The 72,089-nt window shown below is 42.9% G+C and overlaps 4 non-coding genes across 4 annotated transcripts; all 4 read right to left on the bottom strand.

The window, feature by feature from the left end:
* Positions 1-3,278: 3,278 nt before the first annotated feature.
* trnaw-cca (transfer RNA tryptophan (anticodon CCA)) lies at positions 3,279-3,350 on the bottom strand. Its single transcript has one exon. It is a non-coding gene; the product is annotated as a tRNA-Trp (tRNA).
* Positions 3,351-50,190: 46,840 nt separating this feature from the next.
* trnat-agu (transfer RNA threonine (anticodon AGU)) lies at positions 50,191-50,264 on the bottom strand. Its single transcript has one exon. It is a non-coding gene; the product is annotated as a tRNA-Thr (tRNA).
* A 1,529-nt stretch (positions 50,265-51,793) lies between these two features.
* Positions 51,794-51,865, bottom strand: trnaw-cca (transfer RNA tryptophan (anticodon CCA)). Its single transcript has one exon. It is a non-coding gene; the product is annotated as a tRNA-Trp (tRNA).
* A 2,154-nt stretch (positions 51,866-54,019) lies between these two features.
* Positions 54,020-54,102, bottom strand: trnal-uaa (transfer RNA leucine (anticodon UAA)). Its single transcript has one exon. It is a non-coding gene; the product is annotated as a tRNA-Leu (tRNA).
* Between the last annotated feature and the right edge of the window lie 17,987 nt (positions 54,103-72,089).

The raw sequence follows: 72,089 nt of genomic DNA, 5'->3' as shown, positions 1-72,089 counted from the left end.
CAAAGGCAAAACGAGAAGTCTCAAAATCTTGCATTTTGCAAGAAATGTTATTATAGCAGTTTACAATGGGACATTTAGAACATGGCATATGAGAATATATGGTTAACGGAGGATGAGCAAAGGGTGATGACACTTTCTGCTTATTGCTATGACCCTCCCTCCTGATTATAAAATTGTCTCACAATTCTGCCACTGAGGTGTGAGACACAATGTAACAGACTCTCAAAATCCTGAACTTCAGGAAATGTTGCTGTACCATTTTTAAAATATGACCCTCTGAATATGGCATGAGAGAATTCATAGGGAAAAGCTAATTGCTCTTTCTGTTGTATTGCGATGGCCCCTGTTTAGAAAAAAACATCTCAGAATTCTGACACAAAGGTGTGAGACACAATGTAACAAATTATGAAAATCATGAAGTATAAGAAAATTTACTGTACCATTTTTTAATATGACCCTCTGAACATGGCATGTGAGGATTTATAGTCAACAAAATAGCACCCCTTCTGCTGAATTACTTATTCCCTCCTTCCTCGTTACCAGAACATCTTAGTATTCCGACACTAAGGTAAGAGAGACAAAATCACTCATCACGAACATTTGTAATTACAAAACTTCACTGTTGCATTTCTGTGTTGTGACATTCTGAACATGGCATGTTAAAGTATATAGAAAACCTAGATCAGAACAGGTTAAATGTAATTCATAGTGATTTATATTTTTTTAATTCTTTCTAAATGAAAACAATTATGTTTTTCAGTGATAATGACACTTCGGTATTACATAAAATATGCTTCAATGCCAAAATAAATAATAATGGAAAAAATACCCACAGTGGACATTCATAGTTGCGATTATAGGAATGTTATATATCAGGTGAGTAGCTGTGTCAGCATGCGTAGGCTGCAAAGGAAAAATTAAAGGATTATTCCATGCTGAAAAGAGAAGAAAGGAAACATAACATGTTGGCCCTAGAGCCTTCTTCAGGTGTGAGCAAGACAGAGCAGTAAGAAAAGATAATTTTCTTTTTATCTTTGCTTACTGCAGTTTATCTTTGATGACAACATCAAAGATGTTAGGAAGTTTTACGGCTAACAGCTCCACATCAACTTCCTTTTATAACTAACCTCATCAGATCCCTCAACTCCCAACTCTTCCAATTTCTCACTTCAGAGAAGGATAAAAAACTCAATCATCCTCTACAGAGAAAAACCATCAACACCCCTACCACCTCCACCAATCCTAACCTCGTTTTTACTATACCCTCTGACCTTTCCCTTTCACCCCTTTGCATCCTCAGCTAACATATTTTAAAATTACAATAGACTGTATAGTATTTATGTTTAAAATTAAGGTAAATATGTCAAAATATCAAAATCCAACTGCACAGTGCTATTGTAACAATGCTTGTCAAGTTCTCAAACAAACCTGCATTGTATTTTTAAAATATTTCAGCAGAGGATTCAACTGGAGTATAAATGAAGATTCGACGATAATTTTTTTTGAGTGAATATGGTTTTCTGGGGAGTTACAATGTTGGACATTATTGGACATTTCCCGGTGACACTGACACGTGTTAAACACTCGCATTTCCTGCAAATATTAAAATGGTTATGGTCTCGCTAAGAAATCCAACCGACTGAAGACAGCGTTTACATTGCAAAGGAAACCTTTCGGTTAACAGCCGAACGCGCTAACCGATTGCGCCACAGAGACTGACTGGTAGGTTCATTTCTCGAATCACAAGTTTTCGGTTAAAAAAAAAAAAATCTCTTCCCGTTTATTTTGCCAGACGGTAATATTTCTTCTGCACTGATAACCAAGAATTGAATTTCATTTTTCGCAAGCTGTGTGAATTTAATCAAAAACAAGTTTTCCAGAAAGGAAATGAACACATGCATTTAACGAAATCAAGCCCTTTGTGATTGCCCGAAATGATACGTTCTGTACTACAAGATAGGAAGAAAGACACGGCTGGGATTTGAATCCCTGTTCTTTTGTTTAATAGAGAAGCCCTTTAACCAACTAGGCTACGGTGACAGGACGACCAGCCCCTTTTACAGCCGCTCGGACACACCGCTCTGAGACATTTGCGTTCAGTAAGCGCTGAACCTGCGCTCAGAGCAAATTGCCTCTTTTACATAGCAGCCCCGACACTGAGAAACGAAGAGAACTGGCTTTTATCTGGCATTTTCATGTCCAATGCGTTTGACATCTCCCAAGGGCGACGGAGTTCTTTTGCGACACTATTTCTTCTTCTTTTTTATTTCTGTAGCTTTGATAAAAAAACGAGAAATCGTGCAAGGGAAAAATGTCTTTTTTTTTCATAGAGAAAACGTGCACCAGGAAATGTTGTGTTGAGAAGAAATGATTTAACATGATACGTGACCTAATTTATCGGAGCAATTGCTCAACCAGCAAGGTCTGGAGAGGTTGGAGAGTCTGGTGGATGTGATAATTATACGGTGTTGTGAAAGAAAACAGTCTTTCTTTGAATTCTCAGTCAATCGGAATTTCAGTGCGAAACATAAACCCCTTGTCTGATTTAAAGAGATTATATTTTAAAACTCATAAAAAATCAGAAAACACGTTTCTCACTTTGAAATTTTAGACGGAGCGGTGCATTACTAGTAGCGGCGCTGAGCACGCTATGGGGAAATTCAGGGTATGTGAAATGCCAGCGGTTTAATAAACAACGCGTCTGATTTCGGATCATAAGATTGTAGGTTCGACTTCTACCTGGCTCGTGTAAATGTTATTCAAGCTCCTCAGTAATAGATGTATATTATGTAATGAACCGCACCTGAAAGCAAACGTTGGGTCTGTTTCCTTTGTTTTCCAGCATGAAATAGCAAATCGTTACAAAAAGCACCTGCTAATGTCCAATAGCGGGTTTTTTTTTCAAATGACATTTTCAGGCTTCAGACACTTTTTAATAAAACAAAAGTGTCCGGAAACTCATTAACTTTCAGGTTTGCTTGAACCTGTATTAAAAAAAGTTATCTGAAACTTCCGGGATTCCATTATCTGATGTAGCTGTCTCTAAAGTTGGACGTGATGTTAAGCAGATGTGAACTGTGCTTTTTCTCTTAAAAAAAAACAAGTTCTTTTTTTCCTCTTCACTCCAATGCTGGAGACTGTAAGCCTCTGTGAGCTCCACACTGCGTGTCCTGTACTGCTCTATTTTGTTTAGATTATCTATGTGGTGTACAGATAGAACTCAACTGCATGGTGTGAATTCCGTGTTCAGGACCAGCAGAACCTGAAAAAGTAACAGCTAATCTCGACGTGATTTGAACACGCAGCCTTCTGATCTGGAGTCAGACGCGCTACCGTTGCGCCATGAAATCACGGCTGTCCGTGCTTTTGAATTCCCCAAAGGAGACAAATTAGCTTCACAAAAAAAAAAATCTCCTGTGAAGAGCGCAGCTCTTCCGGAGAGAGTCTCTTCTTCCCAGACCACATTTTATTCTTCTTGCGCAGCTCTTGTGCAGGTGTTGTTCTCAATTACAGATCCAGAAACACTGATTGTTTTTTCTATTTTTTTAGATTAAGTACCCCATGGTGCAACGGTAGCACGTCTGACTCTAAATCCCCAAGTTCATTTTCAAAGTATATCGGAGTCAACTGATACTGATCAGGTTCTGCTGCTACTGAACCCGCAGTCTTCACCTTAAAGTTCAATTCCCCAAGCCTTTTGACCTTATATGTCCATCCCTTCTCGTCAAAACTCGTATTTTAACAGGGTACCCTTCAGAAATCGCAGCATAGAATGAAAAAACTCCAGTAGATCTCGGCCGCTGTTGGTGATTTTCCTTTTAAAATAAATGAATCTCTGGAAATTTTACGGAGTGTATCACTTTCACTGAGACCGAGAATTGTTAAACTGTACATGCGTCTTTGTGGCTCAGTTGTTAACCAAAAGGGTGGTGGTTTGAGCCCTTCCAGGGACGCTATGAGCCTTATAATGTACACACCCTCCTCACTTCATTTCTCCACGGCCGGTCTTGTACCGCTAACAAATACAGAGGCCGTAGGAGGCAGTAAGCTCGCATATATAGCTCACTGTGTATATAATGAAGAAGCAGAGGTTAGTTTCTCATCTGTGCGTTACAGAGCCTTACGCAACTCAAACAGCTAGGGTTTGATCCCTGCACGGGCTATTAGTTGAAAGGCCATTGTAAATGACGTATAAGAGATTTATACTTTATTGATCCCGTGAGGAAAATTAATAAAGCTTATCCAGCTGGCTTTTATGTTTCACACTAAATTGCGATCTTGAAACCAAAATGAAATTGACATTTGTACTGTATGTTTTTTTTAATTACAAAGCAAACAGAGTATTCCCTTAATTCAAAGATCAGATATTGGCCAAAACAAGACAATCAGACGTGGGCTGACTTTGGAACAGGAGCCTCTGCTTCGTCGTTTATTGAGCTTTTGATCAATGTCTGAGTGAATAAGATTCGCTATTTTAACTCTTTGATTAAAGTACACAAAAAGCACCGTCCTTCGAGCCAGAATCGAACCAGTGACCTAAGGATTCCCTACTGACTCCACTACAGGCCTCCACTCTACCAACTGAGTTATCGAAGGCATGTCACACAATGCTCCCTGGCACATACTGCCCAGTGTAGTGAAATGTTCCGGGTGATTTAAATCCCAGTTCGACATCAAGTTTCCAACTCGTTTCCTTAGTCTTCTTTACCTTGAATTTAAGCCACGAACCAGGATTCTACTGTATAAACTTCCGGGGATATTACAAAATGTTTGATTGGGCATCAATCATTCCAGGCGGAAATGTACTCCTTTTTGTTTCTCGAGGGATCATATTAAACATGTCATTAGTATCGAGAGTAGGATCACCATGAAACTCAAAACAAACTGTTTCATTCTGTCTTATTTAGAAAGTAGCGTTTGTGCTACATTAATTATATTTTCGTGGAAATATAGAAGTTGTAAATGTTAAAATTTATATTTGAATCGAAATGTGGTTTTGAGTTAAATATAAGCGTGATCATGTAATTAGTTTGTTTGGCATTACTATATATATTGCCATGTTACTAGAATTTGTAACTGAAGATTACTAGTTGTGTTTTTATGATGAGTAGCCATTTGTTGATTACAATATTGTATATAATGTATAATTTGAACTACATATTTTTCAGGTGTGAATAATTGTATATTTTAAGAATCAATTTCTAAAACAAATCATTGGCTTTATTTACTAGTTTCTACACCTATAAAATATTTATTTGATGTATAATAGACCTTTAACTATATATGTATATTAGTCCTCTAAATTTATCCGTATAATAGAACTCCAACCATTTATGTATAATAAACATATAATCATAGATGTCTAATTGACATATAACGATATATGTATATTAGAATTTCATTCTAGACCAGTTAGGGAGCACATTTATACGTCTAAAGTATGCGTTTAATAGTCGTATATTCTACATCTTTTGTCCACTGGGATGTGCCGATTTTAATTTAACAAAGCTAGATACACATTTTCTAATGCAGCCTTCATTACAAGACAGTTTGTTTTTCGAAAGCGTGTTATGTAAAAAGAGAAAAACGAAAATATATAGATGACAATCTTTCAAAGCTGAAGATTTTACTTTTGAAAAATTGACATTTTATGTATGCAGATGCATTCGCTGGTTTTAGAACTTTGCTGTGCTTTCTGAATCATTTTCAGCGTTATAAAGTGGGTGTAGAGGGAGCGATCTCTTTGTAGAGCAGTTGACAGGCTGGAGATGTTCAGACTACTCTCGTTATTTCTCAAATGCTTACATCATTTTTGCTGGGACGCAACTGTGTACATGGGCTTGGTTTTCGTTTCACTGATTCTCATTGAAGATTTGGGAATTAACGACGAAAGATTCAGTTTGGCAGAAGTTTTGGTTCACAACGATCTTGAAGACACGCCCATGTAAGGCAGCGTGTGATGATTTGTACTATAAAAGACCAAATGCTCAAAGTGACGTCTGCGTTTACCGTTTAGACTTTTCCATCTTGGGCACACTTTTAGAAAGCAAAGATAGAGTAGTTGTGTTGAATCACACTAAGACATCTGTTAGCAGAGTGGTGCAGCAGAACTGTGCTGGGCCCATAACCCAAAGATCGACTGATTGAAACCATCCTTTGCTATGTACATTTTATGCACGATTGATAAGCACACCATCAGTTTAATGAAGTACATTAAAACTGATTTTTCTCTCGTGTGTGTGCAAGCTTCACACTTACAGTACTCTTTAATCTTTACCAATAGCAGATGCCCAAATGTATCTTTGGTTGTTCTGAGATCCTTGATAGTTTCCTCAAATCCTTCAAATGAACATCCATAGCAATTATGTTTAAGTTTATTACAATTAAGGTACATATACAAAATATCAACGCACATTTGTATAATGCTCATTTAATAATGATTGTCAAGGATTGTCAAGTTCTCCAACAAATCTGTGTTCTAATTTTAAAATATTTTTGCTAAGGATACAACGGGTGTATAAATGAATTCTCCTGACAGCCAGTTGAAGATAAAATTCCACACGTGAAAATGGTTTACTTGGACATTGACAGGTACTTAATTGTTTACTTGTAGTTCCACACGAGTAAAATACATATTTCCTGCAAATTTCAAGAGGGCTTGCGAAGAAATCCAATCAAGTTTTAGCAGAGATTATGGTTACAGCGGAACAGTCTGAAGCTCGTCCCTTAGTGGGTTTGAACCACCAGCCCTTCATTTAATAGCTACACTGAGACACACTCCTGTTGCTTTTTGCCATTAACACATTTATAGTTAAAGAATTATAAAATACTGACATTTTCCTGCCAGCCAGCAGTATTTCTTCTGCACTAACCATGAAAAACCAATAACTTTATTTCATCTTTCGCAGTCTGTAATCCACAGAAAAGGAAGTGAATACTTGTATTAAGCTAAATCAAGCTGACGGAGATGCACTGCCGTTGTGTTTCTCCACTTTTCGTTAAAAGGAGAAAAATCACTGACATTTATTTGCGGTATTTCTTCTGTCCTGATTAGCAAGACTTATATTTTATCTTTCAGAAGTTGTATGAATTTCTTGAAGTTCAGAAACAACTTGTTCCACAAAGGAAATGAACACTTGGTTCAAAGTAAATCAAGACGTATGTATCTCTCGCCGCGTGTGCTCTTATTTGTCCATCTCTCTACTTTTCTCTCACTCTGACAGTCTGTGCAGAGTTTCTGAAGGGGATGTAACACCACTTGGCAAAGAGAAAAATTATCAGAGGCAGAATAAAAAAATCATTATTCTCTTCTCAGTCAGATTCACAGCTCAGAGACAATCGGACAGAAGCTCAATACTTCTTTTTATCCGTCAATCCAGAACCAGAGGACATTCAGACAATCAGTGCTGTTACATGAATAATATCAGACAGAACAGCCTGGACTCAGGTCACATCTCCCCATTTTCTCCTTCCTCACAGACACTTGTTTTAATGTTTAAATGTTTTATAACACACGTGAGTGTGGAATTATCTTTTTATGTTATAAACACAAGTAGTGACACTCTGGTCAGTACACTGTATATTGATTATTAGTAGCCGATGGGCCGATGGCCTTGTCTACAGTAGTGACCAGTTGACCAGTCTGTAGCTCTCAGCAGTGGGACTCAGATCACACAGAAGAAGACCTGTCTGTGTGTGATTCCACACCAGCCCAGGGAATCACCAGCTCTCATATGTCTCTTACAGGTGTCTCACAGTCTTATAAATTTACAATTAGATGAATTATTGTAACAGTTATACAGTTAATTTAAATAATCAGACTACCTATGGAACTGAGAGCAGGCTGGAAATAAAACCAGGATACACATTTTAACCTCCAGGATCAGGTTCCTGATCCTCCTGGCTTCTATACTCTGATGATTCGTTTAAAACATTTAAAAGCACTTATTACAGGGACTTGTGCTTGTTCTCTACTGCTCCACACGGGTACGCCTTGTAACACATTAATCTGCGAAGTAAACTATTTTTTTCCCTGTTTTATGAATTTCATTCCTTGGTTTGTTGCTCTCCTTTTACAACTGTTATGATTCGCTTCTTTTCACAGCCCTGTCTGTTCTTTTTTGGGGGGGATGTTATATCTGCAAGAAAAGCCCCCCAGGCTCCGGACAGGAGTCTCCTCCAGCGGAGACGCGCTCTGCTCTGTTAGTAAGAGCGCTGTGATGTCACAGACACCAGCCTGAGCGCCTGGATCAGAGAGCGAGGGCATGCATGGAGTTATTGATCACGTATCTATCGAAAACCAATTAATTCAATTGAAAAACCGTAGAATAAATTATTAACTTCACCGATTGGTGAGTACTAATTCTTTTTCTGTTTTTGATCCTGTTTTAAATATCTAGAAAACAGTCAATAAGGACTGTATCGATCAATTATCGTAGTGCGTTTAGTGTAAAAAATGTTCAAACCGAAATTAAACAATGATTATTCTTATTATTTAGGTAACTGTATACTAGAGCTAAAAATACATATTCCAAGTTGATAAATGTATGTAAGTAACAGTTTACATGTATTTTTTCCCGTGTTTATAAATCATAAGTATGGTAACCACGGGGACAGGCGCCATGTCACTGTGTGCGTCTAGGTGTATCGCGTTCGTCACAAAGAGCGATGTGACGTCATGGGTAGCAACAAATACTAATACTAGTGTATTCATATGAATATTAATGAGAGTACAACTGATTGTTTTAATGCTAGTGTTCATGTGAGTATTAATGATGATAGCGCTACTGATAGTTTTAGTTTTAATGTTCATATTCATGTTAAAATTAATTATAATTATAGTGTTACTGTTAGAGAATTAACAGTAATAGTAGTAGTTTTAATACTACTGTTATTCTAGCATTACTGTTATTCTCTTTGGGGAATTAAAAGCACTTGTCGCAAGTGACCTCGAGGCACAACAGTAGTGCGTAGTAGTAGCTGACTCCAGATCAGAAGGTTGCGTGTTCAAATCACGTCGAGGTCAGCTGATGTGTTTGCAAGTGCTGCTGGTGCTGAACCCGGAATTTACACCATGTAGTCGGGTTTTAGCTGTACACCACCTAGGTAATCCGAACGAAATAACAGAAAAGTACAGAACACCCAGTCAGGGGCTTATGCAGCATTTCATCTTGAACACGACAAGAGAAAAGGCACACTGCACATCCGCGAAACATCACGTCCGACTTTAGAGACAGTGACATCAGAGAATGGAAGTTTCAAACCGCTTTTCTGTTACAGGTTCAAGCAAACCTGAAAGTTAGGGAGTGTTTGGTCACTTTTGTATGAAAAAGTGTCTGAAGCCTGTAATTATAATTTGCCCTTCTTTTAATTGTGGTTGAAATCCACTCCCATGTACCAAGACCTTACAGTATATTCATGTTTACTTAAATGACTAACTATTGGACTATTGGACATTAGTTGGTGTTTTTTTTTGTAACGATTTGCTATTTCATGCAGGAAAGAAAGGAACCCAGACCCAACGTTTGCTTTCAGGTGGGGTTCATTTACATAACAGACATCTATTTCTGAGGAGCCTGATTTGAATCACACAACCCCGGTAGAAGTCGAATCGACAATCTTATAAACCGAAATCAGACGCGTTACCCATTAAACCACTAGTCCGTCAAGTAAATTAATTGCACCATGGTGAGTTCAGTGTCGCTACTAGTAATACCCCACCCCCATCTTAAATTTCTAAGTGAGAAACGTGTTTTCTACATTTTTTTTTGTTTTAAAAAATCATCACTTTTAAGCAGACAAAGCCTTTATTTGTCGCTTTGAATTTCTAATTGATTTAGAATTCCAAGACAAAAGCGTTTCGTTCCACAGCGGCGTGAAATGATCACGTCTTTCACTCTACTTCTCTCTAGTAGTAAAGCAGATCTTGCTTGGTGAGCATTTGCTCCGGTAAATTAGGTCACGTTTCATGTTAACTCACTTCTTCTAAACACAACATTTCCTGCATGTTTTCTCCATGAAAAAAGACATTTTCCCTTACATGATTTCTCGTTTTGTTTCATCAAAGTGTACAGAAAGAAGAAAGAAAGGAAAAGTATCGTTAATGAACTCTGTCCCCCTTGGGAGATGTCAAGAGCATTGGACATGAAAAGTGCCCAATAAAAGCCATTTCTCTTCATTTCTCCTACGGTCAGGGCTCCTGTTCCGTGTAAAGGAGGCAGCTTGCTCAGCCGGCAGACTCAGGGCTTCGTGAACGCAGATGGCTCAGAGCGGTATGTCCAAGCAGCTATAAAAGAGGAGAATTCTGACGGCACCGTAGCTGAGTCGGTTTAAGTTCCTGTCTCGTTAACTGGAGATCCTGGCTCCACATCCCAGCTGTGCCTTTCTTCCTGTCTTTTTGTGCAGAAACGTACATCTTGGACAACCGCATAGGGCTTGATTTAGTTTAAAGCATGAATGCAGTTCCTTTCTGCAACAACTTGTTTTTCAAGAAAATCATACAGCTTGTGAAAAATGAAATGTAATTCTTGGCTATCAGAGCAGTAGGAATATTGCCGACTGGCAAGAAAATGCAAGCAATGTTTATTTTTTGACCAGAAAGGTGCGAATGGAAAAAAGCCTCTCTCATCAGTCTCTGTGGCGCAATCGGCGAGCGCGTTCTGCTGTTAATTGAAAGGTTGGTGGTTCAAACCCACCCAGGGACAATCTTCTTATTGACCCCGGTAGAAGTCGAATCGACAATCTTATAAACCGAAATCAGACGTGTTATCTATTAAACCACTAGCCCGTCACGTAAATTAATTGCACCATGGTGAGTTCAGTGCCGCTACTAGTAATACCCCACCCCCATCTTAAATTTCTAAGTGAGAAACGTGTTTTCTACATTTTTATCAGTTTTTAAAAATCATCACTTTTAAGCAGACAAAGCCTTTATTTGTCGCTCTGAATTTCTAATTGATTTAGAATTCCAAGAAAAAAGCGCTTTGTTCCACAGCGGAGTGAAATATTTATGTCTTTCACTCTACTTCTCTCTAGTAGTAAAGCAGATCTTGCTAGGTGAGCATTTGCTCTGGTAAATAAGGTCAATTTTCATGTTAACTCACTTCTTCTAAACACAACATTTCCTGGTGCATGTTTTCTCCATGAAAAAAAGACATTTTCCCTTACATGATTTCTCGTTTTGTTTCATCAAAGAGTACAGAAAGAAGAAAGAAAGGAAAAGTGTCGTAAATGAACTCTGTCGTCCTTGGGAGATGTGAAGAGCATTGGACATGAAAAGTGCCCAATAAAAGCCATTTCTCTTCGTTTCTCTTACAGTCAGGGCTCCTGTTCCGTGTAAAGGAGGCAGCTTTGCTCAGCCAGCAGACTCAGGGCTTACTGAACGCAGGTGTCTCAGAGCGGTGTGTCCAAGTGGCAGTAAAAGAGGACAATTCTCCTGGCGTTGTGGCTTAGATGGTTAAAGCGTCTCTTTAGTTAACAGGAGATCCTGGGTGTCACGGACGTCCAAAGGGACAAACCGTGGGGAGCAGGAGAGCGGAAAAAGACCCATATGTGTAGCGGCGAGACGGGAAAAAGGCCCGGGCTCATAGTGCAAAGAGTTCAGGAATGCCGTATAGAAACCTATGCCCTCAGGGAGCGGACGTGGGGCGCCCTGGTGCTAGGCGGGTCTCAGGACATCCGAACGTCAATGCTGAGCCAGGACAGAGTGCAAGACCCGGAAATATATAGCCCAAGGGAAAGAGAGGGACAGGAAGGACAGCAGACCGGAAACTAGGGACAGGACAGAGAAGGAGCGCCCCCTGGCTGCAGAGGACGTGACAGTACCCCCCCCTTCATGGGCGGCTCCCGACGCCCATACAAATAAATAAGCTGCACAGCACTGGGGGGAGGAAAAACCTCATTTAACTGAAAGGAAACCTCCGGGAATCCACGGCTGAGAGCTACCCCTTCCTCCGGGGTATAAACCTTTATTGGGTGGAGGAAGGGGGGGTAGAGAAGAGCTCCGGAGACTAAAAACAAAAAAGTACACAAGCACAAACACAACAGACAAAAACCTGGGAAAGACCAGGGAGACGAACCACAAAAAAAAATAGGAACCAAAAACAGGTAGGAACCAAGGTTCCGAGACACAGAGAGCAGGGGGGACCAAAAAGGAGGGGAAACCAGGAAGAAAAAAATCAAAACAAAAGGCAAAAAACAAGAAAAAAAAACACAAAAACCCCGGGGAAAAATACCGCAGACTGGGCAAATGGCACGTTCACATTCTAACGCTGATATCGGAGTGGACAACCTGAGGAAAGCCAGACCGAAGTCCGCTCACAGACACAGATGCCCGGAGTGATATCCAGCAAAAGAATGGAGGAACGGCAAATGGGCACGTTCACATACTAACGCTGATATCGGAGTGGACAACCTGAGGAAAGCCAGACCGAAGCCCGCTCACAGACACAGATGCCCGGAGTGATATCCAGCGAAAGACATGGAGGAACGGCAGAAAGCTTACCATTCTATCACTGGTATCGGAGAGAGCCAGACCAGGAAGAGCCAGGCACGAGAACCCGCTCCAGACACAGAAGCTCGGAGTGATATCCAGTAATAAGAATAGGCAAGCCAGCTCAACATTCAATCACTGATATCGGAGTGATCTACCCGAGGAAAGCCAGGTACAGGACCCGCTCACAGGCACGGAAGATCGGAGTTATATCCAGTGATTAGAATAGAGGAACTGAAAAAAAAAAACAGCACAGAGAACAAGAAAAAAGAAACTGCGGCAAGACAAAAAAAAAAAACGCCGCTCGCGGGGTCAGTAGGTGGCTCAGCATTCTGTCACGGACGTCCAAAGGGACAAACCGTGGGGAGCAGGAGAGCGGAAAAAGACCCATATGTGTAGCGGCGAGACGGGAAAAAGGCCCGGGCTCATAGTGCAAAGAGTTCAGGAATGCCGTATAGAAACCTATGCCCTCAGGGAGCGGACATGGGGCGCCCTGGTGCTAGGCGGGTCTCAGGACATCCGAACGTCAATGCTGAGCCAGGACAGAGTGCAAGACCCGGAAATATATAGCCCAAGGGAAAGAGAGGGACAGGAAGGACAGCAGACCGGAAACTAGGGACAGGACAGAGAAGGAGCGCCCCCTGGCTGCAGAGGACGTGACACTGGGTTTAAATCCCAGCGGTGCCTTTCTTCCTGTCTCCTTGCATCGTTTATTGTTATAGACAACATGCTTCTGCATTAAGTTTAATGGAGGTGTTTATTTAGTTTTTGGCACAACTTGTTTTTCAAGAAATCCACACATTGCGAAAGATAAAATGCTCATCTTTGTTATCAGTGCAAAAGAATTACTGCCAGCTGGCAAGAAAATGACAACGATTTTTTTTTACTTTAGCCAAAAATCTGTGAATGTAGAAAAATACGACATGTGTCAGTTTCTATGGCACACTCAATCAGGGTGTGCTTCAGTTAAATACAATGTTCGTAGATCAAATGCACCCAGAGACACACTTCGAATTAATCCGATCTAAACATTACCTTCTCTAAATGTGATTGAGTTTCTTTGCACGTCCTTAGCCATCTTGATGTTTGCAGAGATTTTCAACTTTTGACACGAGTCAAACTACAAGTAAATAGTTGAGTACCTAAGTCAATATCACCGGGAATGTGAATATAAATGTAAACATCAATATTTCTGCTGTCTCCTGAGAAAAACAAGTATAGAGTCAAAACACAATAAATAATGCTAGAAAATTATTCAGTTAACACCCAGATGTGACAAAACACATTTAAGACTTACATCCCCTTTAAATATGTATTTCCTTAATATCAGTTCTCTTCCCTCCCCAGGATACCTGCAAATTCACTATAGCATATTAAAAGCTGTGTGTAAGTCTTACATGTGTTCTGTTACATCTGGGTGTTAAATTAATAGATGTGTTGTGTTATTTAATATGATTTGACTCCACGCTTGTGTTTCTCGGGAGACAGCAGAAATATTGGGGATTTGCGGCTACAGAAAATAATGTGAACTTTACAGGCAAAAGTTAGGTTACGTTAAAGAAACAAAAACTTATTGTCACCTAAAGTGAAATCTAAAGTCTTCTGATCCGTAATCAGACACGTTATCCATTGTGCCATTGGCGTTTGCATTGCATTCCTATACAGCACCACATTGAGTTCAGAGCCGCTACTAGTAATACATCGCCCCGGTCAAAAGTTTCTCAGATTCATGTGTTTTGTACGTGTGTCTAATTACTACGTCTTTCATTATGTCTGGTTTAAAATAATGTATCTTAAAAACAGAGAAAGGGTTTATGAGTCTCCCTGAAATTCACACACGAAGAATAAAAAATATCGCGTTTAAAAAGAATACAGAGATGCCGGCGATAGAAAACGGAGCGTCTTAAGTGCGCGCTATCACTGAACTAAACTCCCGATCGATAGGTTTGCCGGCGGCTTTCTAATTGTGTTAGGAAGAGCAAATAGTCCACAGTGTACATTTTAAAGGTCTAAGCAAAACAATCAGACGTAAGGATTATTCAGAACAGGAGCCTCTACTTCTTTGTATACTGAGCTTTCGGGTGAACGTCAAAGTGAAAGACAAATTCGCAATTCACTTTTTGATTAAGGAACAAGAAAACACCATCCTTCAAACTGGATTCAGACCAGGGACATAAGACATACTCGCTGCTTTTTCTACAGTTTTAAGAGCTAGCAACTGAGCTATCGAGAAGTCTAAAATAAACGTTTTGTCACACGCGTAGCCCAATGTAGTGTAGTGTTCCTCTTTATTTAAATCCCAGTTCGACATCAAAATACTCACTCCCATAGTCTCGTTTAGTAGAAAAAATGGACCAGGCTTCTACTCTATAAACGTCAATAGTTCTTATAAAACATTTGAAGGGATATCAGTGCAGGCAGAAATTGACTCTTTTTCTTTATGATTTGGTTTTGATTTTGAATCGTTATATTATTAAGTTTGTGCTTTCTCTGTTTTTATCATATTGTGAACTTATTTTTTAAACAAATGCTTACAAAGGCAAACAGGGCACACAGTACAAGCTACTGTGCACTTTTGGGAGTATATGAGGTTCGATATAAAATCGCAAAAATGTAAAAGGAGAAAATACCCCAGACTGCGTGTAAAGTCCTCCTTGAGGTATGCTTTCAAAATAGCTGCACCAGGCACTTGGACACAGATAAACACAGGGATTTAAAATTCAGGAATATGAATGGTCAATTGCTTACAGATGGGTTTTTACGTTTCGTATTTAGCGATTTGTGTATAAATCTTTTAACAATTCATTAAAATGCTAACAATATGTAAAATAAAAACAACAGCAACGTTAAATGGCAGGGAGACGGGCAGTTTTTTTTTTTTACAATCAGATTCCAATCTCTAATGCTGTGTTTGAGAGCTGTGTGTGAGAGCTTACTGTACATAACTTTCCTTTTCTCACATTTTCTGAAAACTATTCCAAAGGGGCACCTGTCACAGACGTCCAAAGGGACTAACCATGGGGAGTAGGAGAGCGGAAAAAGACCCATATGCGTAGCGGCGAGACGGGAAAAAGGCCCGGGCTCATTAGTGCAAAGAGTTCAGGAATGCCGTATAGAAACTTATGCCCTCAGGGAGCGGACGTGGGGCGCCCTGGTGCTAGGCGGGTCTCAGGACATCCGAACGTCAATGCTGAGCAACGACAGAGTACAAGACCCGGAAATATATAACCCAAGGGAAAGAGAGGGACAGGAAGGACAGCAGGTTGGAAACTAGGAACAGGAACAGAGAAGGAGCGCCCTCTGGCTGCAGAGGGCGTGACAGTACCCCCCCTTCATGCCAAGCACACTGTCAAGATGTGAGTCACTCTTGAATCAGAGCTGGGTGACACGGGCTTCTGTTCTGATATGGTTGTACGAGAAGCAGGAGGAATCGCTTCACTCGTATGAAGCATGAGCTGAATCAGGAGTGAGACATTTCGTGTGTTTGTGCATATGTCAACGCCTGACCTACATCGTAAAACTAAAACTAAATTAAAAACTAACATTAAGTTGTCAGAGACATTCATTTATATACAAACAAGAGACAGACAAAGTAATAATTCTTCATTAACTTGTCCTACACTGATCAGACTATTTGAAATTGTCTGATTCAGCCTGTGCAGTTCGTGCTAATTAGAACAACGCCAGTACTGAACCCTCATCACCGAACAGACTATTTAGCACAAGTTCAGCTGCTCGCCAGCTTTGTTACACACAGTTTTGCATTGCTATTGAGCTCAGAGCAGGAGCTGATCTTCAGACAGTACCGTGTTAAGTAGTCTGCAGCTTCGTGCAAAACAGTTCGACAGTTCATTGCAATTTACCCAACGTGTTTTCTATAGCTTTCAGCTGCAGTTAATTTACATAAAGAAAATCTACTACTGGTTTAAAAGCAACATGAGTCAGACAGGAGTCAAACCTACAATCTTCTGATCCAAAGTCAGATGCATTATACATTACACCACTGGCCCTAACCTTATGGTGCTCAACAGCACCATAGTGACCTCAGTGCCACTACTAGTAATGCATCACCCCCATCCAAAATTTCTAAGTAAAAAAAAAACTTTTTAAAATGTTTAAAAATATGATATCTTTAAAAAAGACAAAGGGTTTGTGTGTCACGCAAAAGTTTTGATTCATTTTGAATGCAAAGTAAAACCATTTTCATCCAAGAAATCATAAATTTGTCTCATCCTCCATACTATAATCCTCTCTTGTAGTAGTAAAACATTTTGAATTCAACAGAACAATATATTAAAGGAACAAGTAATAGGTTTATTCCATGCTGAAAAGAGAAGAGAGAAAACACAATGTTTCAGCTATGAAAACTTCTTCAGGTTTGTTTTCTCTCTTCTCTTTTCAGCATGGATTAAACCTACAATATTACTTGTTTCTTTGCAGATATGCATGCTGAAGTAGCTATTCACCTGAATATATTAAACGTTTCATCTATTAACATAATGTTCTCCTGAATAACTACTCAAAAGAAGCCACAGCTCAGGTGTTAGAGAGATTTGAAATCAGATCGATGGATTTAGAGTCCAGACTGCGAACCAACAGCTGATACAGGTCTTTTACAGAACCGTATTGATTTTTTCTACTTTGTCCCTGTGCCATCATTGTCCTGCTTGCAGCCGAGCCCGACACACAGTACCATCTGGTTTCTGTCGCTGGGCACTCACCCTGTGGTCCATGTGGGTCCTAATGCCCCAGTATAATGACAGGGACACGAAACTGTAAACAGGTGCCGCCCGTCGGCTGAGAAGTAAAACTGAGGTCCTGACTCTCTCTGGCCTTTAAAAATCCCAGGTCGTCTCTTGAAAGAGTAGGGGTGTAACCCCAGCATCCTGGCCCAATTTTCCAATGGCTCTTATCAGTCATGGCCTCCTAATAATCCCCATCTATTAACTGGCTTCATTACTCTGCTCTCCTCCCCACTGATTGTTGATGTGTGGTGAGCATTTTTGCACAGTATGGCTGCCGTTGCATCATCAAGGTGGGGCTGCACATTGGTGGCGGTAGTGGGATTCCCCATTACCTGTAAAGCGCTTTGAGTGGAGTGTCCAGAAAAGCGCTATATAAGTGTAAGTGATGATAATAATAATAATAATAATAATAATAATAATAATTATTATTATTATTATTATTATTATTATTATTATTATTATTATGTAAATTGCAATAAAAATATAATATTTGTTTCAAAATCGATTAATGTAAAAACTGATAAAGCTAATGCTTTTTTCAGGGCTATATCTACTTAAAAAAAAAAGAGAAGTGAAATTTGGAGAAGATGCACCAACGGGTGCCTTCACATCTCCAGCTTAAGTCTCGCCTGTAGCTGCGAGAAGGTTAAAAGAACACAAGTGATCTGTAGACGATGTTCGGGGAAGAGATAATTCTGTTTTCAACACAGGGAGTGAGAATGAGCTCAGTCCGGCTCCCAGCAGAATCCATTCTGGTTTGGTTACTGTTAGACTGTGCATCTGAGGCTCTTTAGATCACAACGTGAAAAAAAAACAATTGCTCACATCGAGAGGAAGGGAAGATATCATGTTTAAAAAATCAGAACCGAAGATTTGGATCTGGGGCCTCATACTTATCAAATTATTAAAATAACAGTTATTAAAATATTAGATTGTGTTTCTATAACATTTCGTGCACACTACGCCATTTTTATCTAAAAATAAAACAACAGCCACAACAAGGGCTTTACACGCAGTCTGGGGTATTTTCCCCTTTTAGATTTTTGCCACTTTATATCGAACCTGTTATACTCCCAAAAATGCACAGTAGATTGTACTTAATAAAAATGTACAATTCACCGCTGGTATAAACAGATGTGTGCCGTGTCTGCCTTTGTAAGCATTTGTTTAAAAAATAAGTCCACAATACGATAAAAACACAGAAAGCACAAAGTTAATAATACAACCATACAAAATCAATACCAAATCATAAAGCCAATTAAGTAGCTATCCTTTGAAAACAGAGAACACCTTTATATCTACAAAAAACTTGACATTTGCATTACAAAATGTATTTTTGAATTACAAAGCAGACAGAGTAGTCCTTTAATTCATAGATCAGATCTTGGCCAAAACAAGACAATCAGACAGGAGCTGAATTCGGAACAGGAGCCTCTGCTTCGTCGTTTATTGAGCTTTTGATCAACGACTGAATTAAACAGATTCACTATTTTAACTCTTTGATTAAAATACACAAGAAGCACCTTCCTTCAAGCCAGAGTTGAACCAACAACCTAAGGATTCCAAAGTGTTTTTATTACAGTTCCCCACTCTACCAACTGAGCTATCGAAGGGATATCAGGAGCTGCTCTCTGGCACATACTGCCCAATGTAGTGAAATATTCCGGATGAGTAAAATCCCAGATCGACATTGTTTCCAACTCCTTTCCTTAGTCTTTTTTACCTTGAATTTAAGCCACAAACCAGGATTCTATTGTATAAACTTCTGGGGATATTAAAACATGTTTGATGGGGCATCAATCATTCCAGGTGGAAATTGACTCTTTTTTTCTTGGGGGAAATGAGGAACAAAACTAAATGTCATTCTGTGTTTCTTAGAAGCATTATCACAGCTAATGCATGTAATGCCTTTAGTATGTGAAGGTGAGAGTTCAGTTATGCCAGGGAGTAAAGAGAACTGAAATTTAGAAAATTCATATTTAAATAGATTGCAAATCTTCAAAGTGTTCTGTCACTGCAAAATTATTACAGGGGTCTACCAGCTGCGATATGTGCTTGTTTTGGGACTATTTCCAATAAGTATCGCATTAGTAATTGTGTGTCCTTACTGGTATCTTTTAAACTGTGAGGGACATTCGGTTATATAGTCATAATCCGATTTTAACGTGTTCTGCATTTTAATTTACTGAACAGATAAATTGAAACGTTCTGATTCAGAGCCCCTGCAGTTAGCGCTAATTAGAACCACAACAATGCTCACGTGTCCTGAGCACCACACTGAGCACATGTTCAGCTGGGCTCTGACTTTGTTCAGCACGACTTCTTGTTGCAGTTGAGCTCAGAGCTAGAGATGATCTCCATATTCTACCGCACTAAGTACTTCGAAAGTTAGTACACAGTAAACACTTTTAAGTGGAGTCAGGTTTTTAAAAAATTAAACCAGCGCCCTGTCACAGAAAAGTACCCCGGTCTCCCGTGCAACAAGCGTAGGTACTCAGCACTGTACTAACGAAGAGCACTTATTCGCAGCTGAACGTGAGCTCTGTTTACTGTCAGCAGGCATTTCCTCATTTCCAATGACGTTTTCGCCTGCTCTCGGCTTTTTAAAGAGGGTCATAAACGCTCAAGAATTAATTCATGTGAGTTTGAAGTCTGTTTCTGTTGTCTCGGCTCTTGACAAAGAAAAGCCGTACGTTGGAGACTCCCTCTCTGAAGAAGTTTGCCGTCACCCTGCAAGAGAGAAGATCCATCATTCACCCAGGCAACCACTGAGACAATTAACATTAAACACGTGAAATGCGAGATGTTGTGATTTTTTTCCCACTTAAGGCTTCTATCGTTTCTACTCTAACGAGAAAAGCTTTTCATCAGAAGTGGGATTTGAACAAATGTCTCCAGGAGAAACTGCTAACTGACCGCAACGCCTTAGACAACGAGCCTTCCTGCCTGTGGTTATTGTATTGAATTAAATGTTTTATTTATTTATAAGAAAAAAGTGAAATCAAGTAATGAGGGAAACGTATTTTTTTCATGGAGGAAACTAGTACGAGCAAATGTAAAGTTTAGAGCAGCGCTTAATTAAAACGATCAGAAACCGAAAGCGCTTCTTTTGCGGAACAGTATATTCCAATACCGGTGGTTCTGCAGAAGAAATAAGCCGAACTCCAAACACTGTTGCCATTACGGCTACTCTGGCTGCAGCTGCTTTAAGATCTACTCAGCGGGGACAGGTTGTAGGAGTTCAGACTGTGTTGGCGCTGTCTAAATAACAGTGTGCGAATTTAAACTTATTTAAATAAGACTATTTACAATGTAATACATGCTCCAAAAGCGTTAATACTGCACTGGCTGCTATTTGAAACGCCTTCATAAATGACGCGTAATAGAGATTGATGCAGCTGGCTTTTATGCTTCACAATACATTGTGTAGCGTTTGCAGGTTCTTTTCAGAACTAAAGAACAGTGGAGACGCGGTTAACCAACCAAGCACTAGCTTTATTTAACAACCACACAAAAACCAAACACAGGATCTACACACACATGAGGAGACTGACGGAACACGTACACATATTTAGGGTGGTAATTACCTAACAACACACTATACTTTTACAGGACTACACAGGCCACTAGAATTACTAGGACATTATTTACACAGGTAGGGTCAGCCGCTGGTCATCGTGCTGACCCTCAGACTCTCCCCGGCTACCACTCCCAGCATGCCCAGCGGTACTACGAGCGCCTAGGGGCGCTTCCTCCTCACCACCAAGCGAGGATGTTACACTGCCCCCACCTGAAGCATCTGGCATCTGGCGTCTCGCCGACGTCGAACACCCCCCTCAGGCTGTACTCGTATTCGGCCAACTGCTGCGGAACCCTGCGTGAGCGGCCGCTGCGCCACGGTGACGGCTGGCGACCCACAGACGCCCCACTATCGGCCAGCTCCAGCCCCAGCTGCTCCTCTAGAGCCTCCCCACACGGCTCCTCCTCCGACAGCGCCAGCTTAGGGCTGAGGCCTTTGCGGCGGCGCGGGTTGTACACCCAAACTGAGTCCCCGGGCTGGAAGGCAGGTCCCCTGCAGCGCAGGTGGTAGTACCGCTTCTGCCGGACCCCCGCCTGTGTCAGGTGGGTCCGTGCAAAGCTGTGCACCCGCTGCATCCGCTGCCACAGGTCCCACTCGTAGTCCAGTCCAGCCGGCAGTGCCAACCCATTTTCGGGCGGCGGGCCGAAGACCAGGTCCACCGGGGTTCTTATTTCCCAGCCCAGCATGAGCGAGGCTGGGGTGCACCCGGTGGATTCCTGGACCGCGGTCCTGTACGCCCAGAGCGCAAGGGGGAGGTGGCAGTCCCAGTCCCGTTGGTGCCGGGACACCAGGGTGGCCAGCCGGGTGGTGAGCGTCCGATTAAACCGCTCCACCAACCCGTCGCTCTGGGGATGCAGCGGTGTGGTCCACGTCTTAGTGATCCCCAGGCGCTGGCACACTCTGGCGAAGACCTGGGACTCGAAGTTACGCCCCTGGTCACTGTGTAACTCCTCCGGCACCCCCAGCCTGGCAAACATCCCCTCCAGCAGTGGATCGGCCACCGTGGGGGCACTCTGGTCCGGGGGGGCGTAGGCCTCCGGCCACTTCGTAAAATAATCCATGGCCACCAAGACGTAGAGGTTCCCGGCCTCGGTGTGTGGAAACGGGCCCAAAACGTCCGCCCCCACCCGCTCCATAGGAGCCCCCACCTGGTGTTGTTGGAGGGGGGCCCGAGAGTGCTCAGGGGGACCCTTCTGCGCCACGCACACCGCACACGTTCGGCAGTACCGCTCCACGTCCCGGTGGGAAAGACCCCAATAAAAATGGCCTCGGAGACGCTGCAGGGTTTTTTTACATCCGAAGTGCCCCACGCCCGGCTGGCCGTGCACCGCTCGGAGCACCGCCCTGCGGAGTGACCGAGGCACCACCAGCTGCCACCGTATCTCGCCACTGGAGGGTACCCGCCACCCCCGGCGCAGCACCCCGTCCTTTACCTCCAAGGCCTCCCACAGGGCACAGAGGGCCTTGACAGACTTCGGGTGCGGGGCGAGCTCCTCTCGCGTAGGCCGCACTCCAGCTGCCCTCCAGCGGAGCACCGGCCCCACATCAGGATCAGCTGCCTGACGCTGTGCCAAGTCTGGCAGGCCCACCCCCAGCGGCCCCTCCCGGGCCGTGGCCGCGGTGCTCACCCCCGCCACGGTGCGGACAGCCTCCTCACGCTGCTCCCGCCGGGTGCAGTGGTGGCGTTCCGCGGCCTCGCAGGGGCGCCGCGAGAGAGCGTCGGCATTGAGATGGCAAGACCCTTCACAGTGCACGACAGTGAAGTCGTACTCCTGCAGGATCTCTATCCATCGCGCCATCTGCCCCTCCGGCTCCTTAAAGTGGAGCAGCCAGGTGAGGGACGCATGGTCGATCCTCAGCCGGAACCGGGTCCCGAACAGGTACGGCCTGAAGTGGTGGACCGCCGCCATCACCGCCAGCAGCTCGCGACGGCCTAGTCAAACCCCGACTTTAGTAGGCCACTACGCACTCCCCATCCGGCCCCTCCTGCGCCAACACCGCACCCAAACCGCACCCAAACCCGAGTCACTCGCGTCGGTGTCGAGAACATACGGCAACCGCGGGTCGGTGTAGGCCAGCACGGGGGCCCCCACCAGAGCTTCACGCAACCGGCCGAAGGCAGTCTCACCGCCCGAGTCCCAGCCGAAACGGCGGCAATTGTCGGTGAGGCGGTGCAGCGGGGCAGCGATGCTGGCAAAGTCCCGGACGAACCTCTGGTAGTACGAGGCCAACCCCAGAAAGCTGCGGAGCTCCGTGACGGTGTGTGGAGTCAGCCAGTCCCTCACTGCGGCGACCTTACCTGGGTCCGTAGCCATCCCTCGCGGTCCAACAACATGTCCCAGGAAGCTCACCTCCCGCCGCAGGAGCTCGCACTTGCGGGGGTTGAGCCTCAGGCCAGCACGGCGGATGCAGGCCAGCACCACCTGGAGGTTCGTCAAGGCCTGGTCGAAGCCCCGGGCATGAACCAGCAGATCGTCCAGATACAGCACACACTGGTTCCGCGGGACAGATGCCAGCACCCTCTCCATCAGCCTCTCGAACGTCGCCGGGGCATTACACAGGCCAAAAGGCATGACAGTAAACTGCCAGAGGCCCTGGCCGATAGAAAAGGCCGTCTTCGGGCGAGCATCGGGAGCAAGCGGTACCTGCCAGTAGCCGCAGCGGAGGTCCAGGGAGCTGAACCAGGTCGACCTGGTGATGTAGTCTAGGGCGTCATCTATCCTCGGCAGGGGGTAGGAATCTTTCTGGGTGACCTCATTCAGCTTGCGGTAGTTGACGCAGAATACTCCACGAGCCGTCTTTTTTTTTTACCAGTATAGCTGGCGCCGACCACGGGCTCGCGGAGGGCTCAATCACCCCCGCTGCGGCCATCTCCCGGATCTTTTCCTCGCCGGCGGTCCACTTGGCGTGAACCATGCGTCCCGGTGGGATGCGGATGGGCCGAGCGTCGCCGGTGTTGATCTCGTGTTGGACCAGGGCAGTGCGGGTGCAGTCCTCATCTATCGCCGCAAAGAGATCCTCGTTCTGGGCGAGTAGCGCCTGGAGCCGCTGCCGCTGGTCCTGATCGAGGCCCTCGCAGCTCCACTGGCAGAGATCCTCAACGGCGCGCCCCACTCGCTGCAGTACGTCCAGCCCCAGAATGCAGTCCTCCTGGATGGGTGCGAGGTAGCAGGGAAGGCGCACCGTCGCTGCACCCAGACGGAAGGCAAGCACCTGTTTCCCCCGCACTGCGGCGAGCTGTCCCATCACAGTCCTTAGCCGCAGGCTGGAGGCCTCCCATCCTGGGGGGTTGGTGCCCTCGGTGTTGGGGAGGATGCCCGGCCGGAGTAGGGTTACCGATGAACCGGTGTCGAGTAGGGCCAGGCAGGGTTGGTCCTCGATTTTGCAGTGGAGGTACAGGCCCCGGCTACAGCCGACTCGCCCCACGGTGGCGTGAGGGGCGCCGGTCTTAACAGCGCTCTCTGGAGCGGGGGTTGAGGTGTTCGAGGGGCGGCCTTCCCCAAGCTGAGTCGCCCCATTCCCGTTTCCCTACGCCGATCGAGGAGTGAGAGGTTCGGGTGCCTGGCAGAACCAGGCTCGGTGTCCTCTCTTCCCGCAGCGGTTGCAAATCAGCGTGCGGGGCTGTTCCGCAGGGGTTGCTGCCCGGGCTGGCTCTTCCCCCTTGCTGGATTCCTCCGTCGCCGTCTCGGTCAGCCAGCAGGGCGCACTGCGTCTGCTGGCACTTCCAGTCACCCCGAACACGGCCTCACCCCGTGTAGCAAGGGCCAAGGCCTGCTCCAGCGATGTTGGCGCGGCCAGCTGCACGTGGCGCCGCAGCTCCTCGGGTGAGAGGGCCTTGAGAAAAGCCTGGAGAGCCATCTCTCGCTGCACTTCCCGGGGGAAAGTTGGGTATCCTCGGCGGGCGAGGAACGCGACATCAGCGGCAACCGGGCCCAGTCGCTCTCCTGGTTGCCGCCGCCGCAGGGCCAGCCTCTCCCGCATCAAGTCTGGCGCCTCCTCTACACCGAAACGCAGCTGGAGAGCCGCCGCCAGCGCCGTGTATTCACCTCTGTCCTCCTCCGGGACATCCTCCGGGACCTGGCAGGCCACTCCTTCCATCTCAGCCCGGTTCCAGCCCTTCGTCCGGGCCACGACCTGGAACTGCGCCTCGTAGATTTCCCAAGGCGCTTCCCCATTGTAGCGACCTGTTCGCACCCGCGCCGATGGGTGTGGGAATCGCTGATCGGCTCCGGCAGGGAGAGTATCCTCTATCTGGGGTGCCCGCTGACCAGGAGTAGCAGCCAGTCGCCCCAATTCTACTGGTGGGACCACTATTGAATAACCATGGTAAGGGCTGTGGCCACCTGTCGCACCCAGGAGTTGCTCAGGCTCCCTATGTGCGCTGCCGATGGGTTTTGTTTCTTTCAGCGTCAGCCGGCGCTTAATAGAATTGGGTAGTGTCTGCCACGAGTTGTCCATTCTGCCCGCTTCTGACACCAATGTAGCATTTACAGGTTCTTTTCAAAACAAAGGACGAGTGGAGACGCGATTAACAAACAACCATTAGCTTTATTCGTTAACAACCACACAACACCAGAAGATATACACGCACATGAGGAGACTCAGCTAAAATGTTTTAAAAAGTGTGACAAAAGTACAAAATAACAACATTTATGGTTACTTCTATATTAAAATGAAGGTAAATATACCAAGATATTAAAATACAATTGTACAGTGCTAACCTAATGATGCCTGTGAAGTTTTCCAACAAATTTGAACTGCAATTCTGAAATATTATATCTGAGAATGCAAAGAGAGAACAAAGATCAAATTCAATCAGTGAAAATACAACAGTAGTTCATTAAACTAAGTTTCTTCCCTGAAATGATTTGTTTGCGAAGCACCAAGCACCCTTGAATGGATGGCGGAAATCAAATATACAGATGGATTGAGAGTGTGCTTTCCAACTTTTGTGTAACATTTTCTTTTGATAGGGCGGAGTTGTCTTCACAATCTGGATCCTCTATTATAGAGTAAAACAAACCTGAAAGTTGAAGATTTTAAGGACACTTGTGTTTTATTAAACAGTGTCTTAAACCTGAAAATGTAATTTGAAAAAAAAAACGCTATTGGACATTAGCTGGTGCCTTTTGTAATGATTTGGTGCGGTTCATTACATAATCTATTACTGAAGAGCCTTATTAAAATTTACACGAACCAGCTAGAAGTCGAACCTACAATCTTAAGATCCGAAATCAGATGCGTTATTTATTAAAACTCTAGTATATCACATAACCTGAATTCCCCCATAGTGTGCTCAGCGCCGCTACTAGTAATACACCGCCCCGTCTTAAATTTCAAAGTGTGAAACGTGTTTTCTGAATTTTTATGAGTTTTAAAATATAATCTCTTTAAATCAGACAAAGGGTTTATATTTCGCACTGAAATTCCGATTGATTGAGAATTCAAAGAAAGACTGTTTTCTTCCACAATACCGTGAAAGTATCACATCCACCAGACTCTCCAAGTTCTCCAGACCTTGCTGGGTGAGCATTTGCTCCGTTAAATAAGGTCACGTATCGTGTTAAATCATTTCTTCTCAACACCACAGTTCCTAGTGCACGTTTTCTCTATGAAAAAATACATTTTTCCCCTTGCACGATTTCTCGTTTTTTTATCAAAGCGTACAGAAAGAAGATAAAAGTAGAAACAGTGTCGCAAAAGAACTCTGTCACTGTTGGGATATGTCAAACGCATTGAACGACAGCATTTTTTTTCTTTAACCAAAAACCTGCATAGGGAGATCAAAACCCACTTGAAAAAATCCACTTGAGACGTTTTCGTTGGGGAGGAGGGTTGTGAAAGGGCAAAAAATAAATCTGTTCCGTTACGAACGGCGAAGGTCGCAGGTGATTCACTCCTCTTGACTAGGTCGCGCTAGGTGTTGCAGAGAAGTTTATATCAGGCTGAAGAAACTCCTCTTTCTCAGCTCCGCTTCTCTATTGTTTTGAAACTGTGGCCGCGCTAACGAATGACGTCATTATACTGCGCGACCCTGCATGTATTTCACCCACGTGTGGGTGACTGAATAATTTTCTTTAAAGAAAGTTGTTGTGTTTCTTTAAAATAACTTCAGGTTCTGAATACGTAACGTCTTGTCGACTGCGTTTATGCTTGAACAGAGCACAGCCCTGACAACAGGATCTGTGAAGAATAAAAAATAAGTTGTTCTGTTTAAACTTCGGAAGTCAGCCTTTGTTTCTGACCGACTCTGAAGAAGGATGGCGGAGTGCTTGTTAAATCTGCAAACCCAGCTTGACTCTTTCATGCACGTTTTGCTCAAATCGATCGTGTATGAAGTGTCAGAAGTTTTTGGAAACAGGATGTGTGATTCGGAGGACGAGTTTCAAGACAAACTCCGCAGCGTCTCCCGGATCCTGGTGAGACGGGCCGTGTTTAAAATCACACAGTGTGTGGAGGACAGTGTCGGGAGTGAAATGGCGCAACTGAAGAAGGAAAACGAGAGCCTGAAGTGGAGATTGCAGCTGAGGGAGAAGGAGTCGGGAGCAGGAGGAGATCAGGAACAGACAGATCGTGTTGGACACACGCTTCCCTGTGAAGTCTCTGCAGAAATAAAAGAAGAAATGGATACGGAACTGCAGCTCTCAGGTCAGTGTGGTGACTTGTATGAAGTCAGTATGTGTGTTTAAAACCAGTGTCTATAACTTCCTCACCGGTGAGATTTTTTAAATAACAAACTTTATTTTAAAGAAAACATCTCGCAAGAGTAAACATTCTCGTTATCTAACAAACTATCAAACTGTCATCAAAAAACTTTCCTCACTGGTGAGAATATAGTGCAGAGATGCAGAGTGAAGTGGGAAAGACTTGTGATGTAGCAACGGGATTCTTTACTAGAAACTGAACTGTTTTGTCCGGTTAAGGTGCTGAAAACACCTCGTTCACATTCAACAATTGTTCCACTGAATCAATTTGTAACCCAACATCATTATGAAACAACATTTATAAATATTGTATTTACGTTGTATTGGTCTAGATTTAATATGTATACTAATGATTGTGTAAAAAAAATATTTCAATTGGTTTAAGTATTACCGTCCTCCACGGTCTGTGTCTGTATTAACTCCTCTGGAATATTAATCCAGTGTGTCTGTATTAACCTCTCTCTCTAAGTGCATTGTTTATGTACTGTACTGTGCAGTAAGTGTGTGTGAATCAACCCCTCTCTCTCTCAGTGCAGTGTTAATATACCGGAGTGTCCAGTCAGTGTGTCTGTATGAACCCCTCTCTCAGTACTGTGTTAATGTACTGTAGTGTTCAGTCAGCATGTCTCTATTAAGACCTCTCTCTCAGTGCAGTTTTAATGTAATGTTATGCCCAATCACTGTCTGTATTTACCCCTCTGTCTTAGTGTAGTGTTAATGTACTGTAGTGTGCAAGCAGTTTGTCTGTTAACCCACCTCTCTCTCTCAATGCATTGTTTATGTGCTGTAGTGTACAGTCAGTGTCTGTATTAACCCCTCTCTTTCAGTATAGTGTTAATGCACGGTAGTGTCCAGTCAGTCTGTCTGTGTTCACCCCTCTCTCTTAGTGCAGTGTTCATGTGCCCTCTCTCTCAGTGCAGTGTTAATGTACTGTTATGTCCAATCAGTGTCTGTATTTACCCCTCTGTCTCAGTGTAGTGTTAATGTACTGTAGGGTGCAGTCAATTTGTCTGTTAACCCACCTCTCTCTCTCAGTGCATTGTTAATGTGCTGAAGTGTCCAGTCAGTGTCTGGATTAACCCCTCTCTCTCAGTATAGTGTTAATGCTCTGTAGTGTCCAGTTAGTCAGTGTGTCTGTATTAACCTCTTTCTCTGATTGCAGTGTTAATGTTCTGTGGTGTCCACTCAGTCTGTATTGATCCCTCTCTCTCAGTGCACTGTTAATGTAAATATAATGTGATTGTGATATTATTACAGTAGACTTACTTTTTACATGGTAGTTAGGTTTCTGACAAAGCTAAATCAGAACACCTCCTTATACCCACATATTCCGCTATGTTTAAACAACCCAAATTGATTGTGAGTGTACTTGTATGCGTGTGTGTGGTTTAAAGCTTTTTAGATCACATGGCCTCAGCTATCACTACTATGCTGATGATACTCAAATATACATCCATACCAAACCTGACGCTGATGTGTCTGTCTCTATTCTATTTAGTTGCATCTCCCATATAAAATCTTGGATGACTCAAAATGTCCTTCATCTTAACTGTGACAAGACTGAAGTCATGCTTATTGGCACCACCCATCAACTTTGTAAAACCAATGCTGTAACTCTATCTGTAGATTTTCTTATACTTGAGCCTCAGTCTATATTGAAAAACTTGGGGATGATATTTGATGTTTGACCCATATGTGCAGCATGTTGTCAAAACATCTTTCATTCACTTCAAAAATATTTCTCCACTACGCCCTGTGTTATCACTAACTGTGGCTGAAAAGAGTTGTCTAATCTTGAATAGACTACTGTAACGCTCTACTCTCTGGGGACTCTAAATCCACATTGAACAAACTTCAGTATGTCCAAAATTCAGTAGCCAGAATCCTGACTAGGTCTAGTCACATTACTCCTATCCTGGAGTCCTTGCACTGGCTTCCTGTCAAGTTGCATGTCAACTTAACAATCCTCCTGCTCACCTATAAGCCTCTCCATGGCTTGGTACCTCAGTACCTGTCTGGGTTATCATCCTACTCCCCACCTCACAACCTTCGCTCTTCTAATTGTGTTCTCCTATCTGTCCCCAAGTCCGTCTACAATCAATGGGTGAGATGGCCTTCTCCTATTATGCCCCAAAGCTCTGGAACTCTCTCCCCAAGGATATCAGAGAGTCACCTTCTCTAAACTCCTTCAAATCCAGACTCAAAACCTTCTTCTTTAGAAGACCCTTCATTGAACTATTCTTTACCCCTCTGCTCCTACTGTATTTAGTACCACCATCTACTGTCTCCTCTAACTGTGTGTTCTCATCATGCTTATTTTGTGTATTTTTTGTTGTTGGCATTCTGTAAAATGCTTTGAGAAGCCACCTTTAAAGGTGCTATATAAAATAAAGTTTTTTATTATTATTATAAAGATTTTGTCTTGTTCTGTTTACAGGTTCAGAGGCCAGTGCTCTCTCTGAGGCTGGGGAAAGGGCTCCTCTTGAACAGAAGCACAGTGAGGAGGAGTGGGGCTCCAGTCTGATGCAGGAGACAGAGCTCACTGCTCCAGAAGGGAAAAAGACTCTCAGTGAGCAGCACACAGAGAGCAGACAGATTGTTGAGGTTCTGGACTCTGTGACCATGATGAAGATGGAGTCTGAGAGTGAGACACCTGGGCGCTTAGTATGTGATGATTTTACAAAGAAGATGAATAATCTGGACTCGAACAATATTACACAAGGTTGTAATGAACTGGGCTGTGTCTCTGTACAAGAGCACAGTGAAGAACTGGATGTCTTTAATCTTACAGAGCAGGACATGGAGCCCCAGTTGATTGACTGTGCAGAGCAGCAGACTGATGTACCTAGTGAAGAAAACATTGTTGAGATACAGCACAGAGAGGAGAGTCAGTACAGGGAGGAGCAACAGCAGCTCCTACAGGGCTTGATAATTAGGCCTTGTTCTGTTCAAGTGGAGAGACTGTCATTGCACAGTCTCAAACAATCATGCAATCCCTTAGCATCTGATGACTTTACACACAGGTTTAATAATCTGGTTACTCAGAAAATTGTTGAAAGTTTTAATGAACTGGAGAGTGTGTCTGTTCTTGGGCAAAGAGAGGAACAACTGAATGAACTGGGCGGTTTTAGTCTCAGAGAGCTGGAGAAGGAGCCCCAGATGATTCACACTGCTGAGCAGAACACTGAGGGACATAATGAAGAAAACAAATCTCACTTTCATCACACAGAGCAAGACCATTCCATGGAGCATTTTCAGAATAAGAGACCCCAGCATGATCAGAGGATGAGGAAGAATCACTCAAGGCCTTGCTCCGATGGAGTGGACAAACTGCTATTATGGCACAGGGAGGAGGAGCGTTTCTGTCAGTCTAGCATTTCAAAACCCTACCGGCACCTTCACACAGGAGAGAGACCATTCAGCTGCAGTCAGTGTGGGAAGAGTTTTAGACAATCAAGTAACTTAATAACCCACCAGCGCATTCACACAGGAGAGAGGCCTTTCAGCTGCAGTCAGTGTGGGAAGAGTTTTAGTCGGTCAGGTGACTTAAAAACCCACAAGCGCATTCACACAGGAGAGAGGCCGTTCAGCTGCAGTCAGTGTGGGAAGAGTTTTAGTCGGTCAGATGACTTAAAAACACACCAGCGCATTCACACAGGAGAGAGACCATTCAGCTGCAGTCAGTGTGGGAAGAGTTTTATTCGGTCAAGTACCTTAATAACCCACCAGCGCATTCACACAGGGGAGAGGCCGTTCAGCTGCAGTCAGTGTGGGAAGAGTTTTAGTAAAAGAAACCACTTACAATCACACCAGCGCATTCACACAGGGGAGAGACCGTTCAGCTGCAGTCAGTGTGGGAAGAGTTTTAGTCAGTCAGGCGACTTAACAAGCCACCAGCGCATTCACACAGGAGAGAGACCATTCAGCTGCAGACAGTGTGGGAAGAGTTTTAGTCGGTCAGGTGACTTAAAAACCCACCAGCGCATTCATACAGGAGAGAGACCGTTCAGCTGCAGTCAGTGTGGGAAGAGTTTTAGTCGGTCAGATGTCTTAAAAACCCACCAGCGCATTCATACAGGAGAGAGACCGTTCAGCTGCAGTCAGTGTGGGAAGAGTTTTAGTCGGTCAGATGTCTTAATAACCCACCAGCGTATTCACACAGGAGAGAGATAATTCAGCTGCAGTTAGTGTGGGAAGAGTTTTTTTCCAGTCAGGTGACTTAAAAACACCAATCTAGTCACCAGGTCAGTCACCAGTCAAGTCAACTAAAATGTCTTTTAGTGCAAGTAGGTAGATGCATCAGCATGTGACATCCGAAAAAGGCTCCACTGTCGAAACATTTATTTTCTTCTCTTTTCAGCAAACCTTTACTCGTTCCTAAAATATCTATTAGTCATAGTCACCCACTTTTGAGTTCGTCTGGTCCATTAAATTTTGACTATACTCTTATTTACAGTTGACTAAAATAGAAATAGCTCTTGTCACAGAGTTTAATTTGTGTATAGTAAAATGTTTTTAGTTTAATTCAATTTTAAAATGAATTAGGTCTACATTGAATTAATTTCTAAATTGAATTGAATTCCTTATACCCTTGGAATGTTAATTATAGTCATGTTTAATTTACAATTAAGACTGTCTCATTGGATAGGCTTGTTATTGTTTAACAGCTTTTAACTTACCATGTTAAGCAAAGAATGTGTGTAAAACAGATTAAGATCCTTAACTGTCACTCTTAAGGGAAAAAAAAGTCACACATCTGATTAAATTCTACAGAAAGAGCTCAAAGTCTGTGTTGCACAATCTAAAGTGTATTTATCCCCAGGGAGGATATATATATCAAATACAAGAAATATTTATGCAATAAAGGGTACAAAATAAAGAATAAGATATTGTATGAATCTCTTTTAATAAGAAAATCTATTTTGGCACCATTAGTAATAATTCTATATTTTAATGTTTTTTTTCACTGCAGCTATTTTTTTTTAAACAAGACAGGACAAGCAATATATACAGTGCCTTCAGAAAATATTCACATCCCATTGTTTATTTCTCATTCTGCTGTGTTGCAAAGTCAAATTAAATCATATTTGAATGGGATTTTTTCCACTCCTGTAGAAGCAATTCTCTGTAATGTTAAGTATTTAGAATGGAAAATTACTTAATTGATAAGTATTCACTCCCTTTGTTTTAACAACCTAATTTGGGTCAATTATCTTGAGAGATCACACTTAATACATTAACAAGGTACACCTGTGTTCATTTCAAATTCACTGGTGTTCAATTGCTTGATAAATTGCACAATAAATATCACTGACTGTCAAAAAAACCATCAACAACAGGCAATGTTCAAAACAGCAAAAAGATAACAGGTTATGTGCAAAAACATGCATAAACAGAATGAAATAAAGGGAATGAAATTATGGGGATCTACCTCTACCATACATTGACATGTATGGTAGAGGTAGATTTTCAATGTGTGTTTGGGTTTTTGGTAAGAAAGAAAGAAGGCGCTGTGAGTTTCAGATCATAGGTGAGAGGTGAGGTGAGGTGAGAGTGAGAGAAGCTGGGAGTTTAATAGTTTGATAATGCAGGGGTAAGAACTGTCTCTGAGTCTGGTAGTCCAGGCCCGAATGCTCCGGTACCGTTTTCCAGATGGTAGCAGATCATAAAGTCTGTAGCTGGGGTGTGTCAGGTCTTTGATGATGCTTAGAGCTTTCCTCAAGCACCGTCTGTCATTAATGTCCTGTATAGATGGGAGGGCAACCCCAGTGATAGACTGGGCAGTTTTCACCACCCGCTGTAGGGCTTTGCAGTCAGAAGCACTGCAGTTGCCATACCACACTGTGATGCAGCCTGTCAGTGTGCTTTCTGTAGTGCATCTGTAAAAGTTAGTGAGGATCTGGGGAGATATCTTAGCCTTCTTCAACCGTCTTAGGAAGTACAGGCGCTGTTGCGCTTTCTTGATCAGACAGGTGGTGTTGAGAGACCATGTGAGGTTCTCGGTGATATGGACGCCAAGGAATTCCAAGTTACTGACCCTTTCAACTTAAGCACATTGTGAAAGGTGTTGATGGGGTCTGTTAATTTAGCCTCAAACAAAAGTTAAACTAAGATGCCATAAAGCTGATTTGCTTTAGCAGCCCCAGTGACTTAACGTTACATAATAACAGACAGGAACAACACCCACAGACAGGACAAACCAGACCAATGTCTGCTGCATATCAAAGGGCAGAACCTAGAGCAAGACAGAGTAGGACAAGAAGTAATTATATATCAAAGAACAGGACAAGCACTCAGATTGTGAAACAAACTTTCTTCTGACTGTATATATAAGAGCTGGGAAACCCTTGCAGTTTGTCTGTTCTGTGGGGCAGACCCAGCGCGCGTTGTCGGACTTATTGAGCTCAATAAAACTGAATCCACACAAGACTGTGTCCTGCTAAGGAAGCTAAGGTTAATAATATTATTAATAATATGAGTATAGACCAGTTGTGCTAGCAGTTTAATCACCAGTGACTGCTGAGCTGAGTGTTAAGTGAGGAGTTGGCCCTGTATGCTAACACCAGACTCATATTCACTGACCTCAAGGGTACTTGTAAGTGTGATGGCAGCTCCGCTGGCAGCACTGATAGATCTGGAGATGGTATCTAGTCCAGATAAAACAGGGTCGGTTCTAGACCACTTAAGGAGGAGTATTATAAGGGCTAAAGGTAAAGGGAACATGGAAACAAAAGTTATGTATTTAGATTGAAATAAAACATAATAAAAATAATAATTGCTTACACTTTTATAGTGCTTTTCTGGACACTCCACTCAAAGCGCTTTACAGGTAATGAGGACTCCCCTCCACTGCCACCAATGTGCAGCCCCACCTGGATGATGCAACAGCAGCCATAGTGCGCCAGAACGCTCACCACACATCAGCTCTCAGTGGGAAGGAGAGCAGAGTAATGAAGCCAGTGCAGAGATGGGGATTATTAGGAGGCCATGATTAGTAAGGGCTAATGGGAAATTTGGCCAGGACACCAGGGTTACACCCCTACTCTTTTTCAAGAAACACCCTGGGATTTTTAATGACCACAGAGATTCGGGACCTCGGTTTTACATCTCATCTGAAGGACGGCGCCTGTTTAAAGTGTAGTGTCCCCGTCACTATAATGGGGCACTAGGACCCACATGGACCACAGGGTGAGCGCCCCCTGCAGGCCCCACTAACACCTCATCCAGCAGCAACCTTCCCAGGAGGTCTCCCATCCAGGTACTGACCAGGCTCACACCTGCTGAGCTTCAGTGGGTTGCCAGTTGTGAGTTGCAGCTGCTGCTAAATGAATGGCGATAGTATTGTTGTTAAGTTATGAGAATATGGGGAGGGAATTAATATTAGCAATGCTAAGTCAAGAAAAGAAGACAAACAACTTTTAAAAAAAGTTAAAAGAAGGGTTGTGCGACAAGCAAAAAGGGTAAAAAAACAGGTAGTGATGGGCTGCGAGAGGTGGCGATGACGGAGAAGAATGTGAGGTGTGGAGAGGACAGAAGTATAAGCCTGGATGGGTGATAGAAGAAAGAACTGGAGTATAAATGTAAAGAATAACCTTCTGCCTTCCACCTCATAACCCTGGTGAGGCAAGAAAGAATAATACAGCACACAATAGCACAGAACGTGTGCTCAAAAGTACGATAAGTAAAAAAAAAATTGGATTGCAATCTGATTGGAAGTAACAAACATTGCTTGTTGAAAAAAACTGAATGGAATACGTGATACTGTGTTTATTAAAAGTTACACAGCCGTTAAAATAGATACATGTAAAAGTAAAATGGACGCTGTCATTTCGTATAGTTTTCACTGGGATGTTATTTTGTTCAGTCTTTTTATCTGTTATCTACCCGTAGAGTCTACAGTTTTAATCAATAATTTACTACTTATGTCTGTGAAACAGTGAGAGGGAGCTCCCATTCCTCATTCAAACTAATCAAAGCTACTGATGAGGAAAGAAAGAGTTGAGTAACTATAACTCATTTCCCTCTTCAGGTAAAAAGTGTATAAAACACGATTGTGATTTGGAGAAAAGTTGTCAATGATTTGTTATTATGTCAAAAGTATTTTCCGTTCAGATTTGAGTGTATTTGTTAAATTATATTGAGTTATTAGAACAAAGTTGGTAGCGCCAATCCTCATAGTTAGCATAAAGGCCATGTATTTGGTATGTTAAATGAAATTTGAATTTAATTTTAAATTAAATTAAATTTGAATGTTAAATGAAATGAAATTTGAAATTAGCAATTTAGTTCATGTTCGGTAATAGCCTTAGATTATTTAGCCTTAGGAACAGAAACTGTTCCTGGTTTTCTATATTTATTGGTGTTTATAATAACCAAAGTGCTCCACATTTTTATATTGCTAGTGAACATTATGTTTTTAAAGAAATACTAATGTGGTCTCGTGATATCGTCGATTTAGATTGTGTTTTACTGAAATGTAGAATATACTAAGGAGAAGACTGAATAAGACATAATGCAGAATATTTTCTTAATGTATAGTTAGAAAAATATTAAGAACCATTTTTGTAACTTTCAGCTTATATTCTTTGTTATATTGTATTACTGTAAATTGTTTATCCTATATAGAATCACACTAAAAGCCACTGATGAGGAAACAAGTTGAGTGACTGATTATTTAATCATTTCCCTCTTCAGGGGCGCAACACTTCCCCTCTCATGGCGAGATCTCGACTTCTTTAACACCTCTGGATAAGGTTCTTCTGTGGAGCAGGCTTTAGACCTCTGCGTACAGCACCCTTGATGTCATTTTATTTTTACAGCATCCGCAATCAGTACAATCAATACAGCAATCATACTGGATTTGACTAGGATTCTGAAATGTCTCTTGCAAAGTTATTCAGGTTTGCTTGAACTTTTAATAAAAAAGTGATCTGAAACTACCCAGCTTACAATCTCTGAGGTAGTTGTCACTAAACTCATACGTGATGTGCCATGTGCCTTTACTTTTTTTGTGTTCAAGAGTATTTGTTGTGTGAGCTCCTCACTGCGTGTCCTGTACTGTACTGTAATTTCGTTTAGATTATCTACGAAGAGTACAGCGACTAGAACACCTTGAACGTCTATAAGAATGTGTATATATAAAAATGCTAAAGAATATGTAAAGTGATTAACATTTTCTTGATGTCGATTTTCTGATTATGTCTCGGCGTCATTTAATGAATTCTCTTAGTGACAGGTCATTTCTTTCCGGTATTTTATTCTGGTGCTGTTATTGATCGCATACGAAACCTTATTCTCATCAGGAAAATGTCACCTACAAAGTCACTGTGAAACTTGTTTTGGGAAAAGTTTCTTAATATTTCATTTGATTAGCATGCAAGAAAATTTGATCATAACCTATGGAATTTCCCGCCAGTGTGGAGCTTGAAATCACAACCTTAAGATTTAGAGTTTAAGAGTCACAGAAGAGGTCGGCCTGGTGTTCAGTTCGCCAACGATAAGCTCCGGCAGTGCTCCTCTGTAAAGCAGATTGTTCGGATCGGTTATGTGGGACGGCACTTCGATACTAAGATGGTTTGCAGCACACGCATGGTTTTCCCCCTTCACGCAAAAAACTTAGACGAAGGAAGCTCTCTTGTCTTGGGCTGCTGTCTCCCGGATTTAAAGCGCTCTGGGTGCCAGCTAGGTCTCTAACAAGCACACTATAAAGACAGGAATTACACTTTGCTCACGTCACGCATGGAATGGCGAGGCTACTTGTTCCAATATTATCTAGTCTCACCTCATATGGTGCCGATTCCTGGTTTTCAATTAAGAAAGAGCACTGCAAACACCGTAAACAGTGCAGAACGTGTGATGAAAGAAGTCTTTTCCCCCCTTTGTCTAAAGCAGAACAGCGGAGTCATGCCGAGGGTTGTGAGATCAAGATTTCAGTGGAGCACTGTCGTCTATGTCTTTAGCTACATGAGTTGGACATCTTCTTGTACACGGAAAGCAGATTGAGATCCTCTGACAGAGGTAGCAAGCGCTCCTAGTTAGTAAAGTTGTTTGTGTCCCTGCCTGTCACGCGGGAAACCGGGGCTTGATTACCGATGGGGAGACAGCTAGTTTTTTTATGATCAGATTCCAGTCTTTAATGCTGTGTGTGAGAGTTTACGTAACTTTCCTTTTCTCACATTTTCTGACAACTATTCCGAAGGAGCGCTCTGTCAACTCCTAATACTTTTAAAAAATCTGCCTGCATGTTTGATTAGTTTTGTTTTATTTAGAAAATGTTCAATATTGATCATAACTAAAGAAAATTATGATCAGAAACAAAAACAAAATGTTGAAGATGCAACTCGATCTTGAATCAGACCTGGGTGACACGGGCTTCTGTTCTGATATGGTTATACGAAAAACAGGAGGAATCTTTTCTCTCCTATGGAGCATGAGCTGAATCAGGAATGAGACATTTCGTGTGTTTGTGCATATGTCAACGCATGGTGTAAAACTAAAACTAAATTAAAAACTAACATTAAGTTTTAAGAGACATTCATTTATATACAAACAAGAGACAGACAAAGCAATAATTCTACATTAACTTGTCCTGCACTGATCAGACTAATTGAAATGGTCTGATTCAGAGCCTGTGAAGCTCGTACTAATACAACATTTTCCTTTGATTTCCTTTGAGGGCGGAGTTGTCTTTAAAATCTGGATTAAATAAAAAGGAGTGACGTCAGTGTAAAACAGCTTTCCTTCTTGGGGAACAACGGTAGTAGTATAAAGCGACACCTTTCGTCAAACTTTTGACAGGTACCATGCCCCCTTTTCCAGCCAATGGTCGTCCGAGGTGGTTGGCTGTCCCGCCCCCATGCCAGCCAATGTCGTGTTGTTATGTGTGCATGTCCCACCCCCTTAGGAGCCAATGGTGTGGGTCGAAACTCCCGCCTCCCCCTGGCCGGTCGGTCCGGCGCCTCAGGGTCCCAAAGCCCCAAGTCGGCGCATCCCTCGCTTTAGGTGTGTGAAAGTGTGTATTGGTTTGGAAGGGGACCATGTCTGCCGCGGGGATGAGTGCGCTCTATTATAACCCTAGGAAATCGGGTAGTTACGGAGGCGCGGGGAGTCTGGTGCGGGCCGCGAGATCCCGGGGTGTGAGCGGCTGGGTGGTCGAGTGGTTGTCCGGCCAGGCTGCTTATACGCTGCACAAGCCGGCGCGCGTACGTTTTAAGAGAAACAGGACGCTGGTGTCCGAAATGGACTGGCAGTGGCAGGCCGACTTGGTGGACATGAGAGAACACCGCTAGTTCAACGACGGTTTCTGTTACATCTTAATGTGTATAGACATGCTGTCTAAATACGCTTGGGCCGTGCCGCTGAAAACCAAGACTGGAGGGGCCGTGACAGGCGCATTCCGAAATATACTGCAAGAGGGGCGTGCTCCTAAAAAGCTACAAACGGACGATGGTAAAAAATTTCTTAACAGGACCTTCCAAAATTTTCTCAAACGTGAGAATATTGAACATTTCGTTACGGCCAGCGATGTGAAGGCTAGCGTGGTCGAGAGGTTTAACAGAACTATTAAAACAAAAATGTGGAGGTACCTGACACACAAAAACACCTTTCGATATATCGACGTCCTTTCAGATCTTATTTACGCTTATAACCATAGTTACCACAAGACTATTAAACGAACCCCGGCTTCTGTTACGTCCGACAACTCCCTTGAGGTGTGGAGAACGGTCAATGACGAGCACTTTAAGAGAAAACCGTCAAAGTTTTCATTTAATGTGGGTGATCGCGTGCGGGTGTCCAAAATAAAGGGAGTGTTTGAGAAGGGATATGAACAGACCTTCACAGATGAAATTTTCACTGTCAAAGAGCGGACCGCGGCTCTGAGACCCTATTACAAACTGCAGGACTACGCAGGCAACAACATTAAGGGCTCCTTCTATGCCGAAGAGCTACAGAAGATAAACCCAGATGTTGAGAACGTCTACCGCATCCAAACGATTTTAGCAGCCAGGGGTCGTGGCAAAAACAGCTTTTGGTAAAGTGGCGTGGCTGGAGCGATAAATTCAATAGTTGAGTGAAGGCTTCTGAGGTCCGAGACATATAGAGGTGGTGAAAAATGAACCCCAATGGTTTCTATGTGATGCTGGCTAGTAATTCATCCTCAAAGATGTTTCCAAAGAACACTAACGCGTGCTTCACAGAGCATCTGGCAAAGGCGATTGACCTGGACGGGGGCTGGGAAGTGGGCCTGGTCGAACTACACTATCCGAATACACTAAACACTTTTGATGAAGACGAAGTTTTTCTGTTCGTCAGCGAGGAGCTCAAGACTATCTGGACCTGTACCTTAAAGAGGGTACTACGGCAACATCGAGCAGCTCTTGCATGAAATGAAACGGGCTGCTGAAAAATCCAAGTTAACGGCTGTAAGTCTTAAATACAACCCCATTAGCCGGTCGGTAAGGATTGTTAGTGATAAACGGTTTGTTATGCAAGTGCGTGACCACCTAGCGCGGATGTTGGGTTTTAATTCGGGTGTCGCCGGTGTAAAATCACCGCACCCCGTCGATATGACTGGCGGATTTAACACCATGTATATATACACCGATATCATAGAACACCAGTTAATAGGCGACGTCTACGTACCGCTTTTGTGTTGTGTGCCCTTCAGAGGCGTGGATGGTGAATTCGTCACAGTATTGTACGACAAACCCCATTACGTGCTGGTGAGCATCGACCATTTTAACAACATCACTATTGAAATAAAGACGGATCAAAACGAACACGTGTCATTTGCATTTGGATAGGTCATCGTCAAGCTGCATTTCAGACCTGTGAAAGCGACAAACATCTAAAAGGATGACGGTCATCAAGAGCTACGGGGATCCTTCTTTGTATACACACTACTACAAACAACAGGCTGGTTATGGATTACCAGGATTTTCAGGGCTACCGGTTCAGTACGGCGCTGGTATCGGGGGGTATTTTCAGAGCGCTATTTAGAAAAGCCGTGCCTTTTCTGAAACGCGGGTTTGAAATAGCCGCACATGGCATCGGCAGCTAAAAACATCACCAAAGACGTGGTCAGCAACGTTACAAGCGCGGTCATGTCTAAGGTGGCTGCACATCAGCAGGAAGGTTCAGGTCTAGCATACATCCGCAGGGGTGTCAGGAGAAAAAGACAGACGTCATCATCACACCGTCGGGGGCCGCCGAAACCTGATAAAAGAATGGCTAAGCGCAGACAGGCAACTCATAAAAGCTTCAGGTCGACCAAGAAGAGCGTGACACACCGCAATCAACGAGACACGAAACGAGACATATTTTAAACATGGCTTTTGTTCATGTCTGCAGAATGAGCCAAGTCGGAGCTGGACATATTTAAATTAGCACCTACCCAAACAAGCATCGAGAAAAGCTTGTACATAGAAGTTCCACCCCTCACAGCCCTAACAGAAAACGCACCTCTGGAGTTCTACGTCGCAGGCAACGGAGAAGATTATTTAGATTTAAACAACACCCTGCTCTATTTGACCTGTAAAATAATGGAAGAAGACGGTCGGGACATTGATGCGGCAGCCCGTGTGAGCCTGGTGAAGTACCCCATCGCAGCCATCTTCAGCCAGGTTGACATCACCGTAGGAGACCGATTGATCAGCCAGAGCAACAACTGCTATCCTTACAGAGCCTTTATAGAGTCGGTCCTGAACTACAGTGAAGAGACGCTGAAGACGCAGTATTCAACAGGGCTCTTTGACAAAGACACAGCCGGGGAACACGAGTCCACAATTTTGGATGGTCCCAATCAGGGGTTCAGAAAAAGAGCATCATACACGACGCAAAGCCGAAAACTAGAGCTCCTGGATCACATTCACGCCGACCTGTTTTTTCAGGACAAACTACTACTGAATGGCGTAGACCTGAAAATAAAACTCACACGAAACAGAGATGCTTTCTGCTTAATGAACAACGCCGGAGAATACAAACTGAGCGTACTCTCTGCATCTTTGTTTGTGAAAAGAGTCAGAGTGTCACCCGGGGTCAGACTGGGACACGCCGAAGCACTCCTGACGGCCAACGCTAAATACCCCATAGACCGCGTACAGATGAAAGTCTTCAGCCTGCCTGCCGGGAGCCGTGTGTGTAACCAAGAAAACCTCTTTCTCGGACAGTTACCCAAAGTGGTCATTTTGGGGTTTGTGGACAACGCGGCATTCAGCGGCAGTTTTACCCAAAACCCCTTCAATTTTAAACACTACAACGTTAACTTTCTGGCTCTCTACGTGGACGGTGAACAAATCCCCACTAAACCGCTTCAACCAGACTTCCAGAATGGACATTGCGTCCGTTAATATTTGAATCTGGTGAAAACAGCCGGGAAGCGTCTGAAAGACAAACCACTTCTGGTGGACCGCGAGGAGTACGCGCGAGGTTACACATTGTTCGCTTTCAACCTCAGCCCCGACGACGAGTGCACAGGACATTATTCACTTATCAAAACGGGTAATCTGAGAGCTGAAATACGCTTCGCGCTACCGCTACCCACTACAGTTAACATGGTTGTGTACACGCTGTTCGACAACGTGATAGAGCTAGATATGAGACGTCAAGTCATTTACGACTTCAGCTAAAAAGCACTGGAGGCCACACAACCTGCACATAAAGATGAACACCAAACAGCTGGAAGACATTCTAACCCAGGACCGCTACACCCGAGACAGTTTTCTAGGCGTGTTCCCCAGTGATGCCCTACCGCGTGAGAGACTGGCGTGGCCTCCTCTGAGTTTAATAGTTAATACTCACCCACACGACCGCCCCGGTGAACACTGGCTGGCTATTTACTTACCCGACGACGAGGGCGCAGAATTTTTCGACTCCTACGGATTTTCACCCGAAGCCTTTTTTTTTCCCAAGAATATTATTGATTTCTTAAACAGAAATGCTAATTCCATATTTTACAACAACAGACAATTGCAAGATTCTTTTGCGGTGACCTGCGGTCTACATCGTGTCTTTTTTCTATACCATTGTAGCGGCAATGCTTGTTAATAAGACAGAATTAAGCGTTGGTATGCTTCTAAAAGAGGCCCCATCTCACCCTCCATCTCTGTGGTGCAGCCACAGAGAAAGAATTCATGCAAGCTGATTTAAGAGTGTTTTCTTGTGATAAGAAACAAGCTCCCAGACGGGGATGCAATTAGCTGAGCCTGGCTATCATGATCAATGGTCATCTATTGGCGCCTATCAGTCTAGGGAGTGCCGAATGGACATCTGGACTGCATTCCTAAGTGTCAAGAGTAAGTGACCTATATCTCACCTTGACCAACCAATCAGGGACTGGCAGGGCGTGGTAATACCACGTGGGTCTCCAATGCCCGCCAAACTCTCAACCAATCAGCACACATCTGGGTCTTGATCAAAAAGGGAGCGCAAGCTCAGTTCTGGGCTCTCCTTGGCCATTTTCGCGCATCCTCAGAGACAATCACGTGACAACTGCTGTTGTCTGCAAAAGGACTTGGACTTTGTTCAAAGTGCGAGGCCGAGGAACCCGTACGTACTCAGAATTCTACCAACGTGAATGCTCCGCTTGATCAACGGCAGCCTACAGTTGGACCCTCGTCGACAACCTGAATAGCTTATTCAGAAGCAGCGCTGGACCGGGAACGAACCAGTTTCTTCCCAGGCAAAAGAGTGACTTGTGAGGACTCGCGGTCACACTCTGTGCATAGAGACTTTCTACTAGCCAGCCGGACTGCTGGTAGATCCCCTCGGAGCAACGACTGCCCTGCGCGCCGCAGTCAGATTCCTCCGCCCGTCCTACTCCGAGCTGCACCTCGACTGGTTGGCCGGTAGCCAGAGGACGCCGTCACAACGCCCATTGGACAACCGCTGCAACAGAGGCTGCAACAGAGCCTGTCAGCTGGTTTGGTGTTCGTGCCGGGAAATTCCAAATCCAAACACAGTGGATAAGTAAACCCCATGTTCTACATTGTGTCTCGAGAATTCAATTGTACCTCAAGTTGTTATCAATTTAATTCATGAGTAATGTATTTACTTCCGAGTTTAGAGTAACAGTGGGTAATAACACTGATTAGCGATTTGGTAACCGAACGATATATATTGACATATATTCTCTGTTGTGTATCTCTTTGTGATTGCATCTCTTCGAGATTATATACCTTGTATATTGATAACCCTCACCGTAAGGTCTGCCGCTCGTATCCAGGCAGACTAGTATATGTTTGTTGCACAGTTATATTAATAAATGTATCCCGTGTATTGAACCCGTGTGTGCGTTGTTAGTTGTTCTGACGATTGATTTTCTAAAAGCCCCAACGAACAACCTCGTGATTACTGCTACAATTAATAATTGTCTCAGTAAACCCATCAAAACCACTACACCATAGATGTAAAGGTTTATCTTTTAGAAACATTTTAGAACTTTATTCTACGAATGCAATCCAGAATGACCCCATGGTGGAAATGTTTCTGAAAAACCGACGCCGTGTGAGACGGAGACCCTGATACCCTTTTAAGCCATTTGAAAATACGAATGTTCAATTACGCGGGTGTTTACGACAATTTAAAACATGTCATAAATGTTAATCGACCGTCTAAAATAAAAATGAAATCAAACCATTTCGATGTCTGTGTGGTTATTATTTAGAAAGAACACAAAACATGAATTAAAATCAATACAATATTTTTATTATACATTCGCTGTTATAGCGCTCAAGCTTTTTTTAATGTTATGTTTAATGTTACATCCAAGCCATTTTCTTACAAAAATTTTTAACTATATTGCTCACGCTTTTTAATATACATTTCAAGTCATTTATCACAAACACACATACCCAGAGAAAAAGTGTTACAAAGACAACCATGTGGGTCTAGGTATTAATGATCGTCTCCTTTCAGCGGTTATCTAAGAGACCGGGTCGACCATCGACAACTCTACTGGTTGTTTTAAAGTTTTGACCGACGCTGCACACCCCAGCGGGGCAGCCTTGAGTTTTTCAAGTAGCTCTCGGTTACCAGCGTTGGCTAGCAAGGTGCCCGGCACGTTGGTTTCTGCCATAGCCTCCATGAACACATCCCAACCTTTTGGCTTCTTACCGACCGCAACTGCTTGCTGCTGCGTGAGAGCCTTGACAAGACCAATCATGTGAGAGCCCTCAACGGGTGCCCCCTTGTACACAAATTCCCCTTTTTCATTCCAGGCTATTAATGGTTCATTGCGGGCCATGGTCTTTAACAATATCTTGGCATTTCTCCGGAACCGCTGAGACACACTGTCCAAAATATACCCAAAGTCAGTGTCGCTCAATGTCGGCGGTTGTGCTAACGTGAGTGATAGCTCGGCGGGTGCATTTTCATGTAGTACAACAGTTAAAGTCCCCTTTTCGGAAGTCTCCTGGCGTATTAATGTCAAATACCGTTGTAACACCTAACTGTACAATTTCACTTTTTCATATTCGGCCAGATGCGAGTTCTGAAGAATGTCTCGCATTTCATCATCCAACCGACGGGTTGTTATTTTTTCGAACCCAGACCGCTCTCGGAGTCGATCGAGCTGTTTCTGAGGTACCAGGTACATTTTTTCAGCGTGCTCCAATATTGACGTTGTAGAAGCCCCGTAATCAATGGTACTGCAATACTCAACAGGGTCCCGATAAAACCGCCGGACTGGTTCACCAAGAGTCTCTTTCTTTTAAGAGAAAGACCCTTTCGACTCAAAGTCTTTATAAGCTTACGCTTTCTCTTCAGGGTCCCAAACTGCTTAGCAGATAACGGTATGTTCCCTTTCAAGGTATTCAAGGCAATTTCAGCTATGGCCTGTATAAGATCATTTGTAGCCCTGCAGAGAATAGTTTTCCGCTGCTTGGGGGCGGCTTTCACCAGAAAATTTAAGAGAGTCAGGTTTCTCAGAACGCGTGAAGACATGATGACGCCCCGAACTTGTTTTTTCGACTGAGTCTGTGGTTGCGAGATCACCAACTTTTAGATTTTTTAAATACATAAGCCATGGGTACATCTGGGGGGAAAAGACCTGTTCACAAACGATAGTCATCTGGGGTGTCGGCATTTAAATCCACCAACAAGTAACCGAAAGGTTTTTTAGTAGCGTCATCGAACGCTTCCAAAAAAAAAATGGCTTTACCGGGGTACATCTGCCGGGACATGGTTGTAATCTGTAGTTTATCTCTAGGGTTTTTAAACAGCACCATGTAGTTTGTATTTAACGCGATGGTTCTACTTTTCCGGCCTTGACAAAACACATTTTGGACGATATACATGATGCTGAGGTTTCGGTGGTGTACGTATTTGGTAAAAGCTTTTTCTATCTCATTATTTTCACACGCAGACTCCATCAAATCATCAACTACAATCAAATTTACTCTACCCTGCGGCAGTAGCTGGTCGTCGGAAAACGACGTTGGTAGTCCTTCTATAAACTGAATGTATGGAAATTTCACAAGCAACTCAGCGTATAGAGGTCGCCAGCAGCTGTAACACCAGACTGTGTTTTCGGGTTTAAGAGTCATAACGGTATCACCGTTCTCCAAGAGCTGTTTTATAAAATAACTTTTACCGCAATTCGTGGGTCCGGACAACATGCATGAAAAAGGGTGTTTTAACCTGACATCCATCGTGTTAATATCCGTAGGGCAACGATGTCAAATTTTCTTGCAGCACCCGCTTGTCGTACACCACCTTCTGGGTTTTCTTTAAGGTCCTGGTCTCACTGCGCCAATCCTTTTTAACACGCACGATCATCGGCTGTTGAATAGAAATGTGTTTAAATTCCCGGCACTCTGCATAAGGGTTAACGCCATAGTCAAAAACCAAGTCCCGCAGACTCTTAAAGTTAACTTTTTCACAATTGTTCACATTGAGCGTAATGCCTTTTACCTTTAAACAGGCTTTCCCTCCAGACAGTTTGTACCCGTACGACTTGGGTCCTGTTGATACAAACTCGGTGATGTGTTGTCCAGCAGCTATTTCGCTGGTCAGCTCACCCAAGTAGTCACCCAGTTCCGGATTCCACTCACCCTCCCGGCTCACAAAGATAACCGAATCTGTCTCGTGGTACAGACAGTGGCCTTGCAAAGCATTTAGCAGATTGTATAACTCCAAGCGGGCATAGGCGGTTGTAAAGCTAGCGATGAAAATGTTAGTGTTTGAATGGCCTGTATAGTGGTGTTTAGTGTTTCCACGTAACACAGGCTGTGTTTTCATTGATAAACTCGCAGGCTGACACCTCATGATATGGCGTAAATAAGTACCTGAACAATTCATCGGGGTTTCTCACAATGGTGGTCTGTGGTAAATTGTCTCTTTGTCCATACTTCCCCCACAAACTGTTCAAGGCAATTTTTGAAAGCTGTCTTTTGGCCGGATTCTTTTTAATGTTGCCGGGGTCCAGCCGTCACCCGCTTTTTCATAATATTCGCTGATATATCTTTGTTGTTTCGCGACATCTGTACACCCCTCTGGAAACCCCGAAGCTTCCTGTTTCCCTTTCAGATGCAGTTTGATGTAGTCGGTAAAAATATCGTGTGAGGCCTTTTCGAAATGCCAAATTTCGTAAATTTTACACACTCAATACCCCAGATCTAAGGCCATCTGTAATTCAGGGGTGCACCAGACACCAGTCAAGGCGCGATCTTCATCACCGTGCTCACAGGGGGTGGTCTGTTTTGTTTCAGCACACGTACGACACAGTGTGAAAAACAGTTTTTTGTCAATTTTGGTTGGAAGAACTGGAAAGTATAAACGTCTGCGTGGGTAAACTTTCACCTTCGCTAAACCGAAATACCGTTTTAAATCTCCAAAGTTGTTATAAATGATTCGGGGGTGCCCCAGTGGGTATTTTTTAGTTTTGTTCACAAACGGATACAGACTGGTGAAATCATAGCTGTGTAATGCAAACAAATAGCATTTGTTCTCCCCCGAAAAAGTGACTCCCGCGGTTGCAGAGGCTCTGGTAACTGCGCAGCTGTTAAAAATTTACCCAAGTCTCCATTTTCAACAAGCATGTCTCTGAACTCGTGCTCCCACAAAACACGCACGTTAAAACCTCTCATTTTGAGAAAATTAATTTTAACCATCGTACAACCAGCCAAAAGTAGTGTTTGTCAGCGGATTAAAATCGTTTTCACAATAACAAACGCTACAACCATGAAAAAAGCAACCGTTGAGCTCAAAGGCTGTCGGCACTCCGTCAATTACAGCATAACCATCCAGAAAATATGGGCCAACCTTGAACTCACTGGCCGTGGTTAACGGGTGTTGGATTTTAACGGGCTCTGTGTGTTCGATGTACATAAGCCACTTTAACTAACCCCGCCACACACACCGCACGTCTCCAAAACATCACAAATTATCTCTAATACGTGATTTTAAAACGTTAAGACCAATCCGTTAAAGTATGAAGAACAACACCCCATCATTTGTTGCCTATTAATACCTTAAAGACTTTTACGCTTGCGATGTGTGGAAATTTATCTCAAACTTTCGAAAAAGCTGTCGCGAATGTGTTATTAAAAATAAACTGTGTCTTATTACATTATTTTAAAAACTTTAAGACCAAACCCGCGTGTTTAAAATTTCTTTTCTGGGCAAACACATCATTTGTGTTTGCGTTGTGTGTTAATACTTTTAAAGTTTAAAACGTATAAACTGATATGTGAATACTATTCGCTCTCGATAAAACAAGGGGGGGGGGGTCATCACAACATTGGTTGTGATGCGTTTTAAAGCATCACAACCAATTGAAAAATGTCTTGTGTTATGTAGGCGTGGTTACACCATTGGCGCATATTCTTAAACGCTCCGGACTGACAGGGTCGCAGCGCGTCCTTGGCGCTGTCAGACACCGCCCCTTGTTAGGAGCTGCGGAGATGGCTTCTTTGTGTGGAGAAACAACGGGGTCTGCTACTCTACAAAGTGAAGAGGTAGGCGGCTAAAATATTTTTTCTGATCGTGGAATTGTTGTATCGGTGCTTAGCGTATGTCATTTTAATACTTGGTCTTCTTTTTAGCAAAACCCGACCCCACCCTCTGCACCCTGTGACAGCGGCGGGGGTGTGAGTTCAGCTGGGGTACCAGATGTTGAAGAACTGCCGGGTGCTAGCGATGATACCACGCTACAAATGGTAAATATTAACAAAAAACCTTAGCTCAAAAGTTTTTTAAGCCTTTCTTTTCTTTTTCCTTTAATAGAATAAAGAGGATGTGGACGGGTCAATCTTCAGCCTACCAGCACAACTGAATGTTTCGTGTCTATGCTTGTGTGTTCGGCCAAATGTTAATAAAGCTGATGCCCAACAAGGTTTAGCTAACGATGTCCCTAATGAGCCCAATGTTTGAAACACCTACTGTTGAAATAAAGCGGTTCACATTTCACATGGTGTTTGTCCTGCGAGTTCTTTCCGTGAGACTTTACGCAGTCAGTGTGTGTGTGCTTACAACCCTGCTGCTTTTGAGACACGGCTTGTGCAGCGTATAAGCAGCCTGGCCGGACAACCACTCGGCCACCCGGCCGTGGCTGGCGCCGCTCACAACACGGGATCTCGCAGCTCACACCAGACTCTCCGTGCCGCTGTAACTACCCGATTCCCTAGGTTTATAATAGAGCGCACTCAACCCCGCTGCAGACATGGTCCCCTTCCAAACCAATACACACTTTCACATACCTAAAGCGAGGGATGCACCGCCTTTGGGCTTTGGGACCCTGAGGCTCCGGACCGACTGGCCGGGGGGGAAGGCGGGAGTTCCGACCCTTAACAACACACCATTGGCTCCTGAGGGGGCGGGACATGCACAAATAACAACACGCCATTGGCTGACAAGGGAGCGGGACAGCCAACCACCGCTGACTGCCATTGGCTGGAAAAGGGGGCGTGGTACCTGCCAAAAGTTTGACGAAAGGTGTCGCTTTATACTACTCAGAACACATGTAAGACTTACACACAACTTTTAATATGCTGTAGTGAATTTGCAGGTATCCTGGGGAGGGAAGAGAACTGATATTAAGGAAATACATATTTAAAGGGGATGTAAGTATTAAATGTGTTTTGTCACATCTGGGTGTTAACTGAATAACATTTTAGCATTATTTTTTGTGTTTTGACTCTATACTTGTGTTTATCAGGAGACAGCAGAAATATTGATGTTTACATTTATATTCACATTCCCAGTGATATTGACTTAGGTACTCCACTATTTACTTGTAGTTTGACTGGTGTCAAAAGTTGAAAATCTCTGCAAACATCAAGATGGCTAAGGACGTGGAAAGAAACTCAATCACATTTAGAGAAGGTAATGTTTAGATCGGATTAATTCAAAGTGTGTCTCTGGGTGCGTTTGATCTACCAACGTTGTGTTTAACTGAAGGACACCCTGACTGAGTGTGCCATAGAAACTGACATTTTTTGTATTTTTTCTACATTCACAGATTTTTGGCTAAAGTAAAAAAAAAGATCGTTGTCATTTTCTTGCCAGCTGGCAGTAATTCTTTTGCACTGATAAGAAAGATGAGCATTTTATCTTTCGCAATGTGTGGATTTCTTGAAAAACAAGTTGTGCCAAAAGCGAAATTAAAAGTTCATTTAAACATAATGCAGAAGCATATTGTCTGTAACAATAAACAGTGGGCGAAGACAGGAAGTAAGGCACTGCTGGGATTTGAACCCAGGATCTCCTGTTTACTAGACAGGCGTTTTAACCAACTAAGCCATAGCGCCAGCAAAGCACTGCCCTTTTTCAGCCAGTTGGACACACTGCTCTGTTATATCTTCGTTCGGTGTGCGGTGAGCCTGCTCACTGAGCAAGTTGAGAAAGGATGTGAAATAGCTTTTATCTGCCAATTTCATTACCAAGGAGCTCAATATGCTTTTGATTATCTACAGGGTGTGTAGTGCAACACAGGCGATGGACTGCTGGGATTTGGAGCCAGGATTTCCCGTTAACTAGACAGGTGCTTTAACCAACTAAGCCACGGCGCCGGCAGAATTCTCCTCTTTTACTGCCCCTTGGACACACCGCTCAGAGACACCTGCATTCAGTAAGCTGAGTCGGCTGGCTGAGCATGTTGCCTCCTTTACATTCTGGCCCCGACACTAAGAGAAACGTACAGAAATGGCTTTTATCGGGCACTTTTCATGTCCAATGCGCTTGACATCTCCCACGGGCGACAGAGTTCATTTACGACACTTCCTTTCTTTCTTTCTTCTTTCTGTACTCTTTGATGAAAAAAAAACGAGTAATCATGTAAGGGAAAATGTATTTTTTCATGGAGAAAACGTGCACCAGGAAATGTTGTGTTTAGAAGAAGTGAGTTAACATGAAAAGTGACCTAATTTACCAGAGCAAATGCTCACCTAGCAAGGTCTGCTTTACTACTAGAGAGACGTAGAGTGAAAGATGTGATAATTTCAAGCCGTTGTGGAACAAAACGCTATTTTCTTTTTAATTATAAATGAATTAGAAATTCAGAGCGACACATAAAGGCTTTGTCTGCTTAAAAGTGATGATTTTTAAAAACTGATAAAAATTTGGAAAACACGTTTCTCACGTAGAAATTTAAGATGGGGGTGGGGTATTACTAGTAGTGGCGCTGAACTCACCATGGTGCAATTCATTTACGTGACGGACTAGTGGTTTAATGGATAACGCATCTGATTTCGGTTTATTAGATTGTCGATTCGACTTCTACCGGGGTTGTGTGATTTAAATCAGGCTCCTCAGAAATAGAAGTCCGTTATGTAAATAGACCGCACCTGAAAGCAAACGTTGGGTCTGGTTTCCTTTCTTTCCTGCATGAAATAGCAAATCGTTACAAAAAACACCAGCTAATGTCCAATAGCGTTAGTCATTTAAGCTAACATGAATATACTGTAGGTCTTGGTACATGGGAGTGGATTTCAACCACAATTAAAAAAGGACAAATTGTAATTACAGGCTTCAGACACTTTTTCATACAAAAGTGACCAAACACTCCCTAACTTTCAGGTTTGCTTGAACCTGTAACAAAAACGAGGTCTGAAACTTCCATTCTCTGATATCACTGTCTCTAAAGCCAGTGATGTTTCACGGATGTGCAGTGTGCCTTTTCTCTTGTCATGTTCATGATGATTCGCTGAATAAGCTCCTGACTGGGTGTTCTGTACTGCGCTGTTACTTTGTTCAATTACCTATGTGGTGTACAGATAAAACCAGACTGCATGGTGTAATTTCCGGGTTCAGCACCAGCAGCACCTGCAAACTCATCAGCTGACCTCAACGTGATTTGAACATGCAACCTTCTGATCTGGAGTCAGACGTGCTACCGTTGCGCCACGAGGTCACTCGCCACCCGTCCTTTTAATTCCCCCAAAGAGAACAATCAGTGTCCCTGAAAAATATTTTTTTTCATTCTCTCCTGTGTGGAGCGCCGCTCTTCCAACGAGGGTCTCTTCTTCCCCAACCACAGATTATTCTTTCCGCCCGGCTCTCTCACAGAGAGCAGACACACCGTCTCCACTGATGTGTTTACTACATCTATAGATCTCACCCCCTACAGCCCCGATATTCCTGGACAGGATATTTACCACCAGCCTCGTGAACTTCTCATCTTGACCTCTCCCAGGAGGAGCACAATTAACACAGAATCCTCTCTCCATTTAGCAAATAACACAAAACACTGTTTACCTGTCAAGACAGAAAACCGGGCTGCTCCAGGTGAGGCTTGAACTCACAACCGCGGCATGACTCCACTAATCATGTCATTTTACAAAGCCTGAACCTGGAAAGAGATTGGAAGCCGAGAAGTTATGGTGTTTTTTTAATACTTGCCTACTCTTTCAATTTTTCCGTCAAGTCTTTTATTTGGTAGTACTTTCAATTGATGTTAATCCTTGTCCCGATGCACGTTCTGGGCCATGGTGCATCTTGAATAATGTTCTTATAGGCTTCAGTTTGGAAAAGTGCGCTCTTCAGAAGCTACCAAAACCGCTAATGGTTACATAACACTTAATGCAAAAGCAACGTTCGGGTTTGAAAAAAAATATTACTTGCTATGAATACAAACACTGTTACAGGAGGCGTGTTAGGGATATTTTAGCTTAGATCATCAATTCATCTTACATTTCTTCTCCATCTATATCAACAGCGTAATCGCTACTGAGTGCTAAAGGCAGGTCCTGGCAATACAATCTTCTTTAGAAAACATTTTTAAAACTATTTCCACTACCATACGTAAAGTAAAAGATAGTGATTGCACGCAACGAATAAAATCTCTTTTCCAGGGACGTTGTAGTTAGATGCAAATTACAATCGAAAATGTATCAGCTTTAACATTTTCTTTTGGATTCACAGGACAGTCAGCATGAGTCATCAAAGAGCCTGTAGTGGCAAGAAGTTTAAAAGCGCACTAGTGATCTGTCTTTGGTCAAAGGAATTGCTGGAGCAGTAGGACGCAGAGCAATATCTAGCAGCTGTAGACGATGTTTGGGGAAGAGATAATTCTGTTTTCAGCACAGGGAGTGAGAATGAGCTCAGTCCGGCTCCCAGCAGAATCCATTCTGGTTTGGTTACTGTTAGACTGTGCGTCTGAGGCTCTTTGGATCGCAAAAAATAAGTTCACAATACGATAAAAAACACAGAAAGCACAAACGTAATAATATAATGATACAAAATCAATACCAAATCATAAAGCCAATTAAGTACCTATCCTTTGAAAACAGTGACATTTGTATCTACTTTTGAATTACAAATCAGACAGCGTAGTCCCTTAATTCAAAGATCAGATCTTGGCCAAAACAAGACAACCAGATGTTAGCTGAATTCGGAACAAGAGCCTCTGCTTCATCGTTTATTGAGCTTTTGATCAACGTCTGAGTGAAAAAGAGTCGCTATTTTAACTATTTGATTAAAGTTCACAAAAGCACCTTCCTTCGAGCTGGGGTCGAAACAGCGACTTAAGGATTCCTAACTGTTTCTAATACAGTCAGCCGCACTACCAACTGAGCTATCGAAGGGGTTTAAAGCACTCCTCTCTGGCACATATTGCCCAATGTAGTGAAACATTCCGGGTACTTAAATTCCAGTTCGACATCAAGTTTCCAACTCGTTTCCTTAGACTTGTTTACCTTGAATTTAAGCCACAAACCAGGATTCTACTGTATAATCTTCCAGGGATGTTACAAAATGTTTGATGGGGCATCAATCATTACAGGCGGAAATTCACTCCTTTTTTTTTCTCGAGGCATCATATTAAATGATCCATTTCATTTGGATCAAGAAGAGGATCACCATGAGAAATAGAACAAACTGTTTGATTCCGTCTTTATTGGGAGCTGTATCACAGCTAATGCATGTAAAGCCTTCAGTATGCGATAGTGAGAGCTCAGTTATGCCAGGGAGTGGGAGTGAAGAGAACTGAACTGAAATTTAGCAAATTCATATTTAAATAGAGAGTAAATCATCAAAGTGTTCTGTCACTTAAAACTTATTATAACACTACCAGGAGTGGGGATTGAACCCACGTGGACATTTGTCCATTGGATCTTAAGTCCAACGCCTTAACCACTCGACCATCCTGGTCTACAACGATATGCTCTTCAGTTGTTTAGCATTTAAATATGATTCAACAATTAAAAAATATTAAACCACAAAACCTCTTAGAGTTGCGAGAATACTTCCTTTGTGTATAAAATACATTGTGAATGCTTTCTTTACTTTTTCGTTTTTATGACATTTTTTTGACCGAGCACGAATATTCTTTTGTCCATATCTTCCCAATGGAAGCACAGAACGCCGTCAAACCAAATGCATTTTAAAGACCAAGACTTGTGGATATTTCCACAGCCTCTACATCAAACTATCAGTGGGCTAATTATCTTTTTTTAAACCTCCGGTTTTTCATCAATGCATAATTACGCACTTACTGGAACCCGGAGGACCGCTGTGTACAGACGTTCACAACGTGAGAAACACTGTTCAATATGGCTTCGTGCGAAAAACCTGTATATGACCATAGGAAGCAGAACAGTGCAGTCTCCAATTACCCAGACTGTAAGCACAGAAATAAAGCTTTGTTTGATTTCTGAAACCCTTCCTTTACGCCCTGTTTTAATTCAGTTAAGGGTCAACTATATTGACAATACTACTGACAGCAGGAAGATTAAAATATTCTTTACTCAGCAGCTTATTAAAAACAGCTCCCATGATGTTCAAACCGATTTTTTACACAGAACACTGACACAGCTTTTCGTTCTGAATCTCTTTTTCTTGTGCTTTTATTTAATATGGCACAATGCACTGGGATAGGGGTATTCTGTTCACAAACCAATAGCATTTAAATCACAGCACCTACAATGCTGCAAGTAAGTGTTTTGCACACTAAGCAGGTCTTCTGACTTTTCCCAGCTTTGTGTTGGGTTGTGGAACCTTTATTTTTTATGATTTTCTGTAGATAACACTACAGGTATACACTGGGATAGGTGGGTCTTTTTCATGGCTCAATAGTAATTCAAATACAACAGCCACACTGCTGAAACCATATGTTTTACATACCAGACAAGGCCCCTAACTCATACAACCTTGCTGTGGCTGTGGCCTCTTTCTTTATTTTTTTATGATTTTCTGAAAGTAACACTACAGGTAATACACTGGGACAGGTGGGTCTTCTTCATGGCTCAATAGTGTAGTGGTTTGATGGGTTTACAATTATTAATTGTAACAGTAATCACGAGGTTGTTCGTTGTAGCTTTTAGAAAATCAATCGTCAAACAACTAACAACACACACACACGGGTTCGATACACGAGATACAATTATTAATATAAATTGTGCACCAAAGATATACTAGTCTGCCTGGATACGAGCGGCAGACCTTACTGTGAGGGTTATCAATATACAAGGTATATAATCTCGAAGAGATGCAAACACAAAGAGATACACAACAGAGAATATATGTCAATATATATCGTTCGGTTACCAAATCGCTAACCAGTGTTATTACCCACTGTTACTCTAAACTCGGAAGTAAATACATTACTCATGAATTAAATTGATAACAACTTGTGTTGAGGTACAATTGAATTCTCGAGACGCAATGTAGAACATGGGGTTTACTTATCCACTGTGTATGGATTTGGAATCTCCCGCCACGAACACCAAACCAGCTGACAGGCTCTGTTGCAGCCTCTGTTGCAGCGGTTGTCCAATGGGCGTTGTGTCGGCGTCCTCTGTCTACCGGCCAACCAGTCAAGGTGCAGCTCGGAGTAGGATGGGCGGAGGAATCTGACTGCGGCGCGCAGGGCAGTTGTTGCTCTGAGGGGATCTACCAGGAGTCCGGCTGGCTAGTAGAAAGTCTCTATGCACAGAGTGTGACCGCGAGTCCTCACAAGTCACTCTTTTGCCCGGGAAGAAGCTGGTTCGTTCCCGGTCCAGCGCTGCTTCTGAATAAGCTATTCAGGTTGTCAACGAGGGTCCAACTGTAGGCTGCCGTTGATCAAGCGAAGCATTCACGTTGGTAGAATTCTGAGAACGTACGGGATCCTCGGCCTCGCGCTTAGAACAAAGTCCAAGTCCTTTTGCAGACAACAGCAGTTGTCACGTGATTGTCTCTGAGGATGCGCGAAAATGGCCAAGGAGAGCCCCGATCTGAGCTTGCGCTCCCTTTTTGACCAAGACCCAGATGTGTGCTGATTGGTTGAGAGTTTGGCGGGCATTGGAGACCCACATGGTATTACCACGCCCTGCCAGTCCCTGATTGGTTGGTCAAGATGAGATATAATTCACTTACTCTTGACACTTAGGAATGCAGTCCAGATGTCCATTCGGCACTCCCTAGACTGATAGGCGCCAATGGATGACCATTGATCATGATAGCCAGGCTTAGCTAACTGCATCCCCGTCTGGGAGCTTGTTCCTTATCAAAAGAAAACATCTTAAATCAGCCTGCATGAATATTTTCTCTGTGGCTGCACCACAGAGATGGAGGGTGAGATGGGGCCTCCTTTAGGACAGCATACCAACGCTTAAGTCTTATTAACAAGCATTGCCGCTACAATAGCAATTCAAATACAACAGCCACACTGCTGAAACCATATATTTTACACACCAGACAGGCCCCCTAACCTCATACAACCTTGCTGTGGCTGTGACCCCTTTCTTTATTTTTTTATGATTTTCTGAAGGTAACACTACAGGTAAGACATTGAGATAGGTGGGTCTGCTTCATGGCTCAATAGCAATTCAAATACAACAGCCACACTGCTGAAACCATATGTTTTACACACCAGACAGGCCCCCTAACCTCATACAACCTTGCTGTGGCTGCGGCCCCTTTATTTATTTTGTAATTATTTTTTCAATATGGCACCATTAGACAGCCGGTACATGGGGATAGGGGGGTGGTATTCACGAGTCAATAGCTCTTCAAGCACAACAGCCACAGTGCTGCAACCAAGTGTTTTACACACCAGACAAGCCCCCTAACCTTATACAATCTTGCTGTGGCTGTGTCCCTTTTCTTTATTTTTTTATGATGTTTTCAATATGGCACCATTAGACAGGCGGTACATGGTGATAGGAGGGTGCTATTCACGAGTCAATAGCTCTTCAAGCACAACAGCCACAGTGCTGCAAACAGGTGTTTTACACATCAGACAGGCCCCCTAACCTTATACAAGCTTGCTTTGAGTTGTGGAACATTTCTTTATTTTTTAATGATTTTTTTTTACTGTAATCAAGTGTTGTGCTCATTAATAATAATAATAATAATAATTGCTTACACTTATATAGTGCTTTTCTGGACACTCCACTCAAAGCGCTTTACAGGTAATGGGGACTCCCCTCCACCACCACCAATGTGCAGCATCCACCTGGATGATGCGACAGCAGCCATAGTGCACCAGAACACTCACCACTATCAGTGAGGAAGAGAGAAGAGAAATGTAGCCAATTCAAAGATGGGGATTATTAGGAGGCCATGATTGGTAAGGGCCAATGGGGAAATTTGGCCAGGACACCGGGGTTACACCCCTACTCTTTTCAAGAAACGCCATGGGATTTTTAATGACCACAGAGAGTCAGGACCTCAGTTTTACATCTCATTCGAAGGAAGGCGCCTGTTTACAGTATAGTGTCCCCATCACTATACTGGGGCATTAGGACGCACATGGACCGCAGGGTGAGTGCCCCCTGCTGGCCCCACTAGCACCTCTTCCCGCAGGAACTTTAGTTTTTCCCAGGAGGTCTACCATCCAGGTACTGACCAGGCGCACACCTGCTTAGCTTCAGTGGGTTGCCAGTTGTGAGTTGCAGGGTGATATGGCTGCTGGCCATAATCAGCAGCCTTCAGTACTGAAGCAGGTGTGAGCCTGGTCAGTACCTGGATGGGAGACCTCCTGGGAAAAACTAAGGTTGCTGCTGGAAGAGGTGCTAGTGGGGCCAGCACCACCATTAGGCAGGCCTCCTGACCTTTCACAGTCATGCTTTGTTGTGTGAAACTTTAATTATCTTTTTAGGATTTTTTGAACATGGCAACTTCCACCGAGATGGGTGGGGGGTGTCGGGTGCTCTTCAATAGCTTTTTCATCTATACACACAAACGAATGTAACGAAGACACTCAGAACAAGAAACTCAGGGGCTGACTGCTGAGGATAGGGATCCAATGCGGTGCCCTTGGTAGGGTTGGCGCGAGACACAGGCGTAGTCGGAGTAAACAGGCATGGGTCCGAGTCCGGGAAGGCGTATTTCAAAGAAAACTCAGTCTTCACTCAGGTTGGGAGATTGTCAACAGAGATCTTTAATACAATCAGCTGAAGGGGAGCATATCACAGAGAAAGGGTTTCCCCTAGCACTCAAGACATGCTCACTAGACTGAAGTTATACTTTCCTTTTTTATACATTAAAAGTAGGCAATACTTTAACATATCAAAGGAACATACAGGGAAAGGGGCAGTGTCAGAAGTCAAACAAACAGGACAGGGGGGTGCCATTTGGCATCCTAAAATCTGTTTCAATTTTCTCTGGTTGAATGGGTGTGAGGAATCACAGGCTTTAGTTTGCACCTAAGACAGTGGTCTTAGGTGCGAACAGAAAACCTTTCCCACGCATAGTCACTGTCCTGACCTTTTGACTCGGTCTTCCACACGTAGCACAGGCGTAGGCACAGAATCGACAGGCGAAGGCGTAGTCGAGGAACTGGCAGGGGTCGGAGTCCGGGAAGGCGTAGAAGTTGCGTCGGTGTGGATTCAGAAGGCAGAGGTGTAAACGAAGAGACAGGCTGGGGTCAGGATCCGAGAAAGCGTAAAACAGGCGAAGGTACAAAATCGAGTGGCTAAAGCGGTAGTCGGAAAAGCGGGGTCGAGGTCCAGGGGAGAAGTCGTAGTAAGGCAAAGGTGTAGTTAGTACGTAAGCTCCGGGAGAGAATCTCAATCGTGAGCAATGACCAGGGGGCAGATGAGGGTTTAAGCAGAGGACTGATTGACACGTGCACGTTTGGTACGGGGAGAGCTCGTAGGAATGCGGGAGCGCTTGCCTGCGTGAGGGAGATTCGTGACAAAACCAACAGAATCAACCTGAACTCACAGAAAAACAAGAATGCCCCCGAGACACCTGCACCCCCCCGGACAACTCTGGTATCAACACCCCCAAACCCATCCATACCAGCTAACAAGACTCAGAATCGGTGCAACCCTCCAACCTGGACCAAGAGCAGGATGGGACAAGAACCTGCACCACACTACGCACCCCTCATCCAGACCAGCAGGACAGCCAGACCACAGACAGCACCATCATGTAACCCCCCTGTTCATTCCAACAGAAAAGCCGAACTGACCCCCACCAGCATGGCGACGCTGCAGCTCAGGTCACACCAGCAGGCCCAATGGGCTCAGAGCTGGGGGACATACAGATGCAGCCATTCAAAATGCGTGGGCGATACCGCATTATTTTCCGGTACGCTGTACGCAGTCTACCGCAAGTTACGGGTAAATACTGCGAGTTACCGGTAAATACCACTAGTTACCGTAAATTCTCCTATAATATGACAAGCAAAATAATAGTATCCGGAATTTCGGCAAGCTGGAGCTAATAAAGCTCAACCTCTCATGTTTGAGCTGTGGCCATCAAAGTCTTTAACGAAGATATTACTAATAGTATTAATAATGAATGACCTTGGACAAGCTGTAAGTGTAAACTCAAAGTATTGCCCTGGTCAACATTCTTTTTTTCATTGACCGTCTTTGCAATCACGCATTTGTTTCCAATCATGTAAATTACAGTAATTTTTGAGAATCGATTCACCATGCCTTTCACATGCTCATAAAAGAGATTGATTTAGGAACATAAACATATTACTGTATGAAAACTGTACTGTATACAGTATGTATATGCATATTTAATGTCTTAACTGTGCCCGTTTAAGTATTGAATATTCAAATCTAATTTTACCACTGAAGGGAAATCTTAGTAGCTGAGCATAAAAAGAATAGGAGCATACTGCAACGCGTGTGAAGGCCATAAACAATATTAATTTTGGAAGATAAACATACAGTATATGGCTGGTCTCGGTACTTTAAAGAAAACATACACGAAACATGGTTTCATTATGACCAGAATCGGTCTTGAGATATTTTTAACTTGATTTACAGTATTTGAGAGGTATGTCTTAACACCGATACTACAGTACGTAAATACTGCTCACGTATATGTTTCTAGGTTTATATTACGCATTTCATACGGTCAAATTACTTTTGAGCAACTAATAAGAAGTGCGAAACGGTATGCCCAGGGCGTTTTAGTTTCGTTTTACTGGGACTCTGCTTTAACAATGTCGCCGTGGATTAATTAGAGATATCAAGTACATACAAGTCATTTTTTAAATGTTGTAGTTCGTCTTGTAAAAATGTTACGAGTACATCATCTATCAACAATTACACAGGTTCTGTTTCCATATTGCGGATTTTGGTTACGTAATATTATTTTCTAAATTTCACGTTGTGAATATATGATTTGGGCAAACAGAGCCGCAAAGAAGTACACTATGGGTTGTTTTTTTTTTTGCAGTTTTATCTAGAACAAGCGATGCTTAAACCTTTGTCTGATTCTTGTGAAACTATCCACATGACAGTTGCAGTACCTAGGAGTTGACTTCAGTGATGTCACTGATGGGATGTTTCTAAAAATCCATCCTCTGTAAAACGTCTTCTCTAGTTGTCCTGCATATGTATTCGTTAATGAAGCTGTGTGTTCTGAGCCTGGATCTCTACATTTCTGTATGAACCAGCTTAGAGGGCTAAAGACAGCTTGTGTTTAAATTGAGTGTAAGGCAATTTATGCTTCTAAAGTCATGGTCAGCATTTATTATTGTACTGTGCTGTAAACTTGTTCTGTGCCTAGTCACATTATTTTATAGCGTTTTTATAGCGTTATCAAATCCGGTGGCGCTGTGTGTTAGTTTCCTGACTCCCATGTCACATGGTCTGTGATTGAAACCTGTGAAACCGGTTTAATTCGTCACAGCCAGCACTCAGGCAGAGAGGGGGTTGTACTCTTAAAGTAGAAGAAGGCGAGATTTCCAGCGAAAGACACCTCCCCCTAATAATACACCCTCATACGATTCAAATTGTATTACAGCATTGTAATTACACATTGTAATTGTATTACACATTGTACACATGCTTAAAAGAGAAGAGAGAAAACGCAAGCCTTCTTCAGGTGTGAGGGTCTTCTGCTCAGAATGAAACGCTAAAATGTAATGTAGGCTCTGAATGGGTTCAATTATGATTTGGGCTTGATTAAGGTCGCTGCCTTTCATCTAAAACCCTACTTGAATCCTTCTAAACTAAAAATCAGTGTTAGTGAGTTCTAAATAAAGAGGTATCCAGGTAACAGTGAAACGGGCGGACAGTCTGGGGAGATCGCCCGTTTTCCATGTAAATAGTTCCCTGGTTCCGCACCCCTTGGTGTTTCTCTCGCTCTCTCTCGGGTCACCTGATCATTAGCTCGAAAGATTTCAGTGCTTTGTGTATATTCTAATGGTAGTGGGGGCAGGGTGTGTGGGAACAGGTTTGGTTGAAATTGCATTGGAGATCTATGTTCTTCACACCTGAAACATTTTCTCTGAAAGCATTTTCTTCGCAGTTTAACCGATCTTGTTACAGCATGTTACAGTTTACTATTATTAACCATATTAATTTTAAGTGCTTAATGCCATTTTTTGACCAGGCACGAATATTCTTAAGTCCATATCTTCGCAAGGGAATCAGTGCGAATTGCAATACTAATTAAATTAAAACTACTAACTACTAACTAATACTAGCTAATTAAAACAAACCAGAAACGTGTTGTTCTGTCTAATGACATTACAAGTGGAAAGATTACAGATTTTAATCGTCTTTAATTTTGTTACGTTATACATTTTAGAAACGTTTCATCCATACAAACACCACAAAACTATTTTCGATTGTATTTCTGAATATTATGTTACACTTAGTTCACTGTTTTAAATACATCTAATTAAGAAAGTTAGGTGTTAGCATAAACTATTAGCAATCAATAATATTAAATTTAGCACTGTAATAAGCTGTTGCACTTTCCCCCGCATCTTGTAAAAATATATTTTCATTGTTCAAATATACATTAAGTCTGACTATCATATAATAAGTTAAATACAAAACTAAAGAAAAAATAGGGTTAAATATAATTCAAAATATTTTGCTAACAATGTTTACTGTTAATGAATAATAAAATGTATTAACTAAGGAGTAGGATGGCACAGTTGTTTGTATGTTTTTTGTTTTGTTTCTTTTTCATAAATACAACAGTAGTACCTGATGTCTCAGTGGCTTTCAAAATTAAATTATGCATGCAAACCTGTGAACTAGAAAGATAACTAAGATATCCATCCATTTATAATGGTGGCGAAGTGGTTAGCATTGCTATCTTGCAGTACTGGGGTCCTAGGTTCAATTCCTGCCATCCTGTGTGTGTGGGGTTTACATGTTCTCTCTGGGTTACATGTTTTTTCTCCATATGTGTGATATGACTCCCTCTCGCACTCCAAAACATACTGGTAAGTTAATTGGTTTATGGGAAAACTGGCCCTGGTGTGTGTGTTTGTGTCTGTCTGTCCTGTGATGGACTGGCGCTATGTCCAGGGTGTATTCTGCCTTGTGTCCGTTGCTTACTGGGATAGGCTCCAAATCCTCTGTACTGGATAAAGAGATTAGAAATGGATGGAAGTAAAGGCACTGTGTGGATGGAACTATACACAGTGTTAGAAACCCACTATGAAATGGCAGCATCTCACTGAGAATAAAATATCTTATAGTGCTGGCTTAAGGAAACAGCCTTTCCACCTCTCTTGCACATCAGTATCCATACCTAGTTATTTAAACAAATTGCCTCTAATTATAAACATCTTAATATGCTGGCTCTGTGGATCCGCATCAGCTATGTTTGCCCATTCCTTCAATTCATGTGCATCCAACACACAGTTCAATGCCAGCAAGTACACATAATCTAAAATACAATCCTTATTTCAGTATCTATGTAAACATATAGTCTGTTAACTTCATCTTCATCAAAAGTATGCCTAACCCCATTAGGAAGTGTTCCTGTTATAAGTGTATTCCTCAGCTTTCCCCAAATTATCTTCCTCTTGCCAACATCTCTAGTCTTTTATCCTGCAATAACTCAGCCAACACTTAAATCTCCATAAGCTGCTTGTGTTAATTTCTTTAACTCACAAATATCATGTGTAGATACTGGCCATGTAATACTCTGCATTGTGGAATAATAGTTTATTTTAAAGGGAACTAGAGAAACTAAGAACTAGAGAAATCAAGAAAGGCTTTTTTTCTAGAATTAATAAATGCACATCCTGTTCACTGGGGAAATTAAATCCACACTGAGCAATCTTCGATATGTTCAGAATATGACAGCAAGAATCCTATCAGGAATGCATTATACCTGTTTTCAAGTCCTTGCACTGGTTACCTATCAGATTTCGAGTCAACTTCAAAATCCTTATCCTCCTTATATACTGTCCTACAACTGTTATTATTGATGACCGAATTATTGTACTTGACATGACTTCATTCAGCCTTTCCTGAACGTCTATGACAGGCAGAGAGAGTGCTGTTTCTGGTGCGATCTTTTGCAGCTGACATTTCACTGTTTTAAACGAACAAGAAATTAGATTGCTCATAAATCAGTTATTCTATATAAACACAGTGTAATTGCCCTCCGAAAATCCTCTTTTTCTTGTTCGTTTTAGAGACCTTGATCGAAACTGATTTTAGATGTCAGAAAGGATTTATTTTCTCTGTATTTCCTACATTGCTTTGTCGAGATTTTAACTTTATATCTAACTTTATATCTAGGCTCAGATTTCAACTATAAATCGTACAGTAATTAATAGCAGTAAATACTGATGTTTTGCGCCCTCTTACCACAAAAATATATGTTTTGTAGTTGGGATTAACTTTATTTCGTACGCGTAGCTACTCCGATTCGGATATCGAACAGTTAAAGATGGCGGCAAATCAGACACCCAGAGAGAGGGGGGGGCGTCTTCTCGCCTCCATAACTAAAATGCCAAATAGGAGTGGCTTAAGCGACATACACAGTCGTGTAACTGACAGTTTGAGGTAGCCTATCGTGTAAATTTCGCTTTGTTGTTGATAGGTTAAGCTTTCGAAACTCTGCCCCAAAGTCCTGTGACTGATTTTTCGCCCTGTTTCGTTGGTTAAACGCAATGATCACAAGCACCACCATGGTAACTGGGATGTGTAGTTTTTAATTCCATTTGAATTATAACCGTACGTACTGTCTTCATATTTGGCCAGGGCTTTAAAGAGAAGGCGCGCCAAAAAATTTCGGTGCCGTCGTCTCCATTTTAAAGGTACCCCCGTGCTGGAAGAATTTGACCTCGGAACGTTTGCCCAGCGTAGTTATAGTGGACATAAAAACAAGAGTTCGCTGGCATTATATCCTAGAAGACACAGACCGGCGCCAGACCGGTAAATGCTTGATGAACTAGGGATTGGACAGTTTCCAAGTGCTTGTACAATCGATGGAAATGTTCAAATAAACGTGCAAAAGAAATAAACAAAATAATCATTTATTTCTTTATCATATTGGCTAGCTAATGTCCTCTCTTTGCTAGTTAGTGGCTGTGTTTCTGCGTTGGGTAGCAATGGGTGACTGTTCTCAGGCGGAAGATGTAAACAGCTTAATTTTTGTGTTAAATAATTTTAAAAAATTAAAATTCATTCTATACAGCAATCACATATTTGGGTACCGTTTCATAAAACTTTCATGCTTAAAATGTTTAGGGAGAAATGGAAGACTGGTGTGTATTTTTTCTTTAAACTATCAAGAGCAGCCATACACAGTACAGTTTATGTACATACAGTAATGTTTATGTTCCTAAATTAATATCGTTTATGACCTTCAGATGCGTTATGCTCCTCTTCTTTTTATGCTCAGCTACTAAAATTTCCCTTTAGTGGTAAAATTCCATATAAATATTCAAAACTAAGTGGATTGAAACGTGCACAGTAAAGACATTAAATGATTAAATCTTTTCACTACCAACCAATGCACCACGAGTGCCCCTGTCGGTCATTTTGGCCAGCCAATCACTTACCGCGGTGCCCTGCGGGTTGGTTACTGTACCGCGGGTTTTTAACGCTCATTTTTAACCGGGGTAAAGTTAGCTTGAAGTTCGAAAACGATTTTGGCACGCCTGTAGCGCTTTCACGAAATCTCTTAGAGTTACAAAAACACTTGCTTTGTGTATAAAATACATTGTGGATGATTTCTCAGCCTTTACTTTCTCGGTTTTATGACATTTTTTTGACCAAGCACGAATATTCTTTTGTCCATATCTCCGCAATGGAAGCACAGAACGCCTTCAAACCAAAAGCATTTTAAAGACCACGACTTGTGGATATTTCCACAGCCTTTACATCAAACTATCGGTGAGCTAATTATCTTTTTTTAAACCTCCGGTTTTTCATCGATGCGTAATTACGCACGAACTGGAACCCGGGGGACCGCTGTGTGCACACGTTCACAAAGCGAGAAATACTGTTCAATACGGCTTCATGCGAAAAACCCGTATATGACCATAGGAAGCAGAACAGCGCGGTCTCCAATTACCCAGACTGTAAGCACGGGAATGTTTGATTTCTGAAACTCTTCCTTTACGTCCTGTTTTCATTCAGGTAAGGGTCAACTATATTCACAATACTACTGACAGCAGGAAGATTAAAATATTCTTTACTCAGCAGCTTATTAAAAACAGCTCCCATGATGTTCATACCGACTTTTTACACAGAACACTGACACAGCTTTGCATTCTGAATCTCTTTTTCTCATGCTTTTATTTAATATGGCACAATGCACTGGGATAGGGGTATTCTGTTCACAAACCAATAGCATTTAAACCACAGCACCCACAATGCTGCAAGTGTTTTGCACACTAAGCAGGTCCTCTGACTATTCCCAGCTTTGTTTTGGGTTATGGAACCTTTCTTTTTTTATGATTTTCTGAAGATAACACTACAGGTGACACACTGGGGTAGGTGGGTCTTCTTCATGGCTCAATAGCATTTCAAATACAGCACCCACACTGCTGAAACCAAGTGTTTTACACACCAGACAGGCCCCCGAACCTCATACAACCTTGCTGTGGCTGTGGCCCCTTTCTCTATTTTGTAATGATTTTCTGAAGATAACACTACAGGTAATATAGTGCCATAGGTGGGTAGTCTTCATGGCTCAATAGCATTTCAAATACAACAACCACACTGCTGAAACCAAGTGTTTTACACACCACACAGGTCCCCTAAACTTATACAACCTTTCTGTGGTTGTGGCCCCTTTATTTATTTTTTTAATAAGAATTTTAGTTTTTCAATATGGCACCATTAGACAGGCGGTACATGGGGATTGGGGGGTGCTATTCATGAGTCAATAGCTCTTCAAGCACAACAGCCACAGTGCTGCAACCAGGTGTTTTACACCAGACATTTCCCCTAACCTTATACAACCTCGCTTTGAGTTGTGGAACATTTCTTTATTTTTTAATGTTTTTTTTTTACTGTAATCAAGTGTTGTGCTCACTAGGCAGGCCTCCTGACCTTTCACAGTCATGCTTTGTTGTGTGCAACTTTAATTATCTTTTTAGGATTTTTTGAATATGGCAACTTCCACCGAGACGGGTGGGGGGTGTGGGGGTGCTCTTCAATAGCTTTTTCATCTATACACACAAACGGATGTAGCCAAGACATTCAGAACCTGTCACGCAGGGGCTGACTGCTGAGGATAGGGATCCAATGCGGTGCCCTTGGTAGGGTTGGCGCAAGACGCAGGCGTAGTCGGAGTAAACAGGCAGGGGCCTGAGTCCAGGAAGGCGTAGTACAGGCGTAGGCACAGAATCGACAGGCGAAGGCGTAGTCGAGGGACTGGCAGGGGTCGGAGTCCGGGAAGGCGTAGAAGTTGCGTCGGTAGGCAGGATCCGAGAAAGCATAAAACAGGTGAAGGTACAAAATCGAGTGGCTAAAGCGGTTGTCGGAAAAGCGGGGTCGAGGTCCAGGGGAGAAGTCATAGTAAGGCAAAGGCGTAGTTAGTAGGTAAGCTCCGGGAGAAAATCTCAATCATGAGCAATGACCGGGGGACAAATGAGGGTTTAAGTAGAGGACTGATTGACATGTGCACGTTTGGTATGGGGAGAGCTCGAGGGAATGCGGGAGCGCTTGCCTGCGTGAGGGAGATTCATGACAGAACCAACAGAATCAACCTGAACTCATAGAAAAACAAGAATGCCCCCGAGACACCTGAATCCCCCTCCTGGACCACTCTGGTATCAACACCCCCAAACCCATCCATACCAGCTAACAAGACTCAGAATCGGTGCAACCCTCCAACCTGGACCAAGAGCAGAATGGGACAAGAACCTGCACCACACTACGTACACAGGTTTGTATTTTTGGCTGAAGATGAAAATGTCTAACATAGATTGTTTTGGTTCTAGCAAACAATAAAAATAGTTGTTAAAATCCAAACACACATAATGAGATCACTCTCTGTCAGTATGTGTAACATTCTGGGTCTGGGCTCCTCTGTATTTGGGCTAAAGAGAGTTCAACAACATTATTAAATGCACTGACATCATAATCTGACAAGATCCATTGTTTAGGGGAGACTTGACCACCCACTGTCCCCCTGGTATCGTGAAGCTCATTGTCCTTTAGCTTTCCAAAACCAGAATCACTTGGGACTCCGGGGGGATCGGTGTATGCAAAATATGAATTCCTTATGCAAGAAATTGTATATGGTCAATATAGCGATCATATCTTATCAGCAGATGGTAATCTCCAAGGAACAAGTAATAGGTTTATTCCACGCTGAAAAATGATCAAATGATTGATGAACCCAAGTGATTTGAAAGAAATGTTAAACAACTCAAAGCGAGGTTGTATAAGGTTAGGGGAGCTGTCTGGTGTGTAAAACACCTGGTTGCAGCACTGTGGCTGTTGTGCTTGAAGAGCTATTGACTCGTGAAGAGCACGATGTACTATCCCCATGTACCGCCTGTCTAATGGTGCCATATTGAAAAACTCATAAAAAAAATAAAGAAAGGGGCCACAACCACAGCAAGGTTGTATAAGGTTCTGGGGGCTGTCTGGTGTGTAAAACACTTGGTTTCAGCAGTGTGGCTGTTGTATTTGAAATGCTATTGAGCCATGAAGTCGACCCACCTGTCCCAGTGTATTACCTGTAGTGTAATCTTCAGAAAATCATAAAAAATTAAAGAAAGGGGCCACAGCCACAGCAAGGTTGTACGAGGTTCGGGGGCCTGTCTGGTGTGTAAAACACTTGGTTTCAGTAGAGTGGGTGCTGTATTTGAAATGCTATTGAGCCATGAAGACGACCCACCTGTCCCAGTGTATTACCTGTAGTGTAATCTTCAGAAAATCATAAAAAATTAAAGAAAGGGGCCACAGCCACAGCAAGGTTGTATGAGGTTTGGGGGCCTGTCTGGTGTGTAAAACACTTGGTTTCAGCAGAGTGGGTGCTGTATTTGAAATGCTATTGAGCCATGAAGACGACCCACCCATCCCAGTGTGTTACCTGTAGTGTTATCTTCAGAAAATCATAAAAAAATAAAGGTTCCATAACCCAAAACAGAGCTGGGAATAGTCAGATGACCTGCTTAGTGTGCAAAACACTTACCTGCAGCATTGTGGGTGCTGTGGTTCAAATGCTATTGGTTTGTGAACAGAATACCCCTATCCCAGTGCATTGTGTCACATTAAATAAAAGCAAGAGAAAAAGAGATTCAGAACACAAAGCTGTGTCAGTGTTCTGTGTAAAAAATCGGTTTGAACATCATGGGAGCTGTTTTTAATAAGCTGCTGAGTAAAGAATATTTTAATCTTCCTGCTGTCAGTAGTATTTTCAATATAGTTGACCCTTACCTGAATGAAAACAGGGCGTAAAGGAAGGGTTTCAGAAATCAAACAAAGCTTTATTCCCGTGCTTACAGTCTGGGTAATGGGAGACTGCGCTGTTCTGCTTCCTATGGTCATATACGGGTTTTTCGCATGAAGCCGTATTGAACAGTATTTCTCGCTTTGTGAACGTGTGCACACAGCGGTCCCCCGGGTTCCAGTTCGTGCGTAATTACGCATCGATGAAAAACCGGAGGTTTTAAAAAAGATAATTAGCTCACTGATAGTTTGATGTAAAGGGTGTGGAAATATCCACAAGTCGTGGTCTTTAAAATGCATTTGGTTTGACGGCGTTCTGTGCTTCCATCGCGAAGATATGGACAAAAGAATATTCGTGCTTGGTCAAAAAAATGTCATAAAAACGACAAAGTAAAGGCTGAGAAAGCATCCACAATGTATTTTATACACAAAACAAGCATTCTCGCAACTCTAAGAGGTTTCGTGAAAGCGCTACAGGCGTGCCAAAATCGTTTTCGAACTTCGAGCTAACTTTACCCCGGTGAGCACACTATGGGGGATTTCCGGTTATGTGAAATACCAGCAGTTTAATAAATAACGCATCTGATTTTGGATCATAAGATTGTAGGTTCGACTTCTACCTGGCTCGTGTAAATTTTATTCAAGCTCCTCAGTAATAGATGTCTATTATGTAATGAACCGCACCTGAAAGCAAACATTGGGTCTGTTTCCTTTGTTTTTCAGCATAAAATAGCAAATCGTTACAAAAAGTACCTGCTAATGTCCAATAGCGTTTTTTTTTTTTTCAAATTACATTTTCAGGCTTCAGACACTTTTTAATAAAACAAAAGTGTCCGGAAACTCCCTAACTTTTAGGTTTGCTTGAACCTGTATTAAAATAAGTTATTTGAAACTTCCGGGATTCCATTCTCTGATGTAGCTGTCTCTAAAGACGGATGTGATGTTTCGCAGATGTGAACTGTGCCTTCTCTCTTGTGTTTAAGGGTATTCGCTGTGTGAGATCCTAACTGTATGTCCAGTAGGGCTCTATTTTGTTTAGATTATCTATGTGGTGTACAGATAGAACTCAACTACATGGTGTGAATTCTGTGTTTAGGACGAGCAGAACCTGAAAAACGAAAAGCAGACCTCAATGTAATTTGAACATGCAGCCTTCTGATCTGGAGTCAGATATGCTACCTTTGCGCCATGGCTATCAGCACCTTTGAATTTCCCAAAGGAGACAAATCAACTTCAAAAAAAAAAATCTCCTGTGAAGAGCGCCGCTCTTCCGAAGAGAGTCTCTTCATCCCAGACCACATTTTATTCTTCCTGCACAGCTCTTGTGCAGGTGTTGTTCTCAATTACAGATCCAGGAACACTGATTTTTTTTCCCTATTTTTTTAACTTAAGTACCCCATGGTGCAACCGTAGCACGTCTGACTCTAAATCCCCAAGTTCATTTTCAAAGTATATCGGAGTCAACTGATACTGATCAGGTTCTGCTGCTACTGAACCCGCAGTCTTCACCTTAAAGCTCAATTCCCCAAGCCTTTTGACCTTATATGTCCATCCCTTCTCGTCAAAACTCATATTTTCACAGAGTACCCTTCAGAAATCGCAGTATAGAATGAAAAAACTCCAGTAGATCTCGGCCGCTGTTGGTGATTTTCCTTTAAAAATAAATGAATCTCTGGAAATTTTACGGAGTATCACTTTCACTGAGACCGAGAAGTGTTAAGCTGTACATGAGTCTTTGTGGTTCGGTTGTTAACCAAAAGGGTGGTGGTTTGAGCCCTCCCAGGGACACTATGAGCCTTTTAATGTACACACCCGTCTCACTTTATCTCCATGGCCGGTCTTGTACCGCAATCAAATACAGAGCCCGCAGGGGGCAGTAAGCTTGCATATATAGCTCACTGTGTATATAATGAAGAAGTAGAGGTTAGTTTCTCATCTGCGCATTACAGAGCCTTACGCAACTCGTACTGTACCAACAGTTAGGGTTTGATCCCTGCACGGGCTATTAGTTGAAAAGCCATTGTAAATGACGTGTAAGAGATTTATAGATACTGTAGATCAGTGGTTCTCAAACTGTGGTACGCGTACCGGCAGTGGTACGTGGAGTGCCACCAGGTGGTACGCCAAATGACCCTGGAACTGTGTAGTGTGCACTGAAAAATCGGGATGGGTTTTCATATTTTGTATTTTAATACGTGTCAAATACGCAGCCTACGTACTACGATACAGTATGCGCTAATACTTCAGTGGACACAAGAGATACTCTGTAATTCTATACCACTCTATAGGAATGCGTGCTACGGATGCAAGTGACCAATTGTATTTAAAAAAAGCTACTGCATCTCCAGCAAATAGGGAGAACGAAGAATGTGCGTGATTTTGGAACTATGCCAACGTTCTAAACACAGCAATGCATAGAAATATGTGCTACGAACACCGGTAATCTTGTGAGCACACGAAAGCGTGATAACAGAAAAATATTTAAGAACTGTTCGAATTTGAGAAAAATACACCGAGCGTCTCTGTGTTTCGCTCCCATGCGCATGAAATAAAAACTTTAAATAAATACAGAAATAAAAACAGAAACGCGGAAAAATGCAAGCTTTCGGATTGCTTAAGCAGGTAAGCTACACTATTTTTGAAGAACCTTATTTACTGTTGGCAAAAGAGCTGACACGTATTATGTGTGGAGAAAAAGCTGCTAAACAGCTCGACCTGCTGCCCCCCTCCCCCTGAAAGACACAGTCATTCATAGAATTATTGAAATGAAGGATTATATCAAAAGTACACTGATAGAGCGCGTTAAGATGAGCAGATGTTTTTCACTGCAATTAGTTGAGTCTGTAGTCGATTTGGCCAATTTGCTTGTTTACGTTAGATACGAGTTTGAGGGTATGTCCCATGAAGACTTTCTGTTCTGTAAACCGCTACCAACAGGAACTACAGGAGAGCACATATTTCAGCTTCTGAATGAATTTATCGAAGAGAATGGCCTCGACTTGATAAAATGCGTCTGAGTTTGTACAGACAGTGCTAGAGCAATGACAAGCCGACATAACGGTGCAGTTGCAC

This window comes from Lepisosteus oculatus, chromosome 14 (genome assembly GCF_040954835.1).
Source record: "Lepisosteus oculatus isolate fLepOcu1 chromosome 14, fLepOcu1.hap2, whole genome shotgun sequence".
Taxonomy (NCBI): domain Eukaryota; kingdom Metazoa; phylum Chordata; class Actinopteri; order Semionotiformes; family Lepisosteidae; genus Lepisosteus; species Lepisosteus oculatus.
This window is presented reverse-complemented; position numbering and strand designations above follow the sequence as displayed.